The sequence below is a fragment of the Capra hircus genome, chromosome 4 (assembly GCF_001704415.2).
Source record: "Capra hircus breed San Clemente chromosome 4, ASM170441v1, whole genome shotgun sequence".
Lineage (NCBI taxonomy): Eukaryota > Metazoa > Chordata > Mammalia > Artiodactyla > Bovidae > Capra > Capra hircus.
Window position 1 is genome coordinate 72,916,277 of NC_030811.1, and position 72,089 is coordinate 72,988,365.

Sequence of the window (72,089 nt, forward strand, 5' to 3'; positions counted from 1 at the left end):
TGCTGGGAAAGATTGAAGGCGGGAGGAGAAGGGGATGACAGAGGATGAGATGATTGGATGGCATCACTGACTCAATGGACATGAGTTTGAGTAAACTCCAGCAGTTGGCAATGGACAGGGAGGCCTGGCATGCTGCAATCCATGGGGTCACGAAGTCAGACACAACTGAGTGACTGAACTGAACTTTCTCCAGATTTATGCCCAGGAGTGGGATTGCTGGATCATATGATAGTTCCATTTCTAACCCCCTTCTTCCTTGATGGTGGAGCTTTCTTCCTATTCCAGAAACTGATTATGCCAACATTCTTACCTTTGTATTCTCCCTTGCAGCTAGAGCCTGGGGATATATACAACTTTGGCCAGTAGGGCCCACGAAAAGTCTTTTGGAGGTTTCTGAGAAAGGTTTTCTCATCTAACAAGAGAGAGGTGCACACGAAACAAAACCCCACTTTCTCATCTTCCTTCTGCATGTTTTTGGGTGAGGTCATGATTCTTAGAGCTGTGGCAATCATCACGTGACTTGTATGACACAAACACTTCTTTAATTACATTGAGGATAACAGGGAGGGGGAGAAAAAGCTAGGAATCTCTATATTTTTGAGTTATTGAACCCACTCTAAAAAAAAACCTACCCCAAGACTTTCTGTTGCAGATGAAATTAAACCCCTATTTCTTAAGCCACCTTTAAAGCAATTGCGTCACTCCTGCAACCAAAAGTACCGTATCTGAGAAAAGTGAGGAGAGGTATTTTTATTAAAACAGGATGGTACCATGCCAGCATCCTCTAGGTAAACCCTTGGAAAGTTGTTCCAAGTATCTAAGATGAGAGGATGTTGAAAGCCAGAATTCTTTTTAAAGGCATATTACAAGTTGTAATCATTAGTGGACAATAGCCTAACCCCATACTACCATTTATGGAGGTACAAAGCCATCACATGAGCACAACTGCAGGACATGTGGCTGTAGAAGGGCAACAAGCAGGCTGGAAGAGGCCACTATTCACCAGAGCAAAGAGAAGAGAGAATGACCCCCAAACCCAGGAGTGATCAGCGCATTGAAATGAGTCTCTTAGAAACCTTGGGAAGGGAGGAGCTGGGATAATTTGGAAGGGGCAGAGAAGGCTGTAAACGCTAAACTATTTTGTTTGTTTCTTAAGTTGTTGATTATCCCACAAGGTTGGTGTGACTTGGAAAAACAAAAGGAAATTTAGAACAATGACTTCTTATACAAGTGTCCATTGTATCATAGGTGTGGTTCAGCAGAACAGAACATTTTAAAGTCCTGGCAAGAGCCATGGGCTTTAATTAAATTGGATTACTTTAATTAAATAACATATAGAGACATGCTCCTCAGTTTTCAGAGTAGCACCCCTGTTCATTCTTACTGAGTCTAGATGAATTTGAAGAGCTGATCAATTTCCTTTTATGCAACTGAGAGTATGAAATATCTGTGGGGAGTTCAGTCCATACACCCAATTCAAAAATTTTAGGTTTTAGAGCAGATCACAGTGAAAAATGGGGACAGACTCTTTGGGACTGATATTTGCCCCAGGATTAACATCCTGGACAGTTCGTTTAGTTCTTTAGTTCAAAGAGCCTCTTGATGAAAGTGAAAGAGAGTGAAAAAACTGGCTTAAAATTCAACATTAAAAAAACTAAAATCATGGCATCCAGTCCCATCACTTCATGGCAAATAGATGGGGAAACAGTGGAAAGAGTGACAGACTATTTTTTGGGGCTCCGAAATACTGCAGATGGTGACTGCAGCCATGAAATTAAAAGACATTTGCTGCTCAGAAGAAAAGGTATGACAAACCTAGATGGTGTATTAAAAACCAGAGATATTACTTTGTCAATAAAGGTCCATCTAGTCAAAGCTATGGTTTTTCCAGTAGTCATGTACAGATGTGAGAGTTGGACCCTAAAGGAAGCTGAGTGCAAAAGAACTGATGCTTTTGAACTGTGGTGTTGAAGAAAACACTTGAGAGTCACTTGGACTGCAAGGAGATCAAATCAGTCAATCCTAAAGGAAATCAGTCCTGAATATTCATTGGAAGGACTGATGCTGAAGCTGAAACTCCAATACTTTGGCCACCTGATGCAAAATACTAACTCATTGGAAAAGACCATGATGCTGGAAAGATTGAAGGCTGGAGAAGAAGGGGACAACAGAGGATGAGATGGTTGGATGGCATCACTGACTCGATGGACACGAGCTTGAGCAAGCTCTGGGAGTTGGTGATGGACAGGGAAGCCTGGTGTGCTGCAGTCCACGGGGTCACAAAGAGTCAGACACAACTGAGCAACTGAACTGAACTAAACATCCTGGACAAAGATGGAGTCCAAAATGTTTCCTAGCCTCTGATTAACTGGTGCTGTAGGTGAATGGAAAATTCACCATTGGGAAAGAAAGAGATAACTAGTCCAGACTCAGATAAACTTTAAGGTAGATAACAGGTGGTTTCTTCCTGTTCCAAGGCAGATGGAACTGTGAAATAATAGATTCGGACTTTCTTTGGAGAAAGCACTCTCACTCTGGTGTCATGGGGAAAAACAAGAAGAAAATGAAGAAAAGAAACTAAATCTGTTTTTACTGGTGTTACTAGCCAACATTTGTGAAATATAACCATTGGGTCTTACAGTGTCTCTGGCCGAGGTGTCAGTGCCACATAGACTAAACAAAGTAGAAAAGGGAGGTGTAGATCTCTTTTTCTGGAAAAGGAAGTTGGTCTTTTTGGTTTAGTTTTAAAATGGAAGGTACTGAATTAGGTTTGCATGCTAAGAAGTCAGCAGAAAGGAAGCATTTGAAAGTTTAGAAGAGAGAAAGGGTGATGACTAACAGGAATGGGACCTAAGGAGATGAGGGGGCCAGGGCAGGGTGGTGAGGGGGGAAGGGGTTGGGTCCAGAGCACAGGTTAGGGAGATTAACCTGGGGTAGGAGAGACACCTCTTTCCTTGAGCCTGGAGAAAAAAGAAAAGACGTGTGGAAGATTATATCTGTCAGGATCAACCTAGTTATGCTTCAGTAACAGCCTCCAAAATCATCACGGGTTTACAAAGAGAAAATGACTTCTCACTCCCACTACACATCCACAGCCTGTTCACTCTAATTTGGTTCTGTGTCACTCACATTTCAGGATTTAGGCTTGTGGCTCAGTGCCTGTCTGGAATCCTACAGTATTCGTGGCAGAAAGAAAAGAGGGAATGGCAACCAGATCTGAGTTCTTAAAGGTTCTGCAGGGAAGTGGTGCACATCAGCTCAGTCCACATTTCATGGCTAAAAACTCCTTTGGTCATGACTGAGTTTAATAGGATAAGAACAAAGAAGAGGGACTTTAAATAAGGGTGAACAGTGCAACAACAAGGGGCTTTGAACATGGGCAAGTGATATAATCTACCACCCCATCCATCCTGCTTTTGTTTGTGATAGCAATAGCTCCATTCAGTCAATAACTGTTTACTAAATCCCTGCTATGTGCCTAGCACTACACGTGGCTCTGAGAATAGACCTCTAAAATAAAACAGACTTCTTTTAAAAGCTATTATAGGGAGTTCCTACTGACAGCTTGGTTTTTCTTACGCAGGGGACTCTATCATCTGCTAAGAGGGAGAGAGTTGTTTGGCGTTAAGGAGTTTGAGGAGAGAGGTAAACATTTCCAAAAATGCTGAGCAAAATGGGAAAGAATGCTGAATGGGGGGAATAAAAGTATTGTCAGGCAGCATCACATTGTCCTGTTCTGGATGATAGACTCATGGTGGTGTGATATTTCCTATTGGTGCTCAGCAGCCTGAATACTCTAAGGGAAAAAACAGTAAGGTTCTGGGGACCAGCTAGGAAATAAGGGAGCTGGAGATGATGTTGACAGTAGAAGGAATGGGCCTAGGTCTAGATAAGAAGGAAAGTGAAGTCCTTTTGGGTAAATGCTGGGCAACAAAGCCCTAGGAGGAGGAGAAGTGAGTGAACTAGAAAGGCAAGATATACTGACCAGAGGAAACAAGGCTGCAACTTAAGGTTTCACAGGTGGAACAGTTCTTGGTACAGAAAAAGTCCAGGGTGTGGACATTGGGTTGGGGCCAGTTGATTTTTTTTTTTTTTTAACATTTTAGTGTGACGGCTAAATGGGCCTTTTTTTTTTTTTTTTAATTGGAGTATAGTTGCTCTACAATGTTGTGTTAGTTTCTGCTGTTCAGCAAAGTGACTCAGCTATGGGGCTGGTTGATCTTTATCCAGGCCTTCATTGTTCCCCAGAAATTGTTCCTGCACTGAAGAGTCATATCCATATGCAGTTTTATCTTGATGTAACAATCCAAAGTTTAATATACTGGGGATAATGAATTAACTACCTATATCGTTTTATTTCCCCCAGCTCCAGAACCCAGTCATTTCATAGCTGCTTTGGAAAAGAACAAAGGAAAATGTGACATTTCCTTTTGAAGTCTTCATACTTCTCCATAGATAACTATGTATACATGCTGTGCTTAGTCGCTCAGTCGTGTCTGACTCTTTGTGACCCCATGGACTGTAGCCTGCCAGGCTCATCTGTCCATGGGGATTCTCCAGGCAAGAATACTGGAGTGGGTTGCCATGCCCTCCTCCAGGGGATCTTCCCAATCCAGGGATCAAACCCAGGTCTCCAGCATTGCAGGCCGATTCCTAACCAATTGAGCCACCAGGGAAGCCTAGTGTTTTTATATTCTTATTTAACTTAATCATATTGGAACTGATTCCTTTTCCAGCTTCCTACTCAATAGCAAAAAACTTCTTTTGACATCAAGCTTCTATAAATGTTCAGCAAATTCAGCACCTATCCTTTTTTTAAAAAAAAGTTTTTATTGAGTATAACTGATTTACGATGTTGTGTTAGCTTCAGGTGTACAGCAAAGTGAATCAGTTATACGTATATATATATATTCACTCTTTTTTAGATTCTTTCCCCATATAAGTCATTACAGAGTTTTCACTAGAGTTCCCTGTGTTACACAGTAGGCCTTTACTAGTTATCTATTTTATATAATAGTAGTATGACTATGTCCAAACTCCCAATTTATCCCTCCCTCCCTCCTTTTTCCCCAGTTACCATAAGTTTATTTTCTACGTCTGTGACTCTATTGCTGTTTTGTAAATTTCTTTGTACAACTTTTTTTAAGAAACCACATATAAGTGATATCATATGTTACTTGTGTTTGTCTGACTTCCGTCACTCAGTATGATAACATCTAGGTCCATCCATGTTGCTGCAAGTGGCATTTTTTCATTCTTTTTTATGACTGAGTAATATTTGATTGTATGTATGACCACATCTTCTTTATCCATTCCTCTGTCCATGGACATTTAGGTTGCTTCCATGTCTTGGCTATTATAAATAGTGCTGCGATGAATATTGAGGTACATGTATCCTTTCAAATTATGGATTTCTCCAGGTATATGCCCAAGATTGAGACTGTTATATGGCAGTTCTTTATGTAGTTTTTTAAGGAATATCCATACTGTTCTCCTCAGTGATTGTACCAATTTACATTCCCACCAACACTGTAGGAGAGTTCCCTTTTCTTCATCCTCTCCAGCATTTATTGTTCATAGATATTTTTGATGATGGCCATTCTGACTGGTATAAGGTGGTACTTTATTGTAATTTTGATTTGCACTTCTCTAATGATTAGTGGTGCTGAGCTTTTTGGCTTTTTTTTTTTCTAGCATTCATGGGCTTTTTGGCCATCTGTATGCCTTCTTTGGAGAAACATCTGCTTAGGTCTTATGCCCATTTTTTGATTGGGTTGTTTGTTTTTCATATTGAGCTGCATAAGATGTTTGTATATTTTGGAGATTAATCTTCTGTCACTTCATTTGTAAATATTTTCTCCCATTCTGTGGGTTGTCTTTTTATTTTATGGTTTCCTTCACTATACAAAACTTTTCAAGTTTAATTAGGTTCCATTTGTTTATTTTTGGTTTTATTTTCATTATTCTAGGAGGTAGATCAAAAGTGATATTGTTGCGATTTACATCAGAGAGTATTCTATTTTTTTCCTCTAGGAGTTTTATAGTGTCCAGTCTTACATTTAGGTCTTTAATCCATTTTGTGTTTATTTTTGTCTATGGTGTTAGAGAACGTTCTACTTTCATTCTTCTACATGTAGCTGTCCAGTTTCCTCAGCACCACTTATTGAAGAGACTGGTTTTTTCTCCATTGTATATTCTCACTTCCTTTGTCATAGATTAGTTGACCATAGGTGCATGGGTTTATCTCTGACTTTCTCTCCTGTTACACTGATCTATGTTTCTGTTTTTGTGCCAGTACCATAATGTTTTGATTACTATAGCTTTGTAATATAGTCTGAAATCAAGATACCTGATTCCTCCCACTCTGTTTTTCTTTTCAAGATTGCTTTGGCTATTTGGGGTCTTTTGTGTTTCCATACAAAGTCTGACTTTTTTTGTCCTAAAAACTATCCTGTCTCTAAGGAGAGCAAAATGGTGCTTATCTCCCAATCCTATAAAGTAAAATGGAAACATGGAAATAGAAACATAAGAAAACAAAATGGGAAAAAGAGAGAGGAAATATTTTAAATGACTTCAAGAAAATCTGTCTTTAGTTTTCTTGAGGTACAATTTATATACAATAAAATTCATCACTTTTATGATTAATTCAATTAATTCATTACAGAATTCAATTAATTCTGACATATGTAAACAGTTACATATTTATTACCACACATGTCATTTCCTTCACCCCAAAAAGTTTCCTCATGCCCCTTTGCAGTTGACTTCCTTTAGCCTCAGGCTCTGACAAGAATTGATCTGCTTTCTTTCACACTAGTTTTGCCTTTCCTAGAGTTTTATATAAATGAAATCATATAGTATGTAGCCTTTCACATTTAACTTCAAGAAAACCTTATAGATGAAAACAGCTGATAGGTTAAGAAAGGCAAGAAAAATAACAAAATAACAAATTTCACCAGTCCAAGTGTCCATTGACTTTAGCCTCATCCTAAGTAATAATTTCCAAGAAACAAATTGAGTTATACTAGTACTATTACTATGTACTAGTTATATTTTGCTAAAACTCATTAAAAATAAATACATAATAATTGACATAAAAATGCATATCTGATTACCACTAATATGCACCTGATATTACCATCAGTGATAAACCTTTCTTAGGAAAGTGCTTCATGGAAAGATCTCAACAGTCTAATTCTAACAGTCTTATTCTCTCAGTCACTGATTTTGGCCATTGAGTCTGAAAGTGACCATCAGGAAAATTTATAAGTAGTTATGATATCCAAATTCACATTCATAGTATTATAACATGTACACATTTCCTTACTTTGTCCAGGCAAATAGTTGGTTATGAGAGTGTAGTATAGTCATCACAAGCACACGATAGAAAGTATACCAGAACAATTTGTAATGGAAGGTCTATGAACAATCCATGTATGTGTGTTAATTTTTCTTGTACATGTTACACTTACTGTTATCATTTCTATTCTTGTAGACTAAGACTCAGCAGCTTTATGTGTGTCTTTATGTGATTGTAGCAGATCCAACAAACTGAGCCATTAAAGAGTGCTTTAGGAGTTAAGAGCACTGATAATCAGATTCATGAAAAGCCATGTGTTTCTGTAGATAATGCATTTTCCTTATGAAATTAGAACTCTGAGGTGTCACAAAGGGCTACAGAAATAAGAAAAGGTCCAAGTTTAATTTAAAATTTCATCTTTAACAATTTTTGTGGCTTGTAAGCCTGGAGAAAGTTATGAAACGTGATGGATAACCATTGTCAGGAGTTTCAGGTGGGTGCGTCCCACACCTACTTCTCCACTGTTACTGAGGTGAACTCAGGTCTGATTAGAATACCTGAGGCAACTTTGAAATACAAAAGTGTGCCAAGGCTGAATGGAGGGGTGTGTGGAAATAGGAGTGGTGAAGGAATAACCACCTTGATCAAATGGATGAGTTGCAGGCCTTTTATAACATTCAGAAGGAAATAAACAAGGAGCTGGATGCCCAATTTACCCTGCTTCGACTAGCTATTTGGTAGAAGTAGCAGATTAATCCTGGATTTTGAACAAAGTCGGAGGCCCATTTGCGTCTTTGTTTTTATCATTATTTGTCATGTTGTGGAGACCTATGAGAAACAGTTTTTCAGATCTCCAAAGTTATGACCAACCAAAATAGCATATTAAAAAGCAAGAGACATTACGTTGCCAACAAAGGTCTGTCTAGTCAAGGCTATGATTTTTCCAGTGGTCATGTATGGATGTGAAAGTTGGACTGTGAAGAAAGCTGAGTGCCAAAGAATTGATGCTTTTGAACTGTGGTTTTGGAGAACACTCTTGAGAGTCCCTTGGACTGCAAGGAGATCCAACCAGTCCATTCTAAAGGAGTTCAGTCCTGGGTATTCCTTGGAAGGACTGATGCTAAAGCTGAAACTCCAATACTTTGGCCACCTCATGCGAAGAGTTGACTCATTGGAAAAGACTCTGATGCTGGGAGGGATTGGGGGCAGGAGGAGAAAGGGACGACAGAGGATGAGATGGCTGGATGGCATCACTGACTCGATGGACATGAGTCTGGGTGAACTCCGGGAGTTGGTGATGGACAAGGAGGCCTGGCATGCTGCAATTCATGGGGTCGCAAAGAGTCGGGCACGACTGAGCGACTGAACTGAACTGAACTGATACTACTTGATTTGATTTAGGTCATACCTGAATGGTCTAGTGGTTTTCCCCACTTTCTTCAATTTAAGTCTGAATTTGGCAATAAGGAGTTTATGATCGGAGCCACAGTCAGCTCCCGGTCATGTTTTTGCTGACAGTATAGAGCTTCTCCATCTTTGGCTGCAAGGGATATAATCAATCTGATTTCGGTGTTGACCATCTGGAGATGAAAGAGATGGGAATACCAGAGCACCTGACCTGCCTCTTGAGAAACCTGTATGCAGGTCAGGAAGCAACAGTTAGAACTGGACAGGGAACAACAGACTGAATCCAAACAGGAAAAGGAGTATGGCAAGGCTGTATCTTGTCACCCTGCTTATTTAACTTATATGCAGAGAACATCATGAGAAACACTGGGCTGGAGGAAGCACAAGCTGGAATCAAGATTGCCAGGAGAAATATCAATAACCTCAGATATGCAGATGACACCACCCTTATGGCAGAAAGTGAAGAACTAAACAGCCTCTTGATGAAAGTGAAAGAGGAGAGTGAAAAAGTTGGCTTAAAGCTTAGCATTCAGAAAACGAAGATCATGGCATCTGTTCCCATCACTTCATGGCAAATAGATGGGGAAACAGTGGAAACAGTGGCAGATTTTATTTTTCTGGGCTCCAAAATCACTGCAGATGGTGACTGCAGCCATGAAATTAAAAGACGCTTACTCCTTGGAAGGAAAGTTATGACCAACCTAGACAGCATATTGAAAAGCAGAGACATTACTTTGCCAACAAAGGTCCGTCTAGTCAAGGCTATGGTTTTTCCAGTAGTCATGTATGGAAAGTTGGATTATAAAGAAAGCTGAGAGCCAAAGAATTGATGCTTTCGGACTGTGGCGTTGGAGAAGACTCTTGAGAGTCCCTTGGACTGTAAGGAGATCCAGCCAGTCCATTCTAAAGGAGATCAGTACTGGGTGTTCATTGGAAGGACTGTTGTTGAAGCTGAAGCTCCAATACTTTGGCCACCTGATGTGGAGAGCTGACTCACTGGAAAAGACCCTGATTCTGGGAAAAATTGAGGGCAGGAGAAGTGGATGACAGAGGACAAGATGGTTGGATGGCATCACTGACACAATGGACATGGGTTTGGGTGGACTCCGGGAGTTGGTGATGGACAGGAAGGCCTGGTGTGCCGCGGTTCATGGGGTCGCAAAGAGTCAGACACAACTGAGCGACTGAACTGACTGACTGACTGATGCTACTTGATAAATATACTAAATGCTAGCTATTAAATTGTCTTTCATGGAGGGCCACTTGAAATCTCTACTTTGTATTTGGTGATAATTTCATAGTTCTAAATCCTAATTAACTAAAAATTGGTCCTACTTAACCACATAGTTACATATTTGTTGCTGTTTAGTCACTAAGTTGTGTCCAACTCTTTGTGACCCCAGGGACTGTAGCCCACCAGATTCTTCTCTCCATGGGATTTCCCAGGCAAGAATATGGACTGGGTTGCCGTTTCCTTCTCCAAGGGATCTTTCTGACCCAGGGACTGAACCCACATTTCCTGCATTAGCAGTCTGATACCGCTGATGCCTAATTCTATCTTAGACAAATGGAGACTTTTCTATTGGTAACATGAAATCATTTTCCTCTTATCCTCTGGAGACTGCTCTGTGTTCAAGTTGCTGCTATGAGTGCAGGCCTTATGACTGTTTCTTCATTTAACAAGCAACGTTAATAGCATATTTACTTGCACTGATATTAAGCCTTTTCACCTTAAAACTGTAAATTCAATTCAAAGACTGAAGCTTAAATTTTATGCTACCATAAACAAAGCCCACTTTGTAATCAGAAATCTATTCCCCCCTCCCGCCTCATCCCCCACCCACCCACGACACACACACACACAGAACAATGGTCAGTTATACATCCATGGATTCCAGGAAGCTAAGCAAAGAGCATTTGCCATTTAAGTAAAATAGGTTATAGAAATTTTAAGTGAATGAAGGAAGAAAAGTCCAAATTAAGAGCAAAATGGATCATTTTTCTTCTTTGAATCGTACTCTTTAATATATTAATAACATAATCTCCCCAAATACAATTTTTAGTATTTTAATATTAATTTAGTTTTGAAAGTAATTTTCCCTAGTAAACATAAGTTAGGTCAACCAAAAAGAGCCTCGTTTGTTTTAAACCTTGTTGTTGAAATAATTCTAAATGCATTAGTACTATTCATTACCTTGGTGAGTGCCTAGGGATATCTCACCACGTCTGTAATCTTTGCCTCTACTGAATCCCCTACAGATGGAGGCGATTGTCAGCAATCTGTACTAACTCCGAGACATAGCCTGGACTGAAGTTGCTTTTAATTGAAGAGGCCTCAGTGTTCAGACCGGAGAAGGCAATGACAACCCACTCCAGAACTCTTGCCTGGAAAATCCCATGGACGGTGGAGCCTGGTGGGCTGACGTCTATGGGGTCGCACAGAGTCGGACACGACTGAAGCGACTTAGCAGCAGCAGCAGTGTTCAGACGACGAATCTCTCTCAATTCACAGCCTCCACCCCTACCGTCCATAAAATAAGACTTCCACTAACTTGAATGACAATTGCGAAGTTCATGTACCAGTTTTCATTAAGTTGGTTTTCCCCTGGTAACTTGTGTCTTGTAAAACCTAAATCTTAAAAACAACTATTTATCATAGGGACAAAGGAAATCAGTTTTACGTAAAAATGCAACCACGTATGAGAACTAAGCAAGTGGATGGTCCACGTTTGGCTGAAGTCATCCGACGTCGTTTCATTTGCTTTTGTATTTCCAAGTTGCCAACCTGTTTCCCAAGATTGAGCGATTACAGCGATGACACAAGTCAGTCTCGCACCCTGTCAAAGACTGTGGCCCGTTGCCAATTACTCCTCGGCAAACTAGATTCAACTGGGTCTTGTCCTCTGATTATCTGTCAGGACTGAATTCAACACCTGAATTTGGGCGCAGGCTATTTTCTCAGGAAAAGTCAAAACATCCTCAAAGGATCAAAGAGCTCAGTCACAGAGGTGGAGGAAAGTGGAGTCGATGAGTCTGGTTAAGCAAACCCCTCAGCCTTTATTCCTCAGCGCAGCTCTTCAGATTTTAAAGACGGTTAGGAGGACCAGGAGAGACACGAGGGATGAAGGCAAAAGGCTCGATCCTGAATCTGAGCCAGAGACAAAGGTGAGGAACTGCGCGAGGGAGACGGGGAGACGGCCAGAGGGAGGCTCCTCAGCCCCCAGCCAGTGGCGTGACTTCAGGAGGACTCAGAAAATGGGCCAGGACTGGGTAAAGATAGGAAGGTGCCAGCGGGGCGGGCAAGCAGGCTAATCGCAGGAGTGGCGAGGCTGGGAACGCCCCCCTCCCGGCTCCGCCCCCACCCCACCCCGCAGCCTAGGGCCGGGAAATGAAAGCCAAGCGGGCGCATGGGTCACCGGCCGGGGCGGTCCCTTAGCCTCCGGTTTCCCGGGGTGGGCGTCTCCGAGAAAGGCGCGTGCCTCACGTCCTTCCCACCCCGCCCCCTGCAATCTGCGCACGCGCGGCCTCACCCCGCCCCTCGCGTCCTCAGCGGAGCGATGGGACGGGGGCGGGCAGCCGGGGTGAGGAGGCCGCCGGGAGTCCCTAGATTGCCAGCGCGCTCCGCCTCCGCCGCCGCTCCACCGCCGCCGCTTCCCTCGCCGCGTCACGGCTCCCGGGACCGCCCTCCTCTGGCCCCTCCTACTCGCTCCCTTTCTCCCTCCTCTTACCCTCCCCCTCCGACCGATCGGTGACTTAAGCAACGGAGCGCGGTGAAGCCCATTTTTCTCCTTCCTCGCAGCCGCGCCGGGCAGTCCGCGGCGCGCGGCCCCCACACTCCCGCCCGAGATGAATGCTGCGGCAGAAGCCGAGTTCAATATCCTCCTGGCCACCGACTCATACAAGGTAAAGGCTCAGGGAGGAAGAGGGTGCGTCGGGGACCAGCGCGAGGCTGTGGGGCGGGGGCGGCGGGCTGGGGTCGTGGCGCTGGGGAAGTCCCGAGGGAAGGCGCGGCGGCGGGCGGGATGGGGCAGGTGAGGCTGGAGCCGCAGTTGGGGAGGAGGCTGATGGAGCAGGGATGGAGGGATGGACGGCAGGAGGCGGGGCCTGGGGGGTGCGTGGTGGGGCGGTGCGGCGAGGGGTTGAGGCGGGCCCGAACCGGTTCCCCGCACTCGCCGCCCGGGGCTCCGGGCAGCTCAGCGGGCCGACGGCCGGGGCGTCCCTGGGTGAGCTCACGCCTTCCCCAGGAGTGCGGCCTTTTGGCCCTGGGCCCGGCAGGGCCGGCCTTGGTTAGGGCTTGCCTGAGGAGAGCAGGTCAGTTAGGTAACGGCCCCTGGGATTCCGCCGTGGAAAGAGGGAGTCAGGTTTGAAAAGGGTTTCCCCCGTGGAGCTGAGTCAAGCAAGCTCACCCCTTAGTCGGCAGATGTGTCCCTCCTCGAGGAAGGGGTGGGCGAGGTCTAGTAGGGCTGCCGGAGCAGCCAGCCACGTTCCTCTGCCGGTGGCCCGGGTGCGGAGGACCCTTATCTGTCTGTTCCGGGGAGCCCTGCTCGATTACCCCGTCCCGCTCCATTGGGCTCGATTTCAAACTCCTTTGCCTCTGGTGATCACTCACACTCCTCATCCCCTGTTGCAAAGGCCGATCTGCCTTTATTCCCTTAGAACCACTTTGTGATTTCTGTGAAAAGGAAAGTGAAACACAAGAAGTTTAAAAAAAACTGTAGTTAACCTAGAGAACTTGTTGAGAGGACACAGCGTTCTGTTACTATGGCTATTGGACGCTTGCACGTCTAGGTGTCCCGATCATTTTATTTGAAACTCATATACATTAATAAAGGGAAGAGTGATTAAAGGGAAATTTGGGAAATATCCCCTCCCTCAGTTTCCAAATTATATGAAGTAAACTGGATTATACTTTGCTAACAAGCTTTGTTATCCAGGACACCTAAAAAATGACATGTCAGACTGAAAACTCCACTTTCACAAAATAAGTTTCAGTTTTTACTTGAGCAGCATGGTAGTTTGAAGTGTAGCGATTAAAGCATAATGTTTTCAGATTTTTTTGTTGTTGTTGCTTTTAGTTTTTTCTCTTAAATATTCCAGTAAAGTATTTTGGAGAATCCCATTTTACTTAAGTTCTCTGTTGAACTTTTTTTCCTAGCTGGTTTAAGATTCTACTTTTGATAATTAAGATGGGTTGTTATTTAAAGTAGAGCCAAGTTTCTTTGAGGAGTGGTCTTTTAAATGGAACTTTAAAATGGAAATCTGCACAGTTGCAAGGAGATCATAGCACTATCAAGGATGGTTTACTTGTGCTTCTATTGTGGTTACTTAGTTCATGGTATTCTGAGTGTTTTTAATGGTGATTTTAGAATGGTCTCATTCACAGTTTTCTAAAACTTTATCCCCTTAACCAAATCTTTAAAATAATTTTCAAGGTTTTTTTAATATATTAATAGCAAGAAAGGTAAGTTTTAACTTTTAAAAACAAAACAGTGTGCGAGCTTCTTTAGTTTGTGGCTCCTATAGCTATTATATATAAGGAATGTAAAATTGCTTTAACATCAGTTTCCTGGGATGAAAGGTAAGAGTGGTTACCCTAAAGTTTTCTAATCTGCTAGCTAGGCATACTTAACAGCACTATTAGAATCTGTACCTATTTAAGAGTGGTTTATTCCTGTCCATTTCAAGTCAGACTGGTTGGTGTATTAATTCCCTTCCTAATATAAAACCTTTTAAGATTATCATCCTAGTAACTAACATATTTCATTTCCCACCCTCCCTCCCAAGAAAACCCTCAAGAGGATTAGTCAGGTTGATGTTTTATTATACCAGTGGTTTGCAGCAGTCAGTAAAATAAATTGTGTATTTTACACTTGCAGTTTAGTTTTTAAGTTTCATTTTCCCTACATTTTTGGTGACACTTATAGCCTGTTTATCTTTTTTTTTTTTTTTAATCTTCTTGGATGAAGAGGAGACAGCAATGTACTCTTGAGTCTAGAAGCAGTGAAATTACACTTCTATTTGGAAATTACCTGAGAAGATTATATACACATCCTTATTAGTACTTACATACTGTTGGCCAGTTAAAGTAGGGAGCTAGCAGCTTTGGTTGTATTGGTGGAACAGAACAAAACAAACTAAATTGTTGATTTGTTTTTTTTTGCGGGGGGTGTAGAACTGAAGTAAGGATAATTGGCTGTCTAGGCACTCTAGAAAGGTATTTTGCAAGTAGATAGAATAGTGTCCAAGCACATGACAACATGTAGAAATTTTGTTTTTTTTGTGTCCTTTCCAGACAGTTCAGGACAGTTTGGACTAAAGGGGTATTTAAAATATATATTCATTTCTGTAATCTCTTGCTTCATTATACATAATGATGAACGAAGGAAATAGATGAATGTGGTTGTTTCTTCTGTTTTCATCCTGGGTTCTTGTTATAAATGAGAAGGACATTTAATCTTAAGTGTTAACCACTTATATTTTCAAAATGGTTTAAAGAAAATTATCTACTGGGTTATATTTAAATTGTGCTAATAAGCCAGCTATGGAAAGGTGCATTGGGGCTGGCCTTAGCCATTGCAGTGCTAAAAAGATATTTGGAACATTTTTTTTGTAAAGGAAATAAGTCATTTTTTTCCCCACTTATTTCTCGGATAGACATTGATCAGTTTCCAACTAAATGAATCAATAAAAGATTCATTTCTATTCCATTCTTCTTCCCCTTCTATATAGATAATGTCTGTAACAAACTACAGCAGAGAGTAGTTTTACCATTTCTGAACATTCTACCTGTTAGGTTGAAATGGAAGATGTTGTCAATTCAGACTTACTTGGAAAAAATAAATAACATGCAGCGCAAGAAAGAAATCTCTAAGCAATTTACAGTTTAAGCCATATAAGTTATGAAATGTGCTGTCCAGTGTGGGTTGCTTCTCAAAAGGTCATTTTAAACTGGTTATCTTGAACTCAGCATATTTTCATCCATTAATTAATAAATATTAGAGATCCATTAGATATTATAATGGGTCCCATCACTTCATGGCAAATAGATGGGGAAACAATGCAACAGTGACAGACTTTATTTTGGGGGGCTCCAAAATCACTGCAGATGGTGACTGCAGCCATAAAATTAAAAGACACTTGCTCCTTGGAAGAAAAGTTATGACCAACCTAGACAGCATATTAAATAAGCAGACACATTACTTTGCCAACAAATGTCTGTCTAGTCAAAGCTATGGTTTTTCCAGTAGTCATATGTATGGATGTGAGAGTTAGACTGTAAAGAAAGCTGAGCACCAAAGAATTGATGCTTTTGAACTGTGGTGTTGGAGAAGACTCTTGAGAGTCCCTTGGACTAAAATGAGGTCCAACCAGTCCATCCTAAAGGAAATCAGTCCTGAATATTCATTGAAAGGACTGATGCTGAAGCTGAAATTAATACTTTGGCCACCTGATGTGAAGAACTGACTCATTTGAAAAGACCCTGATCCTGGCAAAGATTGAAGGCAGGAGGAAAAGGGGACGACAGAGGATGAGATGGTTGGATGGCATCACAGATTCAATGGACGTGAGTTTGAGTAAGCTCCGGGAGTTAGTGATGGACAGGTGGGCCTAGCGTGCTGCAGTCCATGGAGTCGCAAAGAGTTGGACAGGACTGAGCAGAAGAACTATACAAAAAAGATCTTCACAACCAAGATAATCACGATGGTGTGATCACTCACCTAGAGCCAGACATCCTGGAATGTGAAGTCAAGTGGGCCTTAGAAAATATCACTACGAACAAAGCTAGTGGAGGTGATGGAATTCCAGTTGAGCTATTTCAAATCCTGAAAGATGATGCTGTGAAAGTGTTGCACTCAATATGCCAGCAAATTTGGAAAACTCAGCAGTGGCCACAGGACTGGAAAAGGTCAGTTTTCATTCCAATCCCAAAGAAAGGCAATGCCAAAGAATGCTCAAACTACCGCACAGTTGCACTCATCTCACATGCTAGTAAAGTAATGCTCAAAATTCTCCAAGCCAGGCTTCAGCAACACGTGAACCGTGAACTTCCAGATGTTCAAGCTGGTTTTAGAACAGGCAGAGGAACCAGAGATCAAATTGCCAACATCTGCTGGATCATGGAAAAAGCAAAAGAGTCCAAGAAAAACATCTATTTCTGCTTTATTGACTATGCCAAAGCCTTTGACTGTGTGGATCACAATAAGCTGTGGAAAATTCTGAGAGAGATGGGAATACCAGACCACCTGACCTACCTCTTGAGAAACCTGTATGCAGGTCAGGAAGCAACAGTTAGAACTGGACACAGAACAACAGACTGGTTCCAAATAGGAAAAGGAGCACGTCAAGGCTGTATCTTGTCACCCTGCTTATTTAACTTCTATGCAGAGTACATCATGAGAAACGCTGGGCTGGAAGAAGCACAAGCTGGAATCAAGATTGCCGGGAGAAATATCAATCACCTCAGATATGCAGATGACACCACCCTTATGGCAGAAAGTGAAGAGAAACTAAAAAGCCTGTTGATGAAAGTGAAAGAGGAGAGTGAAAAAGTTGGCTTAAAGCTCAACATTCAGAAGACGAAGATCATGGCATCTGGTCCCATCACTTCATGGGAAATAGTTGGGGAAACAGTGGAAACAGTATCAGACTTTATTTTTGGGGGCTCCAAAATCACTGCAGCCATGAAATGAAAAGACGCTTACTCCTTGGAAGAAAAGTTATGACCAACTTAGATAGCATATTGAAAAGCAGAGACATTACTTTGCCAACAAAGGTCCATCTAGTCAAGGCTATGGTGTTTCCAGTGGTCACGTATGGATGTGAGAGTTGGACTGTGAAGAAGGCTGAGTGCCAAAGAATTGATGCTTTTGAACTGTGGTATTGGAGAAGACTCTTGAGAGTCCCTTGGACTGCAAGGAGATCCAACCAGTCCATTCTGAAGGAGATCAGCCCTGGGATTTCTTTGGAAGGAATGATGCTGAAGCTGAAGCTCCAGTACTTTGGCCACCTCATGCGAAGAGTTGACTCATTGGCAAAAACTCTGATGCTGGGAGGGATTGGGGGCAGGAGGAGAAAGGGACGACAGAGGATGAGATGGCTGGATGGCATCACTGACTCGATGGATGTGAGTCTGGGTGAACTCCAGGAGTTGGTGATGGACAGGGAGGCCTGGCGTGCTGCAGTTCATGGGGTCGCAAAGAGTCGGACACGACTGAGCAACTGAACTGAACTGAGGTATTATAAAGGACAAAAGATGTCCATTACAATCTAAGATGGGTTAAAGTTGATTTTAGAAAAGTTAGAAAAGACTGTATGATTTATGTATGGTGATTAAGCACCCAAGATAGCTTTTTGAAAAACAGCTTGCTTCCTCATTAGTGGCAGAATAACAAATCTTATTTGGGCATTTTGGGGTTAAAGATTTGGGGCTATATGACAATCATTCTTATGGGTACGTTAGTCCTGCCTCAGACTTGAGCTACCCAGTGTCTTCCTCTGTGCTGTTTCCTGTTTTCAAAGTTGCTTCTTCACCAATTCTGGACACTTAAGTATGGTTAAAACATACTGTGAGAAGTGTGGTCCTGCTGCAGTTTGTATGTCAGAGAGCACCTGTGCATTCTTAGGATAGAGTTTTCCCAGGAAGTTTTATATTACGAATTACAGGAAAAAACCTAGGCAATAGAAATAAAATCCTATATATAAATCATGAATATACTTCATAGACTGAATGAAGCCAGTAATAATTGTAGAGTATCTTGCAAAACAAAAATACCCAGAAGCTGATAGCCCTTTTGTCAGTTTATGAAGTCTCTCCTAAAGGTGTGCCAAGAAAAGGTGCAAGTTGCTAGGAATTCTACCAGAGTCAAGGGAAGAGGCAGCATAATGATAATGGCCGGTTTTACAATTTCTCCCCTTCACTAAAATAATATAATCCCCAGGTCCTTAAGTTGTATTTTGATGTTAGTAGTGCTTCATAAGCCAAATAGCAATGAATCATTTTCTGGAGCAATGGAAGGACAGGGCTTGAGAAATCCTGAATATTGAAAAAGAAAATCCATTATAATTTTTGCTGTTTCTGGCTCATTGCCTTTGAAAAGGTAGAGAGTCTTAATAAGTGCCTCTTATGAGTACCCTTAGATATTACACAGGTAACATAGCTTAGTTTGTGACTTGGAGTCTGTTACTCCATATGCTCTTATGTACACATGGTGGTGTTGAAATGTTGGCTTGTGATTATTTCTTAGTGATTATAACTGTGAAAGCAGGTTAGTAGTAGTTACCTTTGGTCGTGTGATACCAATGTGGGAGGAAAGCTCTTGGAAATACATTATGTCAACCTTACAGGAAATCTAGAGAAGCTCAGGAGAAAAGTATGCTTCGCTGTCACAGAAACACTCTATGCAACTGAAATACTTCTCATATTTCTCTTGAACTGTTATACATGGTTAATTGACACTGGGAGTGCAGTTTTTAGAAGCTTATTTTTTCATGAAGTAAAATCAACCACATAACTGAAATTAAGATTTATTAGAAGAGCTACATTTTCCCTTGTGTGTCTGTTCTTCATCACACATATATTTATGTGCTGGCGGGATTCTGTTAGTTGCAGGAAGGCTATGTCAGTTTAAGAAACATTTTGGGGTAATCTTTGTGGAGGATATTAAGAGAAATTTATTATTTTCTCATAAATAATTTTAAACTTATTGTATAGCCATTTCCTCAAGTGGTGGAAGTTCAAAGCAGTGCTGAAAAACAATATTATTTAAGAGCGCTCTTTTGGCAGGTCACTTAATTTTGAATATTATGGAGCTTTTTGTTAGTGTTTACTTACCATACTTAAAACTAAGTTCTTGATTTCCCAACCCAGTCCTTCCATGCCTTTCCTCGTCTCAGCAAATGGCACCATTATTCACTCAGTTCCTCAAGCCAAAAATCTAGGCAACATCATAAAATTCTCCCCCTCTTTATTCCCAAATCTAATCTGTCAGCCTACTTCTTCAAAGATAATGAGTCATCTCTCACCTAATTTGAGTTTTGGCAATAGCCTCTTAACTGATATTCCTGCATCCACTCAGGTCACCCTGTAATCTACTCTCCACCTCTGCCAGGCTGATCCTTGTCCAGTGTGAATCAGATCATAGTCACTCTAGCCTAAAGCATACTAGTGGCTTCCCCACTTGAGGTAGCCTGTGAGTCTTACGTGATCTTGTCCCTGCATCTCTTTCTGACTTCATGTACCTCCTCCTCCTCATTCTCTAAGCACCAACCGCAGTGGTCTTCATTTCTGTTCTGACCCTGAAGTCAAAATATTTCCTATTTCCTTGTCACTTAGATCTTGTTCACATGTCACTATCTCAGGATAAGCCTTCCTGGCCTCCTATTTAGTCTCCCATGCCTCTTCTAGGCCATCATTTTAATTTTTCATAGCATCCATCTAGCTCTGAACTGATTTTATGACTTCTCAGCCCTCACTAGCCCAGGGGGACTAGGGACTATGTCAGTCTGTTTTACTTCCCCATCCTTAGCATCTGAACCAGTGCCTGATTACACAGCAGGTAGAGTATATATTTGTGAATGAATGAACTGTTTATAAAATTAAAATTTATTGATTTGAATTTCTGCTATATCATCTCATTATCTGATAAAAGTTCCAGGGGACTCAGGGTGACAAGTTTAGCAGAAATGAAGTTTAGTAAAATGAAGAGGACAGTAAACTTAGCACAACTAAAATTAGCTATTTTAGAAAATATTTACTAAGAAGCTCTGTTTAAAATTTTTTTCCCATTTAAACAATGTATATGCCAGTATATAAACAGATCTGAATATACTATTGTATTTTATTCTTCTTCAGATATATTGGGTGTTATTAAGTGGTTGATAGTAAATTGTTCCATAGTTAATTGCTAGAGAGTTTGCTGATTGTTTAGCTGAAATCTAAAACAGTTCTTAAGTTTCTCCAAAGATTTTAGAAGTCATACTTCATTTCTAACTAAGCCTAGACAACTTTGTATTTTTAATGTTTGTTTTCAGAGAGACATTCTGAATACTTACACAAAGGTCTTAAGTACCATAATTAAAGAACACAACTGAAGTAAAGCTTTAAAATTATATAAATATATTTCATTATTGTCTATAACAGGAACTGTATTTGTAGGATGGAAACTCTTTAGTACACTTTTAGACCAAGGTGGAATTAAATAGCTTAGATACATTTCCATTTAGCTTTTGACTGCTTGGTCTACTCAGAAGAAGAAAGTAATTCATTTGCCTTCTAATACTTTTAAATCTGATGTAGAGAAAGTAAACTATTAAAGGTGCACCATTAAGTATGCGAACTGGGAAGAAGGTCCAGTAAGTACTGAGTCACAGCTGTGAATCTTTGTTCAAATTTTACTTCATCAGAGCTGACTTTTCTCCCACCTCACTGCTTCTAGGTTTTTTTTGTTTTTGTTTTGGCCTTGCCACGCAGCATGTGGGCTTTCGTGATGGCCCAGACAGTAAAGAATCTACCTGCAGTGCAGGAGACCCAGGTTCAATCCCTGGTTTGAGAAGATCCCTGGAGAAGGAAATGGCACCATACTCCAGTATTCTTGCCTGGAGAAGTCCATGGACAGAGGAGCCTGGCAGGCTAGGGTCCATAGGACCGCAGAGAGTCAGACATGACTGAGTGACTAACACACATGCAGCATGAGGGACCTTAGTTCCCTGATCAGGGATCAAACCCATGACCCCTGTGGTGGAAGCACAGAGCCTTAACCACTGGACTGCCGGGGAAGTCCCTATGCTAGGTTTTGATGAAGCCTCATATACCTTGTAATATATAGATAACTGCCTGTGTGTGTTCAGTCCAACTCTTTGAGACACCATGGATTATAGCCTGCCAGGCTTCTCTACCCAGTGAATTTTCCAGGTAGGAATACTAGAGCGGGTTGCCATTTCCGTCTCCAGGGGATCTTCCTGATCTGGGGATCTAACCTGCGTCTCTTGCAGCTCCTGCGTTAGCAAGGGGTTTCTTTATACCACTGCATCACCTGGGATACATAGATGAGCAAAACAGAAAGTTCCAGCTCTTAGCTGACTTAGGCAACAGACCACATATTAACAATAAAGATTCACCTCCAAGGTTACCTGTAAGCAGCATCAGGGGGCTATTAGAGTTGTTAGTTGCTTCAATAAGAAAGGAAACATATTTTAAACATTTGTGACTTTTTTTTCTTTCTATATTCATTTTAGAGTTTTTGTGTTAAGCCACAAAGATTCTTTAGGTTAAAGCCAAGTTTTACTTGGATTGAGATTGTACAGCCAAACAGGGAAAACAGTTTTTTTTTAAATTTGAGATCAGAAGTAAACAGGGAAAATGGTTTATGTCCACAGCAGTCATCCATGAAACTCATCTGCAAAGATTTATTCCACCATTACCCTGACTCATCACCCTATCTGTAAGCTTTAAGGCAGTATTCCTATTTTTGCAAATGGGAAAACACACACTATTCTTCCAGTTGTTTTTTATTGGTAAAATATTGTAACCATATTAAAATGTAATAAATTCAGATTATAATGAACACAGAAAACAAAAGTAAATTTTCAACAGTGGCTCTTACCTAAATTCATGGAAAAGAAATTTGTGATAATACTTCTTCATATCTTTAAATCCACAAGGATTTAATGTTGCAATTGTATAGACATACATTTTGCAATTCAGAGGTGGTTTGAGAAAAGATTACAGAACAGGGTATTTTTTTCCACTGCTGCTGCTGTTGCTTTCATCCAGGTTTTCACAGTGTCACTTTGAAGACTAGAAGAAATCGTAGCCAGTGCCTTATTATGCAGATGGAGAGCCTTAAGAAGTCATTGACTATTGACTTAATGAGCGTTCCACGCTTATATAGTAACAGTACCACATTCTGCTTTCAGTTCATTGTTTTATGTTGTATATCCCCCCAGGCAGCTGCTTCTCTTTCCCAAATGAAGACTGTTCACCAAGAGTAAACCTTTTTTTATTCTCCCCAAGTGTCTGGTTCTACAGAGGCTATGTACTTCCTTAAATCCAGTATGTTTATAAAACTTTATACTCGCCTGTGATTTTGAATTTAAGATACCGAAGTATTAAAAGTATCTTAATCATAATGGGGCTCCCCTAGTGGCTTGGTGCTAAAGGATTCATCTGCCAATGCAGGACACATGGATTCAGTCCCTGGATGGAGAAGATCCTCTGGAGAAGGAAATGGCAACCCACTCCAGTATTCTTGCCTGGGAAACCCCATGGACAGAGGAGCCTGGCAGGCTACAGTCCATAGGGTTGCAGAAGAGTCGGACATGACTTAGCAACTAAACAATAAGCACGATACTTACTTTATATTCTTTATCGCCAGAAAAGAAGCTCATCAATAGCAAATCAGTATATTTTATCTAGTTTTTACATAATTTCAAGTTCTTTTTGTTGCAATTTACATTCTGTTCTGGTATTTTCTAATTCAAGTATTTCTCTTTCATATAGGTTACTCACTATAAACAGTACCCACCCAACACAAGCAAAGTTTATTCCTACTTTGAATGCCGTGAAAAGAAGACTGAAAACTCGAAAATAAGGAAGGTGAAATATGAGGAAACAGTATTTTATGGATTGCAGTACATTCTTCATAAGTATTTAAAAGGTATTGCTTTTCCTAATATGTGTAACTTTTTGAAGAGTCTAATTTTGATATTAATTACATTAGGGGTTCTTTTGAAATTTCTAGAAATCTGTTAATTTGAAAGCATTAAATTGTATAATTTGTCTGTACTTGGTGTTCTAGATATGAGAGAGATTTTCTGAAACTAATAAGCTTGGGAATAAATTTAGAGAAGTGAATAACTTTCTGAGAGTCATCTGGTTTGTTGGCAGACTTTAGTCACTAATTCAAAATAAAGGATTTGTTACTGACCTGGAAACTCATTTTGAGTTGTGATAGCAGTTATAATTAGAATATGTTTATGCTAGTCAGTTTTACCTTAAAGGCCTGTTTTTCAAAACTACTTGTAACTGTAGACTTAGTCTTAAATGCATTTTAAAGAAGCAGAATCCCCAAAATAATTTCTGTACTTTATTACTTGGAAGTCCATACCTTTTCAAATAAAAGTAATCTCAGAATTGAATACAGATTAAGTTGAATTTTATGCAGATAATTTTTTCTGTAACATTGGCAGTTTTAAGAGTAGATAGTTAAGATATGTTATGCTATTGAAAATATACTTGGATATCAGAAGTACTTCATTGCAACACAATTACCCAAGATATTTTAAATAAGTCTACTAGTGATCTTATTTAGAGAGTTACCAAAGACTAATATTACACTTCAATTTCCCTCAGCTTAAAAGCTTTATAAAGTGTTATTTATTATTAATTACAGCTAAAATATATGGTTTGTTATAGGCCAGCATTCTAAGAACTTTTATTCAGATGTCATAACTCATTTAGTTCTCATAACCAGGCTATAAGTAGGTAGTATCCTCATTTTATAGATAAAGTTAGCTGAAGGTGTATGGGGGCGGGTGGCAACAACTTAGGAACTGTGAAAATTATTGGATTGTCAGCCTCCAAAGATATACTTTATGAATAAAGTAAACAGGTTAGCCTGGAAACCATATATCAAAGGCTTAGTCTCAAATCTGAAGACTGTATAAATTAACACAGGTTTTTAAAAAATCTCCCTAGAAGTGAATGTTACTGTAATTTTAAATATATATACATACACACATATAAAAATCTCTTCTACTGCAAATTTGTTTTTCACATAATAAATTGACTTTTATGTTTCTGCTTATGAGTGGTTGGAAGTGCAGATTCCTTTTCTGACTCTGCTGTTGACTCCGGGTAAATCATTTAACCTCTCAGTTCTTATTTTTTAATCCATAGAATGTGTGAAATAGCTAGAGACATTAATCCTATGGCAACTCAGCAATTCACAGCATGCCTTCAGAAATGTAAACAGGAGATGTTTATTTTTTTAGGTAAAGTAGTGACCAAAGAGAAGATCCAAGAAGCCAAAGAGGTATACAGAGAGCATTTCCAAGATGATGTCTTTAATGAAAAGGGATGGAACTACATTCTTGAGGTAAACAATGTGTATTTTGTATTTTGGTTTTACTTTTAGTTCAAAATTTCTTGCCATGGAATTTGAATAGAAGATTAGGCTATACAGTTGATCTTTGAAAACCAGGTTCAAGTTGCACAGGTCCACTTCTACATGGAGTTTCTTTCAGTAGTAAATACTGCAGTACCACAAGCCTGCAGTTGGTTTAATCTGCAGATGCAGAACCACAGATAGAGAGGAACTGCGGTTACAGAGGCTGACTGTAAGTAATACCTGGATTTTTGACTGTTGGCAGGGGGTGCCTCTAACCCCCACATCATTCAAGGATCAGGGTAATTACAACTATTGTCTGTATGGGAACCTGTAACTAATATCTATTTAGATATTCTTGTGAGAAGTTAAAAGTATGTTTAATTGTTTTTCCTGATGATTAGTATCAAGAATCTATAGCATGTCTAAGCAATTTGATACAATATGTATTATAGTTTAAATAACTAGCAAATCAGAAAGGTGCTTTAATCCTTTATCTGAAAATACATTATGATTAAGAAAGGGCATGGGGCAACTTGAAAGTTTAAGCCTATTTTCTGGACTATAGAATACCTAAGAAAATAGATGGTATGAATCTGTCACTACCCAATTCTAGGACGTTTCCTTTACTGAATAGTTAGAATGGTTTGGTACAGATCTGTGAAATGAATTTTCATTCTTTATTGTACTGTAATATCCTATCTAACACATTTGGATTCCTTGCTTAAACTTTTGGGCATCCAAAGACATGGAAATTGAGTTACAAGTTGAATTGTCCCCTGGCTGTTTTCTTTATTAAATAGATAGGTGGAGAATGGGATCTACTGACATCTTTCCATGTTAATTATCTCTAAAATGAATGTCTTTTTCATTGTAAACTACCAAACACAAAGTGATAAGAAATGCTTTAACTTTCATGCCTATATTGTAATACTGAATTTTACTGTTTGGTAATTTTGGCTCCATGAAGAAGTTGGATAAGCACTCTGCTAGTTTTCCATATCTTGAGTAACTACCGCATTTAACTCATTTGATTTGTTTTGAGGATAACAGTATGGTTAAGTTAGATGCTGTGCTTAGTAATATAATTCTCAGTCATCAAGGTGGTAAATCTTTTCATTTTATATTCAGAGAATCTTAGGGATTCATAGATTCTCTAGAAATAATCTTGTGTAATCCAATTTTACAAGCATAGAATCTGAGACCTCGGGAATCGTGAATTTTTTATCTAGTTATCTTGTCCCAAATCACATAAACTGCTAGGACTTCTGAAACAACCTACCTTACTAGCCAAAAGTTCACCAGCTTTTAAATTAAATATACTTTTAATTAAGGATGTAGTAACATGTTGTGTAGCCACTATATCCTCAGCCTAATCTGGGAGAGAGTTGTTGCACTTGGATGTTGATTGTGAAAGTTCTAGAAACTATACTTACAGTTAGTCTGTCTACTACCAAAATAGTGTGAAGTCTGCTACCAGTATAGAGAAAAACCTATTCAAGATTCTTCTACTGGCAGAGAGTTCTTTTCTTTTTTAGTTTGTTCATTTTATTTTGCTCTCTAATAGCAGTTCATTATTTTATCTTCCAGTCATTAGCCTTTCTTTTATGGAAAAGAAGACTACTTAGAAGATAGTGCTCTTAGAATATGTTGGAATAAACTCTTTGAAGGGGAAAGAAGAGGAAAACAACTTTGTTTTGAAATTATGTTCAAGTGACAAATTTTCTTTGCAAAAGTACTTTGACAGCATAAAATTTTAAAAATTAGTAATACTAAACTGTTAATCAAATAGCTAATTTTATTTCAGGAGGATAAGCATATTCTGACCCTGTTACTAGCAATATAGTAAGATCTACAACTGTAATTTCTCTGACAGTAAGTTTAGCTTCTGTAAATATAAAGAACCTTATTTAAACAGGTAATGGTGTACCATCTGTTGAATGAATAATTTCATTATTGTCTTTTACCAGAAATATGATGGGCATCTTCCAATAGAAGTAAAAGCTGTTCCTGAGGGCTCTGTCATTCCTAGAGGAAATGTTCTCTTCACAGTGGAAAACACAGATCCGGAGTGTTACTGGCTTACAAACTGGGTTGAGGTGAATTGTTTTTTGTTTTGTTTTTCATTCTTAACATTAATTGTAGGTGTAAAAACCATTCAACTGGAATTCTAGTTTAAAAATTGCTATTAATAAAGTTATGTAACCTCCTACCACTTCCTAAACCTTTCAGGCCTCAGTTTCCTCACCTATAAAATGACAGTTGGACTAAATTACCTTCCAGTAAAATCTAATCTTAAATTGTAAAAAGTCATTAACAGTTAAAACTCGGCTAGCCTCCATCTTATTTGTTGCAGTCCTAAATATACACCGCCATAGAGAAAGATAAAAATAGCACAGATACATCTTTAGTAACTTAAGACATTTTAGTAATTGTTTTCTTTATTCTTATCTAATCAGTTTAGAGCCTAGACTCTACCACCTGATATTTCTCATCTAAATACATTCAAGATTCACTATAGAAATTTCACCCTATTATCTGAGAGGTGTTTACTTGGTGCTTTGTATGCTTTATCTCACTAGTTTATTGATAAAACTAATTTGTTGTTGTATTATAAAATAATACATTTGGGATTCAAAAAAGACTTCATAAAGACTAGAAACAGTTAGAAAAACTTTTAGTACCCTAACAGGCTCTGAAACAATGAACAATTAACTAAAATAAAGATTTAAAATAGTTTACTGTTATGTGTTAAAACTCTGAACTGTGCACTCAGAGTAAAAGGAAACATATTAACACTTCTCATACTCCTTTACTGACAGATACTTTATTTTGAGGGGATGGAATTATAAAAAAGAGTAGAAGAGTTCTTAAAGAACCACATCATCTAGTGTATCTTTTACCTTCAGTGCCAAAAGATCCCAAACAGATAAATCTTACTTTTAAAAGCATCATTTATGAATCACCTTTTTCCACTTTTTTTCTTTCTGGTTTTCTGGTTGAGGATTTAGTCAATAAGTACTCTTCCCCTTTGTTGAATTGGAGTCTCATAAAGCAGATATTTATGACACAGAACTAGTTCCAAGCCTACCTTGCTTTTCATGTATGTTTTTCTTTAGAAAGTGAAAAATACTAGCCTTGAAAAAAATTTTAAGTACCCGTTTTAATTATCATTATTTAGATATATTTCACTAAAAAAAAAAAAGAAAAAGTGATGTTTTTGTAAATTGTGGACATCTTCAGTTCAGTTCAGTTCAGTTCAGTCGCTCAGTTGTCTCTGACTCTTTGCGACCCCGTGAATCACAGCACGCCAGGACATCTTAGTAGTAGTTTGTTAGCAAATATAAAAATGTTTTTAAAGATTATTAAATATAAAATCCAATATGAGATTTAGATTTTGAAGGGAAAAAAGTTCCCTATTTTCATCTCTTATCAAGTTTACCTTCTATTCTAATATATATTATTTAAATAATTTCAGTCCTTGGTATGTATTTTTATCTAAGGCACAAAAATATATGTTCTGAAACAATCCCTTTCTGATAGATCCTGTGGTTTGTTTTTTTTTAATTGTGTTTAAATACCATGTCTCCAGAAAACACTTTCTCAGAATGACTTTGCCTTTTCCGTGGATTAGAGGATAGAGGAGGTTCATCTTTCTCCTAGCCATCTCCCACCCAAGTTTACTACCTTGTAAATCCAGTCTGTTACCAAATCCAAAAAGCTTGTTATTTAAAAACTCGAGATTTTCTTCAGGAAACCCTAAATTTAAAACATTTAAAATAATAGTGCTTAGTAGTATTCTTTCCATTTCACCCTCCCAGTATGCACAAAGTTTGTTTTTCTGGGTGTTTATGTGTTGGCCTCATTGCAGTTTGCAGGATATTAGTTTCCCAACCAGGAGTTGAACCAGAGCAGTCAAAGTGCCAAGTCCTAACCACTGGACCACCAGGGAATTCCTTGTGCAGAGTTATTAATAACATTCTTCTATTCACCATACACTGAATTTTAAAACCCACTAAAATTACTGAATTGCTTTATCAATTTTAATATCAGTGCTAGAAGAAATCTTAGTCCTCAAATCAGATTTCAGAATGTATTTAGGACAGCTTAAGAGTTCTTCAGAGGTATCTCAGACTTAAGAGGGGCTGAAGAATGAGCATGTTGGGCTAAACTTAACAGTTTCTTCCAACCAAAGAAACAAAACCTTTTTTCTGTTAAAAATCAAAGGTGACTTTATAAACTATTACACTGATCAAATGCCCCCATTTCACAGATGAGGAAATTGAGCCCTGAAGGGCAAAGGGACTAGTTAACAGAGTAGGTCCAGTCCCCTTTCTACTATACCACACCGTTTCTCATTCTTTGAAATTCTTTATTCTGCACAGTAATGATATAATGAACACTTCTTAAGTAAAACTTGCAGGTTCTTTTACTTTAGTCTTAGTTTTCAGCTAAAAATTTTATCTTGATTTGTGTGGGCAAATTGCTGTTTTGGAGAAGTTTCCAACAAGGCCTATTTTATTAGACCTTGGATTAACCCAAACTAACTTGCCTTTTTTTCCCTTGCTTACATCTACAGTGATCTTTTTTAAAGGGGAGTGATTTTATTAAGAGTATAATTTAAGCTGATTTTGTTGGACTATGGAAAGGAAATGGTGATGTGAAGGATCACTGTGTCTCATAGTTATTTCTCTCCTTCCCTGGCATTTTTCGAGGGGTAAGGTCAATCTTCTACCTTTATAACTCAACTAGAGTTTATCACGTTATGTTTTTTCTTTCTTTCTCATACTCCTAGATAATATCATTCTAAGTTAAATTAAAATTATGAGTTGATTGAATTAAATCAGCAAATGAATATTGATTACTAGTTATATACCACAGAAGTGCTGGGCACAGATATTAGAGTAAGGTATGTGTTACTTAACAGCCTTTGGAGGAGGAGCAATTTATTCTTAACTAAACACTAATACAAGAAAGAATGCTAAATTGGTAGCAGAAGTAGTGAATTCTGTGTATGGGGGAAAAGAAACCTTTTCCATTTCATGAAGGTATTCTTCATGAAAGAATGAAGAGTTGAGATATTCTTTGGATGGCAAGTAGCCCAAGGGAGACTATAGCAAAAAAAAGTAGAATATATCATAAAGGATAAACCTTTAGATGGTAAATGAGGCAAGGTTGCAGGAGGCCTCAGATTTCACCATGAATTGGCCTTCTTCCTCTGTGGAATAGATAGCCATTAAAGGATTTTAAGGAATGACATAACCTGAATAAAACTCTGCTTTAGAAGGATAACCAGCGGCAGTATAAAGAGGAAGAGAAACTAAAGATTAGTTAGAAGTAGGATACTCATAGGCTGGGTCAGTGGAATCACTGAAATTACGAAAGAAGAATTTCAGAAGCAGAATGCTTAGGTAAGAGGTGATTTGTCATAGAGTTCAAGTAAGGAGTTGGATCAGTTTTCTACTGTTATATAACAAACTGCCCCCTGCCCCCTCAATAAAAGGCTGTTATTTCTCATGATTCTGCGGTTGACTGAATGGTTCTCTGTTGGTCTTGCTTGGACTTACGTGTCTGCATTCAGGTAGGGGTTCAGCTCAGATAAGAGATGGTCTAAAATGGCCTCACTCCCATGTCTGGACCTCAGCTTAGGTAACTGGGACTGCAAGACCTCTTTCCTTGACTTAGGCTTCTTTACAACACTGCAGTCTCAAGGTTCTAAGAAAATGAGAGTAGATTATAAAACCTTGAAACAGAAGCTTGGAAGTTATAAATATGGCTTCTGCTATATTCTGTTGGTCAAAAGCAAATCATAGGAACATCCCCAGAATCAGGACTGAAGAGAGAGTTTACACCTCTTGATGGAAGGAACCACAAAGAACTTGGAGCCGTAGTTAATCGCAGGAGTCTAATGCAGTTTTCCTTTTTGGGGGACTGAGTTGGGAAGTCCAAGAATAAATAATCTTTTTATTTTTACTTATTTTATTTATTGGTTACTTAGCTGGTATTCAGTAAAAGCTTGTTTTGTAAAATTTAGAAAGTAGCTTTTTGAGTGAGCACAGACTTGTCATCTTAGCAGCTCTTTCTAAAATTTGAAGCTGCTGTAATAGCAGGCTATCTGGTTTACAAAAAGAACAGGAAATTTTGATCCTAGAATGGAGGAGTGAATTCCTAAGTCATAATAATTAATAGAGTTGCTGTGATTAGACATTTTTTGGAGTTGCCTGGAAGCCAAGGAAAAGGGGAGAAAACCAAGAGACGGTTCTTATCAGGAAGTAGCAAGTCTTAGTATTAGAAGGTAGCAATTCTTTCATTTCCTCATTTAGAAAACTATATAATAGGAACTGAATTACAAAATAGGGACCTCAGAAGTAAACAGCGTATGCAGAAATGTTTCATGTGGCTCTTTTATAATGACTTTAGATAAATGCCAAGGACATAAAACATAACTCAGTGAATGGGATTGTCTAGTACTAAACAAAAGTATCTCACACACATAACCTACCAGTAGTCATATTAGATCCAAGGAAAGTTTAGACCCAGTACTACCTAGAGGAGTGAAAAAATAACTTCTCTAGTTGTATACTATTGAAGGTGCAGTCCATGGACCAGTCTGGTCCATGAACTCTTCAGTGCAAGCCTGCATGAAATAGAAAAATCAAGGATAAGCATTTAGAAACTTTTATGGCAATTGCCGTAGCATCCAAGTGTGAATATATTTTATAAAACTATTGATCCATGATAGATTGAAAATAAAGAAATACATCGGTCCTTCATCACAGATAGTCTTCATAAATATTTGCTTCTTTGGAGCTTTGGATGGAAAAATAGGTAATTCAACATTCTCTGCTGTTTGCGGCCTAGTTTGTTTATCCTTCGTATTGCGGATTTGAGAGCTGAGCTCGGCACTGTATCTGAAATACATGTGGTAGGCTTCCCACCATACAGCTGAAATGTCCAGTTGGTATTTCTACTAGTATGGAAGTCCAGGACATACCTCCAGAGAAAGCTAGGATTTTCCTCAGAAAGAATCCAGTTTTTTATGTATTAATGCTTGTGGTTAATTTTATTACCACAGACTATTCTTGTTCAGTCCTGGTATCCAATCACAGTGGCCACAAATTCTAGAGAGCAGAAGAAAATATTGGCCAAATACTTACTGGAAACGTCTGGTAACTTAGATGGTCTGGAATACAAGTTACATGATTTTGGCTACAGAGGAGTCTCTTCCCAAGAGGTAAGAAACTGAAGGGAACCTCAATTAATAAAATATAGATTGTTGGTTAGGTTACCAGTATAAAGTTTTAGGAAGTTATTTGGGAAGTAAGTCACATTTTGAAATTCCAGAAATTCAGTCAACAATATTAAATACCTAATATTTGTCAGCCTCTGTTAAAGAGACCTGAAATAATAGTCTTCAGTAAACATCTGTCTCCTTTATATATTTGATGGGTGGATGGACAGATGACTAAATATGTGTAATAAACATGGCAGATGTCAGGTAATACTACTGAGAAGCACAAGACAAAGTAGTGGAAAAGAGGATGATGGGAAGTGCGGGGAGATCACTATTAAGTAGGTCTCTTTGAGGAGGTAACCGTTGACTTCTCTTTAAAAATAACTGAAGACAGTAACTCCTTTGGGGGCTATGCTGTGTACTTCAAGTATAGGTCTTTTTTTGGATGTTGGTTTATGGTTTATTTTGCAGACTGCTGGGATAGGAGCATCTGCTCATTTGGTTAACTTCAAAGGAACAGATACAGTAGCAGGAATTGCTTTAATTAAAAAATACTATGGAACAAAAGACCCTGTTCCAGGCTATTCTGTTCCAGCAGCAGAACACAGGTAAAGTTTCTGTTTTCATCCTTCTGTTATCTCACATTGGTTTTCCATAAAAAAGCGTCTTCATTTTTGTAACTGAGTCATGTTTTGTTTAACTACACAGATAGGTACTACACTAAATCTTCTTTATATTGTGTATAAAAACTGGTATCAGGGAGGTAGACAAAACTTTTAACTGTCCTAATAGAAACAATTTAGGAGTTCTTTTTCTAACTTTTATATTGCTCTGTAAGTTTTATTGTTTAAAAAATGTTAGCTTCTCTAGTGCCGTATGCAGGTAAGTCGTATACTTGAAGTCTAGAACACTGATTGTGAAACCTGGTCAGTGTTCTCTCTTTCCCTGCTCTTCTGCATAACTTCACTTATCTTTGGTTTGGAAATTATCTTCTGAACCCAGTACCCTGAATTGTAGATGAGCGAGTTAGCCCTTTTGATGAAAGGAAGAGTGTTCAGATTCTTACATTTCCTCCATTCAAGTTAAACTAGAAAACAGTTAGAGTCCAGGCTATAGCTGCTCTGGTTCTAGAGTTAATTTTACTGAAAGTTCATGGAGTTTTTTAAATGTATGCCAATCCTTATTTCTGATTCATACAACAAAAACTCGGTGCTAAAACCAGCAATGAGTAAAGCTGAGCTTTGATCCCAGCAATCTACTGGATGCTTCAAGGGTTGGAAAGATATAAAGAATTAATCCTATCGTTTGGATAAAAAAATAGTACACTAGCAACATGCTGCTCTGTTAAAGTGCTCTTAAAATGATACAGATAAAGTACTGTAGCAGTGCAGAGGAAGGAAAAGTAGGGTCATATTCCACTGGTAGGATGAGGAAAGGCTTTATAGAGATAGTATGTAAGTATTGACTTCTTGAATGTTTGGTAAAATTTAATGGCAGACATTAGGGGATTCTTTATTCTCTGAATAAATATATATTACATACCTACCGTGTGTTAAGCATTGTCATGAAAGAGGCAAATATGGATGTGCTTAAGGAATAAGGACTGAAATGTATTTTGTACAGATTTTGTAGGGAACGTCAGGTGGGCTGGAAAGACAGGTTAATAAGTAAAAGCCCTCAAGTGTATTTTCACATTGAATGTGCTGGGTTATTCTAATTCCATTTTCAAATAAGGGTGGGCATTGAAGTTTTTGAGCAAAGAAGTAAAATGTTGTAGAAAGATCACTTTGATAGTGGGCTATCTTATGAATTGAAAAATAGAGAAAAATGAGAAGTTAGGATATATAGGAAACTGTTGCAGTAATTTTAAGAGATGATGAGATTCAGAACCAAGTGGCTAAATAAAAGAAAAGAAGGGATAAACATGAGCAGAGCCTTGGGAGATGAAATTGCTGAAATGATGACTTGAACTGGGGCTCAATAGAAAGTGGATTCAGCTAACATTTACTAGCATTGCTCTCTTAGTAGAGACTTGAATATTTTCACATGTAAGTTTCAAGACTAGTGAAACTAGGAAGATAAGAGTGACACTAACAGATCAAGTTTAAGGGTTGCAGTATTTTAATTTTTGGTCTTAGATACATGCATACCTTTTAAAAACTTACTAATGCTTTTGTTTCAAAGTAATGTGAGTGTGATACTATAAATCTGAGAATAAAGATATTTTCTTTAGGATTTTCATGTTAATACAGGGTGAAAAGCTACTGTGTTTTTACAGCCTCATAATATTTATTACATCTACAAATCTGACTCCTTAATATATCAGCTGTTCTTAAATACATAAGTCTTTTTAAACAATAGCATAGTATAGTGAAAAGAGCCCTAGACTGAAAGTTGGGAAATAGGAGTGACGTTACAGCTGACATACTGGGTGGCCTTGGGCAAGTCATTTATCTCTCTGTTCTTCATTTCCTCCATCCAAGCCAACAAAAGGAGGAACAAAATTTTTGCATTTCCAACATCAGAAGGTCATTGAGGAAAAATGAACTAACATCTAAGATAACTTTAAAATAAGAAAATGCTAAAATTTAGACATTGCCATTATTGTTATAAATATTTTCTTAAAGAATATATGAATCTGGACTTAGAAAGATTCAATTATATACCTCTTCCTCAAACTTTGGAAATATATCAAATATGATGCTAAAAATTGGAGCGGTAGTATAAGTAGAAGTCACTGACCAAATATTTATGATCTCTATACACCAAATAAAATAGGTTACGATTGCATTATGTGGAGGGTGCTCTAGGAAATGTCTATGGGATGATGAGATGAGATGAAGATACTCATTTTCCTCCCCAACAAAATGAATCTGGAGTCGGCGGGGGCCAGTGTGGAGGTGGGGAAACCTGGGCTAAGGTACAGATTTTGGAAACTCACTATAAGGGTATTTTTTTAAAGCTTTGAGTGCTTTTCACATAGGGAGGTATAGAGAAGAGACTAGTGCCCAGGTCATACTGAGGAAGGCAAGCACAGCATCTAGGGGAAACAGAAGAGGACCCAAAGAAATGGGGAAAATCAAAACATGAGATGCGTCAGTGAAGCCATTGGGAAATAAAGCTTCAGGAAAGTTTAAATGCCAGAGAGAAAGCAAGTAAGGTAAAGACGAAACTATGAAGTTTGCTAGAAGTGATACACACAGAGTTAGATGACCGTATTGAAATAACCTCTTAAGAGTTGGTTCTTACGTTGCAAAGCTCTCCAGTGCTAGTATTCTTTGAGCTTAATTCTCTCCCTTACAGAGGAGACCATAGCAATTCTTGATTTGAAGAAAGGGCTTTCTTTATCCATGTCTTCATTTTCCTTTCAACCTGCAGATGCTTGCATGCAGTGGAGAGTAGGCATCATAGCTACTTTGTTCACTATAAAATAAATTTTATATAAATATGCTCTCTCTCCATTTCAGTAGTTCTGGATAGTGAAGTCTGTATCCCCGAAGTATACATCCTCTGCTGTCCTCAGCATATCATTGACAGCACGAGAGAAGTTATTTACTTTAGTCCTTCAGAGGGAAAAAGAAAAGTTTCAAAAATAGTATGACTCTTTAAAATAGTTTGGAGATAACATATCTGTATGGGATTAAATGAATGGGTTGTTTCACTTTCCATTATTTTACTTTGGAAAATGAAGTAGAGGCAAAAACTAATAAATTAGGGAGAAAGTAAAATTACAGGGCATGAGAAAATCATAACAATTCTAAAATTCATTATTAGGTTCTCATTAAGAATTTGTTATTTATATTATATATTAGTTAACCAGCAAGTACTTTAGTTAAATGCCATTAATCTGTTCACAAAGAAACCACCATTATTGAGGACAGTGTAAAAATCACTGTTACTATTCTTGCCTAATAGAAACTCTTACACTAATTTCCCATCTTAATTATGTTTAGCTCAAACTAAATATTGTAATTCTTACTTCCTGGGCATATGTTAGTAGATAATCATAAGAAAAATAAATGTCTATTACAGGCCAATTAAAGATACAACAGGTAAAGAGTTAGTTGACTATATATATGCATGATACAGTATAACTAATTGCCTAAGTAATTGTCTTTTAAGTGTAAGGTTTGGAGAGTAAGAAAGATAAAATATATGTCCTTACTATTATTGGTATGTGGTTTTGGAAATTCACAAAAGGGAACTGCATTGCTTAGTGAAATAATGGGAGTATGTGTTCATTCTTTCTAACATCTCAGCATAATGTATAGAGAGTATTTAACAGGTGCTTTTTTAGCTCACTCATTTTAAATGAGTTAGGTTCAGGAGTACTAAAAAAGAAAATAACAGAGTTTATCCTTTGGTTGAATATGACTTAAGGGTTTGAATAACTATTGGAGAGATTACTTGTAGTCTTAAAAATTGGCGAAAGGGTGGTTTGGTTTGGCTCAAATATTCAACTAACTTCTTGATATACATTCATTAAACTAAATCACTCACCTTCTCTGCACTGTTGATGGTGTAGTATAGTAAACATGAGATATACTTCAGGAACAGATAATGTGTCTGCCTAAGTAAATCTGTATTTCCATTTTGTTTTCTAGTACCATAACAGCTTGGGGGAAGGACCATGAAAAAGATGCTTTTGAACATATAGTAACACAATTTTCATCAGTGCCTGTATCTGTGGTCAGCGATAGCTACGACATTTATAATGCGTGTGAGAAAACATGGGGTGAAGATCTAAGACATTTAATAGTATCAAGAAGTACAGAGGCACCACTAATAATCAGACCTGATTCTGGAAATCCTCTTGACACTGTATTAAAGGTAAATTTTAATACATAACTTGATTATTAAAAGTGCCAATAGACCAGCTGCATCAACACTACTTTTAATTTCATTCATACACACACCATTTCAGAACTATCTGGACCAATCCCCTTATTTTAGAGTTGCACCTCAGAGAGAGTTAATAGATTTGCCCAAGGTCACACATTAATAACTAGAGAAAGTATTTCCAGAGTAAAGGGTTATTAATATGTAACTGTCAAATAGACAATTAAGTACTCTTGACTGTTGAATAGATATTTTCTTTTCTACTTACCTTGAAGATTAATAAATCCCATTACCATTTTAACCAGTCCTGTGATTTGGTTACCAAGTTTGTGGTTTCTTTCTCTGCCTTTATCACAAGTTATTGCTGTACCTTTGAAGGTTTTAGTGCAAAAGAAGTATGTGCAAGGTAATGTGGAACAAAAATAATTCAAAAATACTTTTCAAGTAGAGATTCTTTAGTGATACTACTGGTCCTCAATGTAGCCTTGTTGTCTTTTTTTTTTTTTTTCTTTAAGTCTCTAGGACTTGGTTTACCTTCTTTGAAAAGCACTAACAGAAACAGGTTATTGATGCTTACTACTAGAAAAATAGTGTGCTACATGCTTTGCTTAATTGTGTTGTTGAATCTCCGAAAACCTTATGATCCATATTACAACTCTGTTTTTTATAGACAAAGAAACCAGCTTAGGTTAAAATTCATTTGCTCAAGGTCAGACAACATGTAATAAAATAAGCCAAGTAGCCAGCATAGGTCTTTATGACTATCACCGTCTCTCTTTACCACACTGTGTCCCAGCTGATGATTAGGTGATACATTACCCTTTAAAACAGTGGGGTGTAGAATCAAGGAGGTCTTTCCTATCCTGTTAAGTAATAGACCAGACTGATGGTTTTATCTTAGCCTGAAATATGAACTGATTTGGGTTTAGCAAACTGAACAGGTTTCATCTTTTTTCTGTTACCTAATAAAAATATACAAACCTAGTTTCAAGAGTCAACTGAGTTACCATATAGAATTTTGTCATTGTTAGACTATTAAACCAGTTTATTTAGAAAAAGGGAGTGATTGTTGGGTAGAACCTGTGAACCTCTGAGGAAGCTTTCTGATAAATTTTCAGTCAGTGTTGAAGTATTTCAGCTGCTACCAAACTTTCAATAGTTGGTGAATGAGTTGCACAACTTGCATATTAAGCAATTTGGCTTAAAAAAATTGGTGTCATTGTTAAGTGAGAAGGACTTCAGAAAATTCAGCTGGATTCATGTTTGAGTTATATCAGACAAATTGGATTATTGGCACAAGCAGAAAAAAATCCAAGTCAAAAGTATCATCATGAGTTTTTTAAATGATATTTTATATACCTTTTAAAAATATTATATTTACCATTGTAAATTTCTGATGTTAAAGGATTTCTTCCTGAATCTAATTAGAAAAATGTGAGGGAAAAATACGTACGTTTTGAGCCACTTCACAGCATAAATTGACTTGATAGAAAATTGCATGCCTGTTCTAAAAATCAAATAGAGTTGAGATGAAATTTTAGAAGGCTTATACATGGTAATATAAAATTTAAGTAATTAAATTTTTATATTCAAGATTGTGAGCAAAGTCTGTTTAACTTTGGAAAGTTTTTACACTTTTTTTCAGTCTTATTTTGTGTTGGATGTGTATTTTTCCAAACAGGTTTTGGATATTTTAGGTAAGAAGTTTCCTGTTACTGAGAACTCGAAGGGCTACAAGTTGCTACCACCTTATCTTAGAGTTATTCAAGGAGATGGAGTAGATATTAATACCTTACAAGAGGTATGTATTTTATATTAAAAAGTTTCAATAAGGTAATTCTTATAATTAAACTGTTTACTAATTTGATAACAATAATTTAAGTACAATTGTTACTGTTTTAGTAAGACAGTGTATGTCTTTTCTGTTAAATGCTTAAAATTTATGGATAATAGTAACTTAAAATATAGACGTACCAGCCAAACCATACTCCGAGTCCTCATTGGCCACCATGGATGATGAGCCCAAAGAAGTGTCACTAGGAATCAAGAAAATGCCAAGGAGTACTCTTTATATGTAAAACAAAAAGCCTTAACTTTTTGTTTCTTGACAGTTTACATAGGTCTCAGTTTCAATAGAATGGAACTTCACATACTCTAATATTGTGAAACCTGAATGATACTAGTCTTTTTGATACTGTCCTTTTTCAGATTTATAGAATGGTTTGTTACCTTCTCTAAATTTAGCATTGACTGTTATCACTATTATTGTTAGAGTTAGCCAAACAGTGTAAGTTTTATATTATCTTAAACCGTTTTCCTCTTTTGTTTCTCAAGTTTCTAAAGAACTATAATTTTAATACTTAAAGCTCTCCATAACAATTAGGACTATCACTGATACCATGATATAGATTGTCAACTGTGATAAAGCACTGACATTTTAATATACTAGTTTCAGATGATATCCACTTGTATAACACAAGTTACCAAAAGAATTTTCTGTTTGAAAGGGTTGGTGTGGTTAGAGGAAGGTCAGTACTCCAGTTATGAAGTTTGTTTTCTAAAGATTCATTTAAAAGAAAGAACTATTACATTTAACTCTCAGTACTTCTGTGGTGACATGTATTTAGAGTTCCAAATGAGGTCTGAAATAGATCTCTTAAAATAACAGAAATGAGGTTTCTTCCACCAGCTCTTCCAAACCGCCTTGCCTAAGATAAGTGGAAACTTCCCCAGCTCTTTTAAGACATTTGGTGTTGGGGCATTAGGGGCTTTGATGTACAAAGGAAGAAATAGAGGAAAAGTCTGCAGCAAAGAGGAGGACCTGAATATAGAAATCTCAGTTGGCATATTTAATTGCTGTTGTCTTCTAGCTCAGCTGAATTGAAGGTTTCTGACTTGGTGTCAGTTAAGAACTAGTACCCAACCTCCGTTTTAACAGGTCCGTTTCAGATGAAGAAACCTGGGCCAGGTACTGTATAAAAGAATATCTACTAGCCCAGTGCTCTTCCCATTGCTTATCCCTGTCCTTCCTTATTCTTAGGGGCAGCTCTTTAAGTTCTGTTATTCCATCAGGTATTTGAACTTCTCTTTAAAAACCGAAGCTCTTTGGCTTTTCTTTTTTTTTTAAGTTGAGAATCAGTTCAGAACTTGAACCTTTTTTTAAAAAATGACTCCATAAACAAAAAGTTAAATCCCAAGACACATAGTCTCTGGCATTGGTAAAACCTTAAACAGAATGGTCAGAGAATGAGTAGTTTGTGTTAATACATGCACTCATTCCTTAAAGGATAATACCTGCTCTCACTTCATATTGGAGGTGGGTCAAAATAAGTTTTTAGAAGCAAGGAAAGGAATTTATATAGACTTTTTGTCTAGTCAGGTTTCCTTTTAATTTGTATAAAATTTTTTTAAAGTAATATTTCCTTTAATTCTGTAACATCCAATAACATTAATAGAAAAATTCACATAAACTTTAAATTGTCTAAATTTCGCAACTTGTGATGGTGAAGCTGTATGGGAAGAACACCTTAAAGAAACTGGTCCTAAAAGACAGAATAAGACATTAGGTGGTACTGTTTTTTTTGTGTGTGTGTGAATTCCTCATTCTTGTGCTTCTGAGGTGTACCTAACATCAGGTGACAGGTCTGAAACTGTTTTCTGTGTATTTTACCCAGATCTCTTTACCCTCCGTCTGTCGGTCTCCATTTCTTTTACTCCATTTTTCTCTTCTACTCCTTGTGTTTCTTCTATGTTGAAATTCACTTATTAGAACTTTAATTTCACATTGTTTTGTAAGGTCTTCATTATTGTTTTAGTTATACTTGGTTTACAGTTCAGTGAAAAAAATTCAGGGCCCTTAAGTATTTTGAGTTCAAGTGTAATAATAAAAAGACATGAGAACTACTTTAAAATAAATTGCATATGTCTCCATCTTGATTCCTGACATACAGCAGGAGAGTTAGACTGAGATTTAAAAAGAAAGTTGCATTTCTAAATGTGGATTTGTTAAAAGATGTAGGTCCTTGGAGTTTATACATTTGTATCTTATAATGTTGAAAATGAGACTTTCCTAGTGGCTCAGTGGTAAAGAATCTGCCTGCCAATGCAGGAGACATGGGTTCAAGCCCTGGATCAGGAAGATCCCCTGGAGAAGGAAATGGCAACCTACTCCACTATTCTTGCCTGGTAAATCCCATGGACAGAGAAACCTGTTGGGCTACTTACTGTTCATGGGGGTTGCAAAAGTCAGGTATGACTTAGTGAATAAACAACAGCAACTATTCCTCATTTAGATAAGAGGTCAGTTGAGACTCTTGGTATTGGGAAGTATATGACAAATCTGTACGAATAATTTACATAAACCTATTAAACTTGATTTTTATTTTCTACTCACTTCTGAAAGATCTGTATAAATTTAAAAACCCCATACTTTATAATTACTTCCTTTTGACTAGTATGAAATTAAAAGAATGGTTATTAAACTTTATCTGCTACCTTCTACCATAAAAGTGATTGAGTATGTTACATAAGAAGACAGACACTAGTTAACTAAGTCCTGCCTGGAAAAAGAAATGCAAATGAGATTGATAATAAAGTAATAAACTAATGTAAATTTTAAATTATGTGTCCCTTGAAAGAAATAGTCTAGTTGTTAGAAGTCTGTGTTTATATAGGTCTCTCTTTCTGGCTTTTTAGATAATCATTTCCCCCAAAAATGATCCAGTGATAAATCTTAACTCCTAATCAGTTCATAGTTTTGTTTATGGCACTAGGGTACCAGCCAGGGTCAGACGACTGCCAGTGCCTCAACTCTTAAATTAGAGGGAGTATTTTACACTTTTTTTTAAATCACTAATATCTGATGATTTTAAGCACCCCCATTACATGACTTGCACTGTGACATATGACAGCAAATTTATTACTGATGAGTAGAGTCACAGAATCTACTTATTTGGGGCAAATATCTGGGCCTCATTGCTTGTGCTACTGGCATCTGGGCAGTAAATTGAAGAGGTAGATGAGAGTTTACTCAAGTAACCTTGTGTGTTGATAGCCATTTTTTTCTACCTCTCATTCCCTTTATTCCCCCAACCTAAACCACAATCACTGATAACAGTACAAATTCAGGAACTTTGAATGAAATCCCCTCCTTCTACACTTATTCCTTGGGCTTCCCTTTTTGAGGTGGGTGGGTCTTTTAAAAGAAAAAAAGTGGGATGTAACTTCATGTAGGCTTTATTCATAGCTCTTTATTTACTGTCTTATAGACAGCTTTAGATGGTTTATTCATCAGTACAGCCCATGGAAAAATAACTTCTTTCTACTTCCAAGTTACCTGACTTTTTAAATTTTTCTTCTTTAATCTAGATTGTGGAAGGCATGAAGCAAAAAAAATGGAGTATTGAAAATGTTTCCTTCGGTTCTGGTGGAGCCTTGCTACAGAAGTTAACAAGAGATCTCTTGAATTGTTCCTTCAAATGTAGTTATGTTGTAACCAATGGCCTTGGGGTATGTCCTTAAACTTCTCCTCTTGTGTACTTACCATCTTCTTTATGTGTAGGCCTAGAATATACCTAGAATACATATATTGAACGCAATAGTCGAAGGATAATATGGTCCTAAACTATTACTGTATTGTACCCCTGACAATACTCAGAAATGGGAAGAGTAAGAGATAGCAGATGATAACTTGACTTCAGAAACAAAGAAAGACTTAGAAAAAAGAGGAAAAGTGAGAGATAATTTAAGAGAGATGATGCAGGTCAATTAATTTCTTCTCCTTTAGTATATACCTTTGAATCAAGAAGTTGAGCAAATTTGAGTGAGAATGTCAGCTCACCTGGGCTTCCCAGGTGGCGCTAGTGGTAAAGAACCTGCCTGCCAATACAGAAGATACAAGAGACTCGGGTTGGATCCCTGGGTCAGGAAGATCCCCTGAAGGAGGGCATGGCAACCCACTCCAGGATTCTTGCCTAGAGAATCCCTGTGGACAGAGGAGCCTGGCAGACTACAGTCCATGGGGTCACAAAGAGTCGGACATGAGAGAAGCGGCTTAGCACGCACATACAATCACGTCAGCTAGCCATCATGCATTAAAGATAAGCAAATATGTAAACACTGTCAATGTTTTAGGGAGGTGAACTGTGAGGTTCCAGTTGTGACACTAGAATTATTTCCTGGTAGTCTTAGAAGGGGAAACCCAAGCTGCAGTCAGCTGAACAATCAACTCCGTAGTAGCTCTTCACACGCACTTAGGAGTCTGTATCAAAGGGTGTGTGTTCAGTTCTGTCGCTAAGTCGTGTCTGACTCTTTGCGACCCCATGAACTTCAGTATACCAGGCCTCCCTGTCCATCACCAACTCCCGGAGCTTCCTCAGACTCATGTCCCATCAAGTCGGTGATGCCATCTCATCCTCTGTCATCCCCTTCTCTCTCACCTTCAATCTTTTCCAGCATCAAGGTCTTTTCAAATGAGTCAGTTCTTCACATCAGGGTGGCCAAAGTTTTGGAGTTTCAGCTTCAACATCAGTCCTTCCAATGAATATTCAGGACTGATTTCCTCTAGGATGGACTGGTTGGATCTCCGTGCTGTCCAAGGGACTCTCAAGAGTCTTCTCCAACACCACAGTTCAAAAGCATCAGTTTATCGGTGTTCAGCTTTGTTTATACTTCAACTCTCACATCCATACATGACTACTGGAAAAACCATAGCTTTGACAAGGCAGACCTTTGTGGGCAAAGTAATATCTCTGCTTTTTAATATCCTGTCTAGATTTGCCATAACTTTTCTTCCAGGGAGCAAGTGTCTTAATTTCATGGCTATAGTCACCATCTGCAGTGATTTTGGAGCCCCCAAAAATAAAGTCTCTTACTCTTTCCATTGTTTCCCCATCTATTTCCCATGAACTGATGGGACAAGATGCTATGATCTTCGTTTTCTGAATGTTGAGCTTTAAGCCAGCTTTTCACTCTGCCCTTTGACTTTCATCAAGAGGCTCTCCAGTTCTTCTTCACTTTCTGCCATAAGGGTGGTGTCATCTGCATATCTGAGGTTATTGATATTTCTCCCAGCAGTCTTGATTCCAGTTTGTGCTTCATCCAGTCCAGCATTTCTCATGATTTACTCTGCATATAAGTTAAATAAGCAGCCTGAGAGTATGCAGCCTTGACGTACTCCTTTCCCAATTTGGAACCAGTCTGTTGTTCCATGTCCAGTTCTAACTGTTGCTTCTTGACCTGCATACAGGTTTCTCAGGAGGCAGGGAAAGTGGTCTGGATTTCCCATCTCTTGAAGAATTTTCCACAGTTTGTTGTGATCCACACAACAGCTTTGACATACTCAATAAAGCAGATGTTTTTCTGGAACTCTAGCGCTATTTCGATGATGTGTGTCAGTTCAGTTCTGTCACTCAGTCATGTCCGACTCTTGGCGACCTTATGAATCGCAGCATGCCAGGCCTCCCTGTCCATCACCAACTCCCAGAGTTCACTCAGACTCACGTCCACCGAGTCGCTGATGCCATCCAGCCATCTCATCCTCTGTCGTCCCCTTCTCCTCCTGCCCGCAATCCCTCCCAGCATCAGAGTCTTTTCCAATGAGTCAACTCTTCGCGTGAGGTGGCCAAAGTACTGGAGTTTCAGCTTTAGCATCATTCCTTCCAAAGAAATCCCAGGGCTGATCTCCTTCAGAATGGACTGGTTGGATCTCCTTGCAGTCCAGGGGACTCTCAAGGAGTCGTCTCCAACACCACAGTTCAAAAGCATCAATTCTTCAGCACTCAGCCTTCTTCACAGTCCAACTCTCACATCCATACATGACCACTGGAAAAACCATAGCCTTGACTAGACAGACCTTAGTCGGCAAAGTAATGTCTCTGCTTTTGAATATGCTATCTAGATTGGTCATAACTTTTCTTCCAAGGAGTAAGCATCTTTTAATTTCATGGCTGCAATCACCATCTGCAGTGATTCTGGAGCCCCCCCAAAATAAAGTCTGACACTGTTTCCACTGTTTCCCCATCTATTTGCCATGAAGTGATGGGACCAGATGCCATGATCTTCGTTTTCTGAATGTTGAGCTTTAGGCCAACTTTTTCATTCTCCACTTTCACTTTCATCAAGAAGCTTTTTAGTTCCTCTTCACTTTCTGCCCATAAGGGTGGTGTCATCTGCATATCTGAGGTTATTGATATTTCTCCTGGCAATCTTGATTCCAGCTTGTGTTTCTTCCAGTCCAGCGTTTCTCGTGATGTACTCTGCATAGAAGTTAAATAAGCAGGGTGACCATATACAGCCTTGACGCACTCCTTTTCCTATTTGGAACCAGTCTGTTGTTTATGTCCAGTTCTAACTGTTGCTTCCTGACCTGCATACAGATTTCTCGAGAGGCAGGTCAGGTGGTCTGGGATTCCTATCTCTTTCAGAATTTTCCACAGCTTATTGTGATCCACACAGTTGAAGGCTTTGGCATAGTCAATAAAGCAGAAATAGATGTTTTTCTGGAACTCTCTTGCTTTTTCCATGATCCAGCAGATGTTGGCAATTTGATCTCTGGTTCCTCTGCCTTTTCTAAAACCAGCTTGAACATCAGGAAGTTCACGGTTCATGTATTGCTGAAGCCTGGCTTGGAGAATTTTGAGCATTACTTTACTAGCATGTGAGATGAGTGCAATTGTGCGGTAGTTTGAGCATTCTTTGGCATTGCCTTTCTTTGGGATTGGAATGAAAACTGACCTTTTCCAGTCCTGTGGCCACTGCTGGGTTTTCCAAATGTGCTGGCACATTGAGTGCAGCACTTTCACAGCGTCATCTTTCAGGATTTGAAATAGCTCCACTGGAATTCCATCACCTCCGCTAGTTTTGTTCGTAGTGATGCTTTCCAAGGCCCACTTGACTTCACATTCCAGGACATCTGGCTCTACATGAGCGATCACACCATCATGATTATCTGGGTCGTGAAGATCTTTTTTGTACACTCTTCTGTGTATTCTTGCCACCTCTTCTTAATATCTTATGCTTCTGTTAGGTCCAGACCATTTCTGTCCTTTACCGGGCCCATCTTTGCATGAAATGTTCCCTTGGTATCTCTGATTTTCTTGAAGAGATCTCTAGTCTTTCCCGTTCTGTTCCTCTATTTCTTTGCATTGATCACTGAAGAAGGCTTTCTTATCTCTTCTTGCTACTCTCTGGAACTCTGCATTCAGATGCTTATATCTTTCCTTTTCTCCTTTGCTTTTTGCTTCTCTTCTTTTCACAGCTATTTGTAAGGCCTCCCCAGACAGCCATTTTGCTTTTTTGCATTTCTTTGCCATGGGGATGGTCTTGATCCCTGTCTCTGGTACAGTGTCACGAACCTCATTCCATAGTTCATCAGGCACTCTATCCATCAGATCTAGGCCTTTAAATCTACTTCTCACTTCCACTGTATAGTCATAAGGGATTTGATTTAGGTCATACCTGAAAGGTCTAGCAGTCTTCCCTACTTTCTTCAATTTGAGTCTGAATTTGGTAATAAGGAGTTCATGATCTGAGCCACAGTCAACTCCTGGTGTTGTTTTTGTTGACTGTATAGAGCTTCTCCACCTTTGGCTGCAAAGAATATAATCAATCTGATTTCGGTGTTGACCATCTGGTGATGTCCATGTGTAGAGTCTTCTCTTGTGTTGTTGGAAGAGGGTGTTTGCTATGACCAGTGCATTTTCCTGGCAAAACTCTATTAGTCTTTGCCCTGCTTCATTTCGCATTCCAAGGCCAAATTTCCCTGTTACTCCAGGTGTTTCTTGACTTCCTACTTTTGCATTCCAGTCCCCTGTAATGAAAAGGACATTGTTTTTGGGTGTTAGTTCAAAAAGGTCTTGTAGGTCTTCGTTCAACTTCAGCTTCTTCAGCGTTACTGGCTGGGGCATAGACTTGGATTACTGTGATATTGAATGGTTTGCCTTGGAGACGAACAGAAATCATTCTGTCGTTTTTGAGATTGCATCCAAGTACTGCATTTCGGACTCTTTTGTTGACCATGATGGCTACTGCATTTCTTCTGAGGGATTCCTGCCCGCAGTAGATGATATAATGGTCATCTGAGTTAAATTCACCCATTCCAGTCCATTTTAGTTCGCTGATTCCTAGAATGTTGATGTTCACTCTTGCCATCTCTTGTTTGACCACCTCCAGTTTGCCTTGATTCATGGACCTGACATTCCAGGTTCTTATGCAATATTGCTCTTTACACATCGTACCTTGCTTGTATCACCAGTCACATCCACAGCTGGGTATTGTTTTTGCTTTGGCTTCATCCCTTCATTCTTTCTGGAGTTATTTCTCCACTGATCTCCAGTAGCATATTGGGCACTTGCTGACCTGGGGAGTTCCTCTTTCAGTGTCCTATCATTTTGCCTCTACATACCGTTCATGGGGTTCTCAAGGCAAGAATACTGAAGTGGCTTGCCATTCCCTTCTCCAGTGTATGATACGTGTAGGGGATCCTAAAGACACTTGGGTTGGTTTCCCTACCTTAGTTTACCTCCATCATTCTTTGGCGAGGTCTAGATTTCCTTCTTCTGCTCCTCCAGTTGCCTTCTACCTTTCTGATCCTAAAACACTGTGCTCTAGGTCTCTAGGTTCTCAAGGTTGTCTTTGCTTCTCATGGTAACAAGATATCACTAATAGAATAAAAAGTAATAAAAGGGAAAAAGGTATAAAGTGGGCAAGCCTTTACTGTAGTAAAATCCTAGGACCCTTGCCACAGATTATAGAGTTGACATGGATTTATTTTTCAGTAACATGCATGTGCTCTACTTAGATCAGTTTAAGGGCGATGCATAATAGAAAAGGGCATACTTTTAGGGTCACATTGTTGACCTCAAGACTTACCTCAGATAGAGTTATTAGTATTCTGCACTAGTATGAAAGGATTTCAAAGATTTGGATTTGGTTCATACCTTTTTCCTGACAGAGGACTCTCTCCTCCACAACAGGCTAGAGTTATATCTCTTAGAGCTAGATGTAGATTGGTTTAGTTATACCTGCAAAGTACCTTAAAATTTATATAAATTTTATATATACTTTTTTTAATGCAAGTTGAATGAACATTTCTGATGATTAATCTATTTTTCTAACTTTAATTTGGATTCCAGATTAATGTCTTCAAGGATCCAGTTGCTGATCCCAACAAAAGGTCCAAAAAGGGCCGATTATCTTTACATAGGACACCAGCAGGAAATTTTGTTACACTTGAGGAAGGAAAAGGAGACCTTGAAGAATATGGTCATGTATGTATTATGCTGATTGGGGTTTGTTTTGTTTTTTAAACAGTAATAAGTTCACTTTTCAAATTAAGAAAGGAGGCTTTTGTGTTTAAAATTATTTTCAGAAAAGTCTTTTCTTGAAGGACAAGAGTGTTATTATAAAATGTTTACAATTGCTGACCTAGCCTATCAAAATAAGATGAAAAATAAGAAATGGCTAGATTTAAATATGAGACCTTTACATTGGGTGAAATATTTTATAAAGAAAAAAAAATGGTGTTCCATATAGTTACCAGAAGAGAGTGATTGAGCTTCAATCAGTGTGTGTATTTGATCTTACTCCTATTGCCAATTAGCAGTGCATCAATTCTGAACAGGAATAGTTAGGAATACTTAAAGGATGCTGGTCTTAGACTATTCATAGCTGTCTATGTTACAGTAAAACCGTGGTAATTTTAGTAGATGAAAGAAGGGCTTTCCAAATTCCAGGATGTTGTTAAAGATGATTCCATTTTTTCAAAACAATAGAATCCAGTTCAGATGGTTTTCTTTAGTTTAATTCTCACTGCAACATCTATGGGCTAAAAAGGCAAATTATGTCATCTTAATAGTGTAAGATATAAAAACAGCCTTACTTCAGATTATAGCTAATAAATGAACCAAGTTTTCTGATTTAAGTCAGCCAAGCTAGAAATATTTATAGTATGCTTAAAGTAGTCTGTATGCTCATTGACATAGAAAATTACACTTATATTCAACTTCTAGTTTTTATTAATAAGGCACTGGATTAAACAAGAAAATATTCCTTTTTAGAAGGGAATTACTCAATTGATAAAAATTATAAAATTTATTTTTATTGATTATATAATAAAATTAATTCTATTTTTTTAACTTTTGATTCTTTATACTACATATATTCTGCTTATGTTACTTTTATTATATTCTTTTAAGATTTTAAGCCATAATCATCACAGTTAAGATTTTTCTGTTATCTTTAATGAGAAATATGTACAAGTTCCTAAAACTTTTAGAATTAGATTTGTTTATATATAGCCTGTTACGCAGCCTTCATTTAACTCTTCTACTACTGAGACTTTGCTGTATTAGTTTACCTCAGATGGACAAAAGTTACTTTAGACATGGTCATAACTGTGACTAAAACAAGACATTGGTTTTAAGAGTATGTGGATTATACTCTAGAACATTTGAGTCAGTAAGCCATTTATGATCATCTAGACATTTTGATTTAACAGGAATCACCCTTCCTCAATAGATTATATTTAAATTTTCATAGTTAAATTCATAAAGAAAAGGCCACAGCAAGAGCAGTGTGATTGGAAGCAACACACAGAAGACCATGAACTCAACTCCTCCTATGGGCATGCCAAAATTATTATTATTTACAGAACAAATATTGATGAGAAAGAGCAGAATCTATCAGGAAAAGATCTACAACTAAGAAGTAACTATGACAAGACAGGAGGGGCAGAATCACCATGTAGTCAAGACCGATATCCACAAGTGGGCAACCCATAGGAGAATAATTACAGAGGTTCTTCCAAAGAAACAAGGGGTCTGAACCCCACCTCAGCCTCCCCAACCTGGGGAGCCTTGCATTCCAGAGAGCCCCAAAAGAATCAAATTCAAAGAGGACCACGCCAAGACACACAGTAATTAAAATGGCAAAAATTAAAGAGAATATTAAAAGCAGCAAGGGAGAAGGAACAACTTACACACCCGGGAACTCTCATAAGGCTGTGATCTGACTTTTCAGCAGAAGTTCTGCTGGTGAGAGGGATGGCACAGTATATTTAAAGTGATGACAGAGCAAAACCTACAGCCAAGAATATTCTACCTGAGAAGACTTTCATTTAGATTTGATGAAGAGATCAAAAGATGAGCTGAAGTTCAGTATCACCAAACCAGCTTTACAAGAAATGTTAATAGGAGTAATCTAAGCAGGGGAGAAAAATGCTGTAACTAGAAACATAATAATTACAAAAGGAAAAACCTTGTCAGTAGAGGCAAATGTATAGTAAAGGTAGCAAATCAAGCGTCTACTAAGGAAGTTTAAAAGACAGTAAAACCATCTACATCTGCAATAAGCAGTTCAGTGATACACGAAATGAGATGTAAAATATGTCAAAAGCAGTAATGAACCTAAATAGAAGACATGATTCCATGAAACTCCTAGAAAAGAACACTCCCCAATGTAAATCATAGAAATGTTTTCTTAGATCAGTCTCCCAAGGCAAAATCAATAAAAGCAAAAATAAACAAGTGGAATCTAATCAAAAGCTTTTGTACAGCAAAGGAAACCTACCAAAACAAAAAGACAACCTACAGAATGGGAAAGTATTTGCAAATATGACCAATAAGGGGTTAGTATCCAAAATACCCAAGAACCTCATGTAACTTAATATCAAAAAACAATCCAGTCAAAAAATGGGCAGAAGAACTGAATAGAGATTTTTTTCCAAAGAAGTCATATAGATGGCTAACAGCTATGTGAAAAGATGCTCAACATCGCTGACTGTTAGAAAAATGCACACCAGAACCACAAAAAGGTATCACCTCACACCTGTCAGAATAACAGCTGTCTTCCAAAAGTCTACAAATAACAACTGTTGGAAAGAATTTGGAGAAAAGAGAACCCTCATACACTGTTGGTGGGAATGTTAACAGGTACAGCCATTATGGAGATTCCTCCAGAAACTAAAAATAGAACTATGATATTATTTAGCAATTGCATTTCTGGGAGTATATCCAAAGAAAATGAAAGCACTGATTTGAAACGTGTGCATGAAATAATAAACCCATACATGAAATAATAGCACCATTATTTACAGTAATCCAAGATATGGAAGCAACCTAAGTGTCCATCAACAAATGAATGGGTAAAGAAAATGTGGTGCATGCAACACATGGTGAAATATTACTCAGCTGTTAAAAGTGAAATTTTGTCACTTGAAACAACATCAGTGGACCTGGAGGGTATTATGCCATGTGAAATAAGTCAGAGAAAGACAGATACTGAATGTTATTACTTGTAAAAGGAATCTAAAAAATAAATGAATATAATGAAACAGAAGTAGTGTCACAGATACAGACAGCAAATTAGTGTTTACCAGTGGGGAGAGGGAAGCAGGGAGGGGTAAGGTAGGGGAATAGGAGGTACAAACTTCTTCGTATAAAATAAGTAAGGTACAAAGACGTACTGTACAGCACAGGGAATATAGCCAATATTTTATAATAATTTAAGTGGTTTATAATCTACTAAATCATTACATTGTACACCTGAAACTAATATTGTAAATCAACTATATTTCAATGAAAAAGGATAAAAAGGAAACAACATAGTGACAGAAATATTAGATAATGTTATATGCTCACCTTCAGATGAAATGAAAAACTTTGGCACAATAGATTACTTCTATGGATTTTTCAAGAAAAACTAGAGGCAGGTAATTCCTTACTAAAACAGGAATGCTTTGCCAGACTCAAAAGGGAATTTAGTCCTAATTCTCTTAATTTGTCTTTGCTATTTTTGTGTGGATCAAATGGATTACATGTGTCAGTGACTTCTGGAATATACATAGTCTTTAAAATCAGTGACTATGTATTAGTCAAGAAATCAGTATCTATTAATGTTTCTGTTTGGGTTTGGTTTCTTATTTTTAGGGTTGACTTTTGTTTGTTTAAGGCAAAAGCTTATGATTAGTAAGTTTAGTAAATTCCAGGTTGATAAGTTTAATCGGTGTCGAGTCTCTTGGCTAGGAACAGAGATGGTCTGGCAGGCTTTCCTTGCTGATCTGTCCATCAGGATTATTAGCGACAGCCATAGTGCTTCTGGGCAGCCAAAGCAGTAAGCATCTACTAGATTTGTTTTGCCTTTAAGGAAAACTGTTTTAAGAATGTAATACTTGAATCATTCCTTTTCAGAAAGTTTAACATGTCTACATTCCATTTTAGATCCGGGTCTTGCCTCCTCTGCCTGCTCCATCAGCATCCTTTCTATATAAAATCATTTCATAATGTGAACATTATCAGCATCTCTGTATTTGACTGTTGAGTCTAATTCATCTAAGCATCACTGAAAATTTTTGTTTGATAGCCTAATATAAGCATTAAATTTCAATATTGTTATATTTGTGCAGGATCTTCTTCACACTGTCTTCAAGAATGGGAAGGTGACAAAAAGCTATTCTTTCGATGAAGTAAGAAAAAATGCACAGCTGAATATCGAACTGGAAGCAGCACCTCATTAGGCTTTGTTTTATGACTGGGTGTGTGTGTATGTGCGCCTGCGTATGCGTGTGTGTGTGTTTACGTGCATGCACACACGTGTACCCCTGTGTGTGTGAGTATGTAATACATAATGTTTATTGTACAGATGTGTGGGGGTTCTTTGTGTTTTATGATACATTACAGCCAAATTATTTGTTGGTTTATGGACATACTGCCCTTTTCATTTTTTCTTTTTTCCAGTGTTTAGGTGATCTCAAATTAGGAAATGCTCTTAACCATGTAAAAGATAATTGCTAAAGTAAGCTTTTTAGGGCCCTTTGCCAATAGATAGTAATTCAATCTGGTATTGATCTTTTCACAAACAACCAAGAAACTTTTATATATAACTGAAGATCACATAAAAACAGATTTGCATAAAATTATCATGATTGCTTTATGTTTATATTTAACTTGTATTTTTGTACAAACAGATTGTGTAAGATATATTTAAAGTTTCAGTGATTTAACAGTCTTTCCAACTTTTCATGATTTTTATGAGCACAGACTTTCAAGAAAATACTTGAAAATACATTGCCTTTTGTCCATTAATCAGCAAATAAAACATGGCCTTAACAAAGTTGTTTGTGTTATTGTACAATTTGAAATTATGTCAGGACATACCCAACAGAATTACTAAACCTCACTGCCCCTTGTAAACTATGTATTAATCATTCTACATTAAAGAAAATAATGGTTCTTACTGGAATGTCTAGGCACTGTACAGTGATTATACAAGTTGGTCATTGTATTGTACCAGTGAAATGCCAAATTGACAGGCCTGTACTGCAGTTTTATATGTCAGATATTGCCTGTGGCTCTGCACCTCAAGATTTTAAGGAGAGTTTTAGAGAGAATTTCTGCTTACACTATAGAATATATACATAAATGTAAAATATTGACAAATACGGAAGTAATTATTTTAAAGTAATTACACTTCTGAATTTATTTTTCCTATTTTATAGTTGCTATGACTGAAATGAATTAGTGGAATGGGTAGTGAGTGTACTTATCTTAGATGTTTTGATTGTTATATTTTTCATTAAGTTTTTCAAAAATTAAATTGGATATTCGATTTTATGGACATCACTTACTAATTTTAAACTGAATCCCTCAATAAATAATGCTCAAGCAAGTACTTACTTAAATAAAGATAAATTATCCCAAATGAAAAATAAAATGACATGAGTTTGAAAAGAAGAATCTGATCCCACAATGGTAATTTGGCTGAATCCGAAGTGTTCAACACTGACATGTTCTAGAGCGATTAACTGCTAGATTCTGAGTCAGTCATCACACCTGACTAGAGACCAGGGTTTTGTAGATTCCTTTCTGTTCTAAGGCTGTGGCCAGCAGGCCAAATTCGGACTATTTTTTTGTAAATACATATTGTCTATGACTGCTTTCTCACAACAGCAGTAGAAGTTGAATCATTGCAATAGTGATCCTACAACCCACAAAGCCTGAAATGTTTATTATCCGGCCCTTTATAGAAAAGTATGTTAACCCCTGTGGTAAGAAAAAGAGTGTGCCTTGATATGTAGAGTTTTTCTCTTTTGTCTTCTCTTTTTTCATTTAAGAGTCTGATATTAGAAGACTATTTAGAAAAGCTTTAACAATATGACGTTAAAGTGAAATTTTACAAATTGAAAAGCCATATATTATTTGTCCTAAACAGTTACATGAGAAGGTATTTTATCACTAGAGTAATCTAATTAGAGATGTTATCTTTATTAAGCATCTTTTATAAGCATTATTAAGAAGAAGATGGGGTTTTGCAGATGATCTAATCACTTGTCTAATAAGAACAGTAGGCATCAGCCATACTCCTAGGAAAAGTTTTCATCCTGTATTCCCACCCCTGGTAAAAAATAATTTTAAAGTGATTACTGTTTTTTAAATGTATCCAAGTGAAGAGTAATAGTAAGAAGAACACATGGTTTCTTCATAAAATGTGCTAAGGGGCTTACAGCAAAGGGGACGAAATTTACCAAGAACAACTTTGATAACCACTCATAATTTTGATTTTATTAAATATTGGAATTACACTATAGACAACAGTCTTTGTACACTGAATTTCAGCAACTGCAGAGTATCTAGAGGGGTTTTATTTTAATACTTTTCACTGAATGCTAAAATCTGTACATTTGTACATGGCCAGTGATTGGGGGGATGGAATGATTAACTGTGTTAGCTTTCAGCCACTTGGAATTGATTAATCCCAAATCTCCATCACGTAAGCACTTAGTATTTTGGCCATCTCCATTCTGAGAAGCAACTGGTTAACATGGATACCAAATAGAGCTCTATTGTGTCACCCGTAAATCAGCTTAATCTTTCAGATAAAAGCAAATGGCATGTATGAGTTTGCTCTAAATCATTAGATTTGCAGTTAGCAATTAATCCCCCTCAATTCATAATATGAAATATTTGTATTTTAAATAGAAGATAGGAGTTCTGCATTAAAGACTCTTTATTTGTACTCTATAAAGTAAAATGGTTTTAATGATTATCCCTTATTTCTTTTCTTGAAATAAATTGTTATGAAAATTTTATAAGGAAATCCATCTTGGAAAACTAGAAAGAGAAAACAGCAAGGTAATTACTGTTCTGTTTGCCATAATTTAGAATTCAAACTTAAACAAGTATTTTGTAGTTTTACATTCCTTTTTAACCCATTCAGTGGAGAATGTCAGCTTTTCTCCCAAGTTGTATGTTAAATCAATCTAATATGTATTCAGCATCAAAGATAAACATGTAATAAACATGGAAATAAAGTTTAGCTCTATTAGTGAAATGTTAAATTTGACTGTGTGCTTCAAATAATGGCATTTCCAGAGTTATCTTTTTTAGGTATTCTTCCAGTTCAAAGAATTAAGAGAATGAAAGAGGGAGAAATTTCTAGGATGACTCTTACTTTCTAACCTTGTGTAGCATATGGCAGTGCCTTTTAGTAAAGACACTGGAGGGAGATCAGATTGGGGGGCAGAGAGCACAATTCGTCAGATAAGATTTGAGGTGCCCTCTCAGACATTTAAATGTGAGTTTTAGGTAGTTGGAGACACAGATTTGGACATGAATTTGATGTATAGATGGTCACTGGAGACATAAGATATGTCTCTCGGCAGGGTGTAGAGTATGGCATAAACAAACCAGAGGCTATAGGCCAAATCCAGCCCACCATCTGTTTTCTAAATAAAGTTTTATTGGAACACAGCCACGTCGATTAATTATTGTTCATGGCTGTTTTTATGCCACAGTGGCAGAGTTGATTAGTTGTGACAGACTTTATGGCCTGCAAAGCCTAAAGTAATTTATTATATGGCCCTTTAAACAAAAATGCATGAATCTCTGCTATAAAGAAAAAAAGGGCAAAAACATAAGTATTTTCAAAAGTTACGTGGCAGATGAGCCAGCAAAGGAGACTGACAAGCAGTAGCTAAAGAGGTTAAAGCCAGGAGGAGAATCATGGAAGCCCAGGGGAGAGGCATTTTCCTGCACAGGTGTTGAATACTACTGAGAGATCAAGTTCAGTGAGGGATGTAAAAGCAGCTATTGGATTTGACCTCTTGGTAGCAATAGGCAGCTTAGAGACAGTCTCTCTCAGTAGTAGAGGAGGTGGAGGTCAGAAAGAAGCTACCTTACACACCTCCTGAGTGCTGGGTGTATAGAGGAGGAGCAAGTGAGGCAACAGTGTCTCCCTTTCCCTTTGTAGCGACTACTTTGTCTCTGAGAAGGATGTGGGAAAGCGGAAGAAGTTGAAGACCAAAGAGTTAGAGATCAGTATGGTACTGAGTTCCAAAAAAGGTGGAGGACCATGGAGTCCAAAGCACAGGTGAAAAGATTGAATAGATGTCTAGGAGTGTTTGTAATCTAGAAGATAAAGGAGAAGAAGCCAGACTGTATGCAGGCTTTGGTTTTCTCTGAAATTTGAGACCAGAGCAGATTAAAATGGATGTTTTAAAACAATTCTTATGGAGAGTCAAGTGGCCAGAGGTACTGGAGAACTATAGAATGGTGACAGAACTTACAGTGAAATCTGCCTCTTGTGGTTTTATTTTTGTTCTCTCCCTAGTAACACCCTGGTGCCTAGGTACAGAGAAAATAAATATGCATGGGATTTTTCCAGGTAAGTCTGATAGAACAAAGGACAATAATTGAATAATTACTAAAATTGAGTTGTTGAAAAATGGTCCTATGGTATCTAAATGGAATACGTTAAGGATGTGAAAGCAACATACAGTGTCATGAAGACAGCAGAGTCTGATGGCAGCTCTGATCTACTGGGAGTTGTTAAGTAAGTCAAGAAGGACAAAAAACCCTCGCCTGATCTGAGAGGAGCAAGTTTATGCTGTGGTACAGTATGATCTTGCAGTGGCTAAGTGAGAGAAAAATCACTGGAGACAAAAGCAAGGTCACAAAACCTTAAAGATAAGTGGGTTTGATGGGTGGACATTTTAATTATCCAGAGTCATAGTGGAGAAGAAAACTAAGTCAGGTGCCAACGTGCTCACAGAATGAAGGGAAGGGACCAGGAGGCAGCAATAAGGAGTGGTGTGAACCTCGAAGAATCAGGCAGTAGAGACCACTGACCCAGGCAAGCCTGCAAGAGGAGCTCAGCCACTTGGAAGGGTTCAGACAGGTGTGGACAAGTGAAAAGTTTATTAAGAAGTGCTCTGTGTGTTGCCAGAGTCAATGTCCTTTACCAGGTGCTCAAGCAATATTTGAGTTAATGAATGGACAGAAGGAAGAAATAATCTAGATTTTGAATTTCTTGGTTTCAGTAGCTTGCCACAACATCCCTTCCACTGCCACTAGTCCCAATCCCAAATAAAGGCAGTGCAAAAGAAAGCTCAAACTACCGCACAATTGCACTCATCTCACATGCTAGTAAAGTAATGCTCAAAATCTCTAAGCCAGGCTTCAGCAATACATGAACCGTGAACTTCCAGATGTTCAAGCTGGTTTTAGAAAAGGCACAGGAACCAGAGATCAAATTGCCAACATCCGCTGGATCATGGAAAAAACGAGAGTTCCAGAAAAACATCTATTTCTGCTTTATTGACTATGCTAAAGCCTTTGACTGTGTGGATGACAATAAACTGTGGAAAATTCTGAAAGAGATGGGAATACCAGACCACCTAACCTGCCTCTTGAGAAACCTATATGCAGGACAGGAAGCAACAGTTAGAAGTGGACATGGAACAACAGACTGGTTCCAAATAGGAAAAGGAGTACGTCAAGCCTGTATATTGTCACCCTGCTTATTTAACTTCTATGCAGAGTACATCATGAGAAACACTGGGCTGGAAGAAGCACAAGCTGGAATCAAGATTGCCAGGAGAAATATCAATAACCTCAGATATGCAGATGATAACCACCCTTTTGGCAGAAAGTGAAGAGCTAAAAAGCCTCTTGATGAAAGTGAAAGAGGAGAGTGAAAAAGTTGGCTTAAAGCTCAGCATTCAGAAAACGAAGATTATGGCATTCGGTCCCATCACTTCATGGGAAATAGATGGGGAAACAGTGGAAACAGTCTCAGACTTCACTTTGGGGGGAGGCTCCAAAATCACTGCAGATGGTGATTGTAGCCATGAAATTAAAAGATGCTTACTCCTTGGAAGGAAAGTTATGATAAACCTAGATAGCACATTCAAAAGCAGACACATTACTTTGCCAGCAAAGGTCTATCTAGTCAAGGCTATGTTTTTTCCAGGAGTAATGTATGGATGTGAGAGTTGGACTGTGAAGAAAGCTGAGCACAGAAGAATTGATGCTTTTGAACTGTGGTGTTGGAGAAGACTCTTGAGGGTCCCTTGGACTGTTAGGAGATCCAACCAGTCCATTCTAAAGATCAGTTCTGGGTGTTCTTCGGAAGGAATGATGCTAAAGCTGAAACTCCAGTACTTTGGCCACCTCATGCGAAGAGTTGACTCATTGGAAAAGACTCTGATGCTGGGAGGGATTGAGGGCAGGAGGAGAAGACGACGACAGAGGATGAGATGGCTGAATGGCATCACTGACTTGATGGACATGAGTCTGAGTGAACTCCGGGAGTTGGTGATGGACAGGGAGGCCTGGCGTGCTGCAATTCATGGGGTTGCAAAGAGTCGGACATGACTGAGCGACTGAACTGAACTGAACTGATTCCCAAGTGTTCCAACCTTTAAATACATTTCTTGATTTTTTTTGTTGTTTTTAATGTTTTAAGATTTACATGTTTAACGAAACCATCTCAAGCTTTCTGCACTGGTTAAAATCAGTCACCTCTTACTCAGGTTCTTCCCACCTCATTTTAATTTAATTTGGAAGTTTCTCTAATTTATTCCCCCCAGAGACAACTCTATCATAATTGGTTCACAATTCTTCATTCCATTAAATTGTATTAAAATACTTATTTGTTCTTCCAGTAATGAGAACTACATTCTTGAATGGAATTTTATAATCATTTGAATTAACAACTTTACCAAAATTTTCAATTTTAAACTAACATGAAAATGAGTCCTTGGTAATTAGGAATTTTCCTTGCATGCGCTCACATGGGCTGGTTGACCCCTCACCTCACTGGTATATAGAATTTTTGGTGACTTAATGGGTGTATTAACAAGGGACCTGGGACTTTGACCACTCTTCAGGGCTCATGCTCTCTTGGTGAGTAGAGTAAGCTGCCAATTGACTTTTCTACCAGTTTATAGCATAATCTCTGCAGAAAAATATAATTTTGGTTTACACTGATACATGTTCACCCCAGAAAAAAGAAGCATCTTTCTTTAGTTGACAACAAAATATAATTAAACATACTGTTATCCTGAGGGCTTCCCTCATAGCTCAGTTGGTAAAGAAATCTGCAATGCAAGAGACCCAGGCTCGATTCCTGGATTGGGAAGATCCCCTGGAGAAGGAAATGGCAACCCATTCCAGTATTCTTGCCTGGAGAATCCCATGGACAGAGGATCCTGGCCTGCTGCAGTCTGTGGGGTCGCAAGAGTCAGACACGTTTTAGCGACTAAACTACCACCACCACCGTTATACTGACTTGCTTTTTTTTTTTTTTTTAATTCTGTAATTATCTTCTGAGCTGTTACTTCTATGAGTTAAACTCGAGAAGATGTTCTGTAGTTTTTACCCACATGGATCAGCTATTGTACTGAGGTGCTGTCCTGAGGGACTGACTACAAGTTTAATTCATTTAGGTCTTCCTGAATAGCCTGACGATTTCTACCAGATCTCTGAACCTGGGGGAAAAACAACGCTTATCTTCAACCTCTCCCTTTCTATTCCTTTCTCCTCGGCCAATAAACAAACATGTTCCTGTTTCTCCCATCCTTTCAGAAAAAAAAGGAACTCCCTTAATAACAGCAGCACCTGTCTCCCTCTCCCATTCACATCCAGACTCTGTGTACATTTCCTCTCCATTTACCACCTCACTTCCTGTTCATCTCTCATCTGGTTCCCATCCCTCATTAAATAGAGGCCTCTTGATTGTCAAACAAATATTCTTAGTCATCCTATCAGGGGATCTCTCCTGTATTTACCACTGTTAATAATTCATTCCTTGAAACTGCTTCATCTTGTATGCTGTAACACCTTGGGTTCCTTCTCTCTCAGGGGCTCTTCACACATTTACCTTTTTGGTGTTGCCGCACATCACGCCATTTCCCTGCTTCTCTCCTTGCTTATGCCGCCTCTGGCTTACTCATTTCAGGTGCTAGGTGATTATGCCCCCCAAGCATCAGGCAACAATTCTGTCATCTGCCATTCTCCCCCGATGCCATGTGCCCTCCCTCTGGCTTCCATAGGTACTGAGTGTATTTCTAAAACAGCTGTAAAGATGGATAACTTTTTCAAAGTATGCTCATATATTAATGTCTTTTTTGGAAAATCCTTAACAGTAAATTCATGAAGTAAAATGTTTCAACAAAGTATGGGTTAAAAAACTTAACATGTAAAGAGGATAAATTATTGGCCTAAGATTTCCTTGTATGTACTTAAGTAGTTCATAACCTTCCTTGGATCTTGGACCCCTGAGAATGTACTCAGAGCTATGGACCTTCTTCACAGAAAAACTCTTATTTGCAAATAAAACTATCTACATATAACTTAAAAGGGGGTTGCTACACACTCTGCACTGACTCCTAGTTACAAGCAGACCTCAAAGACCCTGCAGGTTCCATCCTAGACCACCTCAAAATAAACATCACAATAAAGTGAGTCACATGAAGTTTTGGCTTTCCCAGTGCCTATAAAAGTCAGGTTCACACTATACTATCATCAATTAAGTATGCAATAGCATGTCTAAAAAAGACAATGTACATACTTTAATTTTAAAACATTTTATTTTTAATAAATTCTAAGCATCATCAACCATGCAGGGTTGCCACAAACCTTTAATTTGTAACAAACAAAATTTTAAAAAAAGCAAGTGCAATAAAATGAGGCCACCTGTAACTGCGGGGCAAAGATTAAGGGTGCACTCTACCAAATGCCCTTCCTTCTTTATTTGAGCTTCTAGTGGTACTCTTAAAAATTTTAAAATTTTAATCACGGTAAATTGTTCTTAGATCAAGGCAGAGTAATTAAATACAATTTTAATTCAGCTATCAATGGTTCTACAGACTTCATTGATGCAGATCCCAAAATTGGTGGCTATTTTAAATGCCTTTTTTACAGATGGAGAAACAGAATCTTCTGTGTAAACCAACGATACCAAAATTTTGACAAATGCTCGGTATTTTTATAACTAGACAATTCTGTTTCCAGGAATGTAAACAGACTAGGTAATGACCACCTTCCCACTGAAAACAAAAAAAATGAACAGGTAACTTTTTTTTTTTTTTTTTGGTATTGAATTAACAGGACAATAAGAAATTACTAGGTCAAAATCTAAGCGAAAAGGAGACCCGGAATAGAGAGTCAAGCCCTGAAGGTACCTTTGTCCTTGGGTATCTATCAAGCCTGTGGACTGTGAGCTTCAGTTTGTAGGGCCTCACAGAACATGTGAATAGAAATCAAAGACACTCTACAAAGCAGGCCCTGCAAAGAGCTACTTCAGGATGAAGAACTAGCAGTAAACCAACCCCCACACCAAGAGGGCCCTGCAAGAAAAACTGCTTTAGCTCTAGGAAGTCCGAGTTTAAAAAAACCTCTAAGAAGGTGTCACTGCAAGCTAGCCCATGCACCTAGTTGCAATCCAAATTCATACCCCTACATGTTACAGAAACTTTGAGCTGTAAATTTAGATTAAATTAGACTGGTAGAATTCTCTAAATGCCTGGCAATGCAAATTATCTTCTGAAAGGATCCAATTTCATCCTAAGCCTCAAAGAATTCCCAAAATAACGTTCTAAGCCCCCTAAGGAAAATGAGCAATGCACAAAGAAATTACACACGGAAACAGGACACCATGACTGAGAGCTACAGAAAAAGAACCCAGAAGTTTCAGATATGGAAATTATGAGCTATTATAAAACATGCATGTTTTCTTTAATGAAATTGCTTGAAAATACCTGCATGGAATAGTAAAGTTTTTTAATGACCTAACAAACTTGAAAAAGAGATTAACAGATTTGTTTAAATGAAAAATACAGAACCTGAAATTATCAGATTAGACAGCCGCAGAGGGAACCAAAGGGAAGACAGAAGGCGTTATTCAGAATGCAGCACAAAAGAAATAGACAAAATCAGAAAGAAGCAACATGAAAGGGAAAGGGCCTAACATGTCTAATCAGAGCTATAAAAGAAAAAAAAAAATGGGGTAGAAGCTATATTTCAAGAAATTAGGGTTCAGGATTTACCTGAACTGATAAGCAACAAGTGAAAGGTTAAAGCAGCTCAATGAATCGCAGGCAAGAGGAATTTTAAAAAAAGCCACACACAGACATGTTATAGTGAAACTGCAAATAGCACAGAAAGTGTCTTAAAAAGAAAAAAAAAAAAAAAAGCAGCCAGAGGAAAAAAGGTTATGTGAATTCCCCGGTGATCTAGTGGTTACAACTCTGCGCTCCCTCTGCCAAGGGCCCAGGTTGAATTCCTGGTCAGGGAACTAATCCCGGCAAGCCAAGCTGTGTGGCCAAAAACAAAAAAAAATGCATTCTAAGGACAGAGACCAACTGGACTCTGAGCAGTGGAAGCCAAGAGACAACACAATGACCTAAAAGGAAATAATTGCCAACCTGGCACCCTACTCCCACAAAAAGATATTTTTTTGAGACTGAAAATAAAGACATATTCAGACCACCTACCACTGAAAGATTGCCACTAGCATACCCTCACTAAAGAAAATTCTAGAAGATAAAAGAATGAAGAGCAATAGAAGTAGTAAATACATATGGGGCAACTAAACAAAACTGATTCTATGAAAAAACAATGATAATTGTTTTAAATTTGTTTAACAAACTAAAATTGGACAATATTTAAAGTCTACAGGTATAGCCTAACTCAGGAGCAAGGTAAATGGAATTCAGAGTGTTCTAAGGCACTTGAATTATCAGAATGAGATTAAACTTATTGACAGTTTTTAGACTTTGGTTAAATATGTATGTTGAATTAATAGGAATAGGAACAAGGAATGTTACTTTCAAACAGGAAAAGATCAAAATTTTTCAAAAGTTGGCCACAAATGAGAGAAAAGGAAACAAAAACAGGTAGGGCAAACAGAAAAATAATGGGACGTATGCTACATGCATTCAATATATTAGCATATATATGTAACATACATTCAGTATATGTAACGTGAATGTACATAAATATTCTACACACACATACAGTGAAAAGAATTTTTTAATCCAACTATTTGCTACTTAGAAGAGACATGTCTAAAATATGCCAAAAGGATGAAAATATTTTTTAAATGAACAATTTACTGACAATAATTGCTGCTATCTTCCTTTAAATCAGAGGACTTGTTTGCTGGGGATTTCTGAACAAAGCAGGCTGAAACTACACATTGCATCACTGGTTCCCAAGGGGTGCCAACGAAGTGCGGCACTCACAAGGAACAGAGCTTCCAGCTCTAGGCTCAGAGCTTGCTTTACTAAGCTTGCGGGACAGTATGTGCCTCTGGCAAACAGCCATCTCCCCTCAGATAATGGTGATGCCCAAGAAGCCACATTTAGGATTCAGGGGACACTTAACTGCAGGAAAAGATGCATCTGAGAAACAGTGCCTCCTGTTCTTTTTTTTCCCTGAAACTTTTAGCTTCCAGTTCTTGTATTTTTTACCTCCACATTCTATATCTTTACGCAGGGTTTACATGCATTCCCTTTTGTATTAGTAGGTGGAGTAGGAAAGGGATAGAGTGAGAATTACCTGTGGGGCTTTTCTAAAACATATTGATACATTTATTCCTGAACATATGATACATCCTTAGATATGACAGCAAAAGGGGTCTGTGTAGTTGGGATAGACCACTAGAGAATTCATAAACACTCATCATCTCTGGTAGAGAATCACTGTTCTGTATAAATCACTACTCAAATACTGATAAGGGATTTTACTCCTAAATGCTTTATAAACCTTATCACCTCCATCCTAAAACTTCACCAGCAGCACCCTCCCTTCTGCTTAGAGAACAAGGCACCGTGAAAGATGGCCAAGAATGGTTCCATGAGGTTTATACAACTTGTCACCACCTAGCCTGCCTGAGGAAAGAAAGGTCACAGTATTTTTCCTACAGGGAAGAACGAGGGGAATGACTTAGCTCTGGGAAAAGGACACATTTCAAACTATTTCCAGGTTCTGCAAATCTAGTAACATGTCAAAACATGTTCTTTCACAAACAAATGGAACCTAATCAAACTTACAAGCCTTTGCACAGCAATGGAAACAATAAACAAAACAAAAAGACAACCTATGGAAAGGGAGAAAATATTTTCACATGATGTGACCAAAAAGGGCTTAATTTCCAAAAATATACAAACAGCTCATACAGCTCAACAACAAAAAACCAAACAACCCAATCAGACAATGGACAGAAGACCTAAGTAGACATTTCCCCAAAGAAGACATATAGATGGTCGATAGACACATGAAAATATGCTCGACGTTGTTAATTATTAGGGAAGTGAAACAAAACAACAATGAGGACTTCCCTGGTGGTCCCATGGTTAGGACTCTGAGATCCCACTGCAGGGACCACAGGTTTGATCCCTGGTTGGAGAACAAAGATCCTTCACGTTGCATGTTGTCAAATAAAAAAGACAATGAGGTACCCCCCTCACACCAGTCTGAAGAGCCATCATTAAAAAGTCTACAAATAATAAAATGCTGGAGAGGATGTGGAGAAAAGAGAACCCTGCTACACTGCTAGTTACAAGGTAAGCTGATGAAGCTACAGTGCAAAACAGTATGGAGGTTCTTTAAGAAAGTAAAAAGAGAGTTACCATATGATCCAGCAATCCCACTCTTGAGCATATATCTGGACAAAACTCTAATTCAAAAAGATACATGCACCCTAGTGTTCATAGCTGCACTATTTACAACAGCCAAGACATGGAAGCAACCTAAATGTGCATCAACAGATGAATGGATGAAGAAGATGATATTCGTGTGTGTTTATATAAATACATACATATGTACATACAGTGGATATTACTCAGTTATAAAAAAGCCTGAAAGAAAGCCATTTGTGGTAACATGGATAGACCTAGAGATGACCATACTAAGTGAAATAAATCAGACCAAGAAAGAGAAATACCATATGATATCACTTATATGTGGAACCTAAAAATACGATACAAGTGAACTAATTTACAGAACAGAAGCAGACTCACAGACATAGAAAGCAAATTTATTGTTACCAAAGGGTAAAGAGGGTAGGGGAGGGAAAAATTAGGAGCTTGGGATTGGCAGATATGAACTACTGTATATAAAACAGATAAACAAGATCCTGCTGTATAGCACCAGGAACTATACTCAGTATCTTGTAATAAACCACACCAGAAGAGAATCTGAAAAAGGATAGATACATATATATAAAACAATCACTTTGTTGTACACCTGAAACTAACAACAGTGTACATTAACTATACTTCAAATTTTTAAAAATTTTCTTTCCTCTTCTCGTCACATGTGATAACCTGGGAAAAAAAAATAAACCTTGAAGGAGCCTTCTAACAACAATTTCCATGTCCAAAAAGAGTTCTGAGTCTATATTATAGTTTCTGTGTTATCTATGATCTTCATCAGGGGCAAGTATTATTGTTGTTATAAAGAAATAACAACAAGCATTTTTAATAAACAGAATTACAAGTGCTGACCTCATCAGCCAAGACCATGGGGTGCCCAGGACTCTTCTGGAAATGAGTTTTCCCAAATGCTGGAGGAGGGTGAGACAAGCTTTCTGCTATCATGGGTCACTAGCTCATTGAAAAAACTGAGGATCACAAAACTCAAAAGCAATTTAATTTAGCATTGTGTACATATGTATATGTGTGTGTGTGTGTGTGTATGCACAGATGTCATTCCCCTCCCTCTCAGCTAGTTTTGTAACTAGGAACAGAAAACAAAATAATATATATACTATCAACCTAGACAGCATATTAAAAAGCAGAGACATTACTTTGTCAACAAAGGTCCATCTAGTCAAGGCTATGGTTTTTCCAGTGATCATGTATGGATGTGAGAGCTGGACTATAAAGAAAGCTGAGCGCCGAAGAATTGATGCTTTTGAACTGTGGTGTTGGTGGAGACTCTTGAGAGTCCCTTGGACTCCCGGGAGATCCAACCAGTCCATCCTAAAGGAAATCAGTCCTGAATATTCATTGGAAGGACTGATGCTGAAGCTGAAACTCCAATACTTTGGCCACCTCATGCAAAGAGCTGACTCATTTGAAAAGACCCTGATGCTGGGAAAGATTGAGGGCAGGAGGAAAAGGGGACAACAGAGGATGAGATGGTTGGATGGCACCACTGACTCAATGGACATGGGTTTGGGTGGACTTCGGGAGTTGGTGATGGACAGGGAGGCCTGGCATGTTGCGGTTCATGGGGTTGCAAAGAGTCAGACACGACTGAGCAACTGAACTGAACAGTTGAAAAGCTATCTCAATCCCATGTTATGTTCAGGGACACATTAAATTTAATGGGACACATTAAAAATAGAACTCATTGGATAAAACTATTACTTTGGTGGGCTTTCATCTGTTTCTGCACGAATGCTATGCTCTGTGAGGGCTGGAACAAGGCCTGACCTTTTAGCTGCACAGGCCTCAGGCCTAAGCTGGGGCCTTGCCCCTGGAAGACATTTCCCAGGTACTTGCTGAGCAAATGGCACTTCCTAATCCTATTTACAATGCTCACTTCTCCCTCCCACCATCCCTCACCATCCTGCATTATCTCATCCTCCACCTGCCTCTTCTTTCCCTGCCCCCAGGTCCTTATTACCTGGAGCCAAATACTGGTGCTTTTCAACTGGTCAACCATTCAAGTAGCCCTCATTCACCTGCTTCTTGTGGGAGAACTCCAGACTAGAACTTCCACCTGCTTTAGGCAAAAAATGGTCAAATTAGACTGTTCTCCAACAGAGCTCCAAACTACTACAACTGGTACAAAGACCTCCTCAGGAATTCACAGGTCAGAAGGCCTGAACTCCCAGGGTACTCAGAACTCCCTAAACAAAATATCTGATTCCAGGACATGGAAGCAACCTAGATGTCCATCAGCAGATGAATGGGTAAGAAAGCTGTGGTACATATACACAATGGAGTATTACTCAGACATTAAAAAGAATACATTTGAATCAGTTCTGATGAGATGGATAAAACTGGAGCCGATTATACAGAGTGAAGTAAGCCAGAAAGAAAAGCACCAATACAGTATACTAACACATATATATGGAATTTAGAAAGATGGCAATGATGACCCTGTATGCAAGACAGCAAAAAAGACACAGATGTGTATAGCGGACTTTTGGACTCAGAGGGAGAGGGAGAGGGTGGGATGATTTGGGAGAATGGCATTGAAACATGTATACTATCATGTAAGAATCAAATCACCAGTCTATGTCCAATGCAGGATACAGCATGCTTGGGGCTGGAGCACAGGGATGACCCAGAGGGATGTTGTGGGGAGGGAGGTGGGAGGCGGGGTTCATGTTTGGGATTGCATGTACAGCCGTGGTGGATTCATGTCAATGCATGGCAAAACCAATACAGTATTTAAAAAAAAAAGAAATTAAAATATAATTTAAATTGATTTTTAATAAATCAGTACATGTATAAAAAATTTAAAAAAAAAAATCTGATTCTCCAGACCATCATTTTTACTTGTTTGTTTCTACATTTTGACCACAATCTTTAGTAAGAAACACATTTCACACACTATATACATATGTTACCAAAACCCTTACTTGGTGCAGTCTTCTTACCCTGCTGCATCTGTTGTTTGAGTCTATTCTAGTCTACTGTTTTGGGAATGCTAGTTCTAGGCCACAAAATTGGATGTCTTGAACCACTAGTGGTCATGATCTGCAGTTAGAAACCACTGGCCTAAATTGACCCAGAATAGCAGCACCCACCCTGGTCTTAAACTCACAAGATCATAGCTCTCCAGGAAGCCCACATCATGTCGCTCCCGAGCCACACTCAGGAATAGCCTATGGTTCACACTCCAACCATAACCAGATAAGCTTCAGGAATGTGGTGAGTAAACAGACATTCTCACTGTGCCACTTCCCACATAAATAAAAAAATGAACAATTATGCTTGCTAACTCTGTGCTAGGCATGCTAGGTACTTTGCGTGAATGGCCTTCCTTAATCCCCTCAACAGCTCTCTGTGGCAGGCATCATCCCCACTTTGGAGCCGAAAACAGCTGATGAAAACAAATAGAAAGTAACAAGCTAGTGAGGAACAGAGTCAGACTTCCAGCCAGGGCTGTGTGACTCCACAGGCCACCATGCTCATCTTCCCGGCTGCACTGCATCAGCCATAAGAAAAAGTCTTTCCTTCTTTTCCTTACCCCTTTGCCTGTCCACAATGCAGCATCTCACTCCAGATCTAGCCTTCTGTCACTTCCGCCAAGGACGCCACTGTTTGCCAAACTCTAGATATACAACAGGCATTTTATTTTCCACAAGGTTCTACAGTACCTGGTCATTGTGCGTGCAGTGTGTGGAGTATGGGTGTGTGTGGATGTGTGTGTGTCTATTGCTCTTCTGCTGTCAAAACCACACACAGGCTTTCTGCAAAGAGGCGACTGCAGGCCTCAGAGCTGGACATCAAGCTCCACGGTTCTCTTTTTCTGGTGCCTCATCTGACCCAGCTACTTGAGAATGACGAGCTAGAGAATTCCAGCTATTTTTAGCTCTTCTGACGCTGACCTAGGCTATTCACTGAGGAACCGGCAGGAGCTGGGAAGGGCTGTATCAGCCTCATCAAAACAACTTCTCAGGCAGCTGACTACCTGCAGCGCTGGGACACGGGGGGAAAATAAATCCTATGTGCAGAGCTTTCCAAGTGGGGAAGGAAAGAGCAGGCAATCCAGGATGTCCACCAGCAGTCCAGACTGCCACTGAGCCAGCTCAGGCTGTGGGCAACAAGAGAGCAAAGACCATAAAGGAGGAGGAGGTAGGGGTACCCTAACAAACCTACAACTAGCCAACCCCCAAGATAAAAAAACCATGGAAAGAGCCAGAGGTGGGCTCTCTACCCTGACCACCTCCTTGAGCTTTACTCAAAGGTTTTCCAGTGTACGTGGTACCATGGGAAACTGGGAACGACCTGCCTGGACTATGTGCCTGGAGAAGTATCACACGTTCACACCCCGGTAAAGGGGCCTCAGTCTGCTAGACACAGACGGACTCCTTTGGTTGGAACATGTCCTTGTCAGACTGGAATACTCAAAGCCATCTACCTGCCCAGGTGACAATTCAGCACACATCCTGATCCAATATCACTTTGAAAAACTTTCTAGATCTACTGCTTTAAGAATACACAGAGAGGACAGGTATACAGAGATATGTGGAATATATATGTGAACGTGTAGAATATTCAGAAGGAGAGAGATTATACTTGACACTTTTACTCTAAGAGACCCACATTAGGAGTGATAATAAGCACTTGAGAGAAAAACTACCTTTCAGTTCCTTATGAATGGACACATTTGCTCAAAGAACTCTAGCCCAAAAGAGCAAATCAGGCCTTTTTGAATCATTTGAACTGGTGTTTTCCTCTTGATTTAGGTAGACTAAAAAGAACTAGTTTCTCAGCCTTTCTCTGTTTTTCAGAGTGCTGTGTGAAAGAGAACAGCATTCTGCAGTATTTTTCTAAGTACTTCATTTGTGAGTTTCTCTACCTTTCATTTCTCCCTTTGATTTACATTGTTCTTCCATAGCTTGTATCACTGTCTTATTCCATTTTAGCTTGTTTTAAATTTAGGTTACGGCTTTCATCTTGTTTGTGAGCATGTCCTTGTGTGCTTCCCTCATCAGAAGGAATGTTATTCTTCTCTTTCTATTTTTTCTTATAAGAACTGTGTACGAACATGAACCACAATCTTTTCCTGTCGCTCTACTCAAGTAAAATGAATTTTCTTTTCATTTTTGCAAAGGGTAGATGCCAATCATTTTTTTCGCCTCCTATCTCTAGAGTTCATTCTGTTTCATAACAACAAACATGTGGCCTCGATACTTTCTAAAACATGATCCAATTTTCCCTCCCTCATTTTTCCGCATTCCCTCCTTCCTTTGTCCCTATTTTCCTTTTCTGCTCCGTTTTGATCCTACTTCCATGCCTTTTTCCTCACGGTAGTACTAAGAAGGCTTAGCAGAAGAAAAAAAACATGCAGCAGTGATTCATGTAACACATAAAGCCTAATATATTTACTTTAGAAAACAATTTGCCAACCTCTTCTCTAGGGCAGCTTCTTCTCTGGAGGGTTCCTTCATATTCTCTATAATCGAGGTGATGCTTCATATCCTCTATAACGGAGGTGATGCTGTCAATCATGGTACACCATCACAGCAATGAGATGGGACCTGAGCAGGTGGCAATATATGGATTATTCCCTAGAGGTACATGCAGACATTAGAAGAGAGATCTTTCTATCAGGGTGCTTAGCCAAGGATGTGCTCTATTAGGGCATTTGCCTATAGGCTCGTGACTCTCAGGCTGCCTGTGGACATTGCTGTTAGCCACATAGAGGAAGCCTGTGTCCAATGAGAGAAAAGGAGGCTCGGATTGTGAAGGAAGCTAGGGTGGCTAACAGACCCTCTAAATCAAGCTGACACAGCTGCATGTCTGGACTTTCCAGTTTCATGAGCCAATAAATTCACTTTTCTGCTCGAGCTCATTTGAGGTAGATTCTGATATTGCAACCTAAAAAGTCACAGACTAACACAGTTGTATACATGAAGACACATGTATTAATACATGGCTATTTAAAGGATTTTTCTCAAATTACTCCCTACTCCATTTTTCCTGGGGTTTTTGTTTGTTGTTTTTAGCTAAGAAGAGGATTAAAGACAAAAGTCATAAGAGCTTACCAATGGATGAAAGAGAAAAAATTACTTTGGCAGCAGTAGAATTCCTTAGCTAAGAGTTTATAAATTAGCCTCAATGCTTTAAAAGTATGCTTACGGTTTATAACTAAAATGAAGGGAAGTAATTGGGTTAGTGAGAACTAACATCACAAGGGCCAGGGCTGACAGAGTTTAAAAATGTAAAAGACTATTTTGTGAAATGGAGCTTATCAGAATCATCAGTGGAGTTTTTATTTTCTTTAAAAAAAATTTTGAAAGGCTATAGCAAAGACCTACTGTGGTAACACAGATACACAGAAAAGATTGAGAATGACTGCTCTGATATAGTCACCCTAATGTTTTAAGAATTATGTGTATTTTATATTTTGCTGACCTTAGGGCTCTTCTAAATGATAAAGGTTCAGATTTATTTCTGTCATCTCTAAACATACAGTCATATCCCCTCCAGGCAGTTTCAGCGATGCTACATAACAAGTTTTCAGTTGATCACACATTGCTGTAATAAAGATTTGGGTAAATGTGTTAGATTTTTTTAATACCAAGGTCAGATCCCAAACAAAAATTAACAATCACTAGGGTATCAGAAAGCCACAGAGCTTTCTTACGATCACAGACTCGTAAAGAAGATTTATGATACTAGCAGAGCAATAGTTTCTTTATCTTGAATAAGAGAGTGAACAAAAATCTGACCCAGATAAATAATTTAGGCTTGGCTTTAATTAGTTTCTGATGCGATTCTCTGGATACTAAAATCATTTATGTGTAAGCATGACAGACACCAAGCCCTTGGGCTCTTGAAAGCAACCGCTCTTCAGCCTTCATTAGAGTGGCTGAGAAGACCACTAAATGCTCTCTTAGACATGAGAGTGGCAACAAGGAGCCCAGGATGACTACAAACTCACCTGCAAACCCCAAGGGTGAAACAACACTCAGCAGTTCCATGGACCCATCAGCGCTACCGAGTGGAGCCTCTGGGTCAAGTCCACGATGGAGGACCCCTTCAGGTCTACTGGAAAGTGCACTGCAATCTGTCCACAGAGCTCTTGTCCTCCTTCATGCCAGAGAAGAGAGATGTGTGAGGGCCAGCCAGGAAGAAACAAAATCGCTACAATTTTTTGTGATTTTTTTTAATATATAAAATAACTCTTTTCTGTACCTTTTCTCTTCAAGTCTCTGAAATCAGAGAGAGCTAGCTCTTGAT

At 38.4% G+C, this 72,089-nt stretch overlaps 1 protein-coding gene across 1 annotated transcript; it reads left to right on the forward strand.

The window, feature by feature from the left end:
• Positions 12,216 to 55,626, forward strand: NAMPT (nicotinamide phosphoribosyltransferase). Its single transcript, XM_018047232.1, has 11 exons — positions 12,216 to 12,610; positions 23,205 to 23,361; positions 24,698 to 24,801; positions 26,781 to 26,909; positions 31,886 to 32,044; positions 32,516 to 32,652; positions 36,649 to 36,874; positions 38,565 to 38,684; positions 42,251 to 42,391; positions 48,016 to 48,150; positions 52,284 to 55,626. Exons 1-11 carry the CDS (start codon positions 12,554 to 12,556, stop codon positions 52,392 to 52,394), a joined length of 1,476 nt encoding a protein of 491 aa, XP_017902721.1. The 5' UTR covers positions 12,216 to 12,553; the 3' UTR covers positions 52,395 to 55,626.

Excerpts from the sequence above, each read along its gene's own strand:
- NAMPT (XM_018047232.1), top strand. The coding sequence starts at position 12,554 with ATGAATGCTGCGGCAGAAGCCGAGTTCAATATCCTCCTGGCCACCGAC. Across the intron at positions 24,802-26,780 it reads GATGGAACTACATTCTTGAG|AAATATGATGGGCATCTTCC; the intron begins GTAAACAATGTG and ends GTCTTTTACCAG. Across the intron at positions 36,875-38,564 it reads CTCTTGACACTGTATTAAAG|GTTTTGGATATTTTAGGTAA; the intron begins GTAAATTTTAAT and ends TTTTCCAAACAG.